We start from the raw sequence: 72,089 nt of genomic DNA on the forward strand, positions 1-72,089 counted from the left end.
TCCTTTCCCATAAATACATTTTACTCTGTTAATTTGACTTAGAACTTCGACAAAGTGCCAGCTTGCTTCAAATAGCTGTGCTGGTTCCAGGTTTCTCTATAATTTAGTCAGAGCTGTTATATATTCCACTCAGGGTGTTTTTTTCTATGTTTTGGAAAACAAGGGTTTGCTTTTTGCTTTATAAATTTGGGTAACTGAAAATTTCATACATTTTAAATATTTATTTGGGGGTGCTCATTAGAGGAATCCAGAATTGTATGCTAGGCACATTTGAGAGAAGCTTAATGGATCAATTTATAGGAAACACATGCTTAAACTCATTCAACACATTACAACATCTATTGCATTTGAGTTTCTTAGTATCTTTATAAGGTTTCTGTATTTAATGTGAAGTTTTTTGGTTTGCTTTTTTTTTTTTTTTTCTTCTTCCCCAAATCTCTGCCTCGAGTTTAGATGTTTTATTTGGTTGACTTTGGTTTGTTGTTTAGATTTTCATCTAGGAATACAGTAACAATTTTCAGCAAGGAGGTTAGGGGAAAATGTATTATTCTTTCAATATTAAAGAAAAAAAAAAGAAAGGTTTGCTTCATTGTTAACAGGTTTTTGCAATCTATGTAGGGGCTTGGAAGTTGGCAGGAGACTTGCTGCTCTTTCAAATGTTTGACTTTTACCTGAAAATCCACTAAAAATTAATTATATTCAGACAATTTCTTAGCTCCCCATGAGCAGAAGACAGTTGCCAGGTACTTCATTTCCACCAAGTAGTCAGTAAGTCCCCATAATCCCTGCATGAATTCCAATGAGGTTGCAGGTGTCCTTTCCATATAACTCCTACTAGGAAAACAGAAAGGACTATTTTTTTCCAGTGGCTTGTCCAATAGTTTGGTGGTGCTCAGCTCTTAGAAAAAGGAGAAAGAGGCATGAATGGATTGGAGAAAAACAGTATAACAGAAGGATTGATTAAAAAAAGCAAGAGAAGGAGGAGCAAAGGCTGGAGAAAGGAGACAATATGGTAGATGTGTATGTGGGGGATAGAAATAATTTAGGTACTGAGAAAAGAGAGTCCCTTATCATATGAGAAGGTTTTGATACAGCATTTACCCAGCACTGAATGCCGGTGCCCACAGTTTGCATTCCTTTGCCATCAGCAGGGATCAAACCATGGACATGCAGATGTATGTAGGTCTCTACCTGTGCTGGGATCCTAATTATGTTTCTGATATTGTCTGTAATCAGATGACTTCACAATTTCTTCCACAAGATCCTTGCTTTCTTCAATGGGGAATAGGTGGATCAAGTTTGGGGATATTCCAGGGACATGTATTAAAGGGTCTGTTGTCTGTGGGATCCTTATAGTATTATTTACAGAATGTGGAATTTAAGTGGGGTGGTAGAAAGAGGAAAGTGTATAGGAAGAGAGGGGCTGTCTTCCATGTACAGGAAACTGGAAGCTATCCTGAAGGACAGGATTGTTTTCCTGTCTCTGCCGCTGAGCACATCACTTGAATTGCATAGTCACTGCTGAATACATCTTCATTTTCTGAATGAGGAGGGTAAGATATTCAAGGACAGATTTGCTTTTGATTGAGCTCTCCCAGCTACAACAGCAACTCATTGGAATTTGCCTTTGAGTATACCAGATTGCTAAATACTCTAAAAAACCAATGTGTCAGCCTCGTAGGTCCAGTACAACAGAAGAGTGTTGTGTATTTATAACACTAACAATAGCCTCCCCAATGATCTCCCATCCCATGCTCGTAAGTGAACTGGGAAGGTTTAGTCAGGAATAGCTCTGAGAAGCTGCTGAGTGCACTGCAGAAATGGCCTTGGGGAAACGAATGGAGTTGTAACAATGCAGGGTCTACTCAGTCAGGAGGAACCTGGTAGGGTGAGTCTCTGCCTATCCCTTGCTTGCCAGAGCAACCCTTTAGCAACCAGTCAAATATTTAGTTACAGAAACATTTGGGTGTGCCAGCACAGAAGAGGATATAAAAAAGCTCCCAAATACCCCCAAATCCACATCCCTTATCCCATCCTGTCCTCTTTCTTTGGCTCTGCACTGTTTGACTTGTCCTAAAACTCCTACTCCAAAGCCCTGCTCATTGTTCTGCTTATTTGACCTGAAAACAATGTCCACATCATCCAGTCAGGCTCAGGATAAAGTTTCTCCCCATTTCAGTCTGTCAGGAAACACCCTTAGGCCACAGATTCACGTGTGTTGCAATCTTTTCTCAGTAACTACCTTCTCTGGAGCATTATATGTCTTCCAGCAGAATGAACTATGTTTCCTGGGGGTCTGTACATCTTCCAACAGAGTCAACTAGCTTTCAGGGGGACTTTCTGTCTTCTAGCAGGGTGTGTGGGACAGGTTTGGTGCCAAGACTGCGGTGCTGGGAATGGTGAGTGCAATGCTGAAAGGGAAGAGAGGATGTAGTGGCAAGCCACATCACTCTGTTTTCACATTAGACACCAACCGTCAGTTCTTCCCCCTTCCAATGTTTGAGTTCATGCAGTCTGCAGGAAGGCGTTAAAACTTTTAAAATATAATCAGCTCACTACTTTCTTCAAAGTTGCAGCTGCTTCTCTTCTTCATGCCATGATGTCTCTATGGAGAAGGCTGGTTTGGGAGCTCCTGTTTCAGACAAAGTAATGAACTGAACTTGGAATTTCAGCTGTCAGCTGGAACTTGGCTCTGACTCTCGCTGAACCTTGGATCCAAAGATGACAGTAGATGGCCTAACTCCTTCTGCACTCTTTTTGCCATTTCCCCTGAGGAACTCCTCTTCGGGATATGTGCTGATGCTGATCCTATCTTCAGTTACAACAAGGGCCCCCCCACCCCCCCACCCACCCCCCTCCCCGCAGTTTCACTCGTTTTCTACACATAAACATCAGGGTTGTTTAGATGAGCTTATTCCCTGATTTTTTTTTTCCCTTAGCTTGCTCTTTTTTATTCTCATGCAGAGAGTTCGACAGCTTTGGAACCTGTCATCCCAGAATCTGTGCCTGGTGAAGAATCAGTGGTTTAAAAGCTTGATGCCATGGACATATTTTTATGAAAAATAAATCCTCCCATTATTGTAGCAAAAACCTCCATCCGAAAGCCATTAACCTGGTGATCAGGAAGGGAATATTCAAGGACAAACTCACACAAACAAGCTGTTCCTGAAATGGCTCTTCGATTTATCATCGCAGGACTCTGACTGGGAGCCTGTATTGTCTATGTGTATTCCGACAAGGTAACAATGCTACAGAAATTATGCAAGTGCGGTTACATGGACCCATGTATTATGCTTTCCTAATCACATTTCTGTTTGTGTGACAACATCCATAGCGTATATTGGCTTTTTGCCACTTTCTACTCCCTGTAGAATTACTTCATGGGCTATGTGCAAACAGACATTTCAAGAGGTTCTAAAAGAACAGACTAAAGGAAGGTAGAGAAAACAGGCAAATTATTTTAGAAAGAACTGTGTGTAATTCCATTGGTATTAAACCTAGGAAAACTAGTAGAGTAACAAGATGATAAAATCTCAGGAACAACTTGGATCTGAGGAATGATTGAGCAGATTTTTCAACCTGGAAGAGAAGTAACTGAAAGGGAAGATGGTATAAGTCTGCAGACATATGAATGGCACACAAAGGTTGTGTAAAGGATGTGAGTGCAGACTGAAGATTGCTCTGTCTCTTTAGTTCAGAGGAAAAGAGAGTCCTCTGACCACTTATTACCCTTAGTTTGCCTGATCCAGATTTATGATATAGGCAGAATTAAAAAGAGGTCATAATACCTGTGAGAGAGGTTTCATTAGGTACTGACTACTTCTTATTGATTTCAAAACCAGAAGGAGGAGTGGTTTACTGAAATGTAGATATTTACAGTGTAGGTGTCTACATCTGAACTATGTCCCCCCTGCAAACTTTCTTTATAGTGAATGGAGTGAATCAATCAACTTAGTGATGTCTAAGACATGATTCATCTCATCCTACAAAATAGATCAGACTGACTGCACCCTCAACAGGCCTGTTTCTTTCCATGGGCTGTAGAAAGGAGACCAAGGTTCAGGTGTAGAAAGCTACACTGTAATTAAAGGCAGTGAGATCAACCTTTCCATCGTGTCTGACAGCCCTGGAGGCTGATTTCTGTGGTTTTTGTTAGCTGCTTGACATCAGCTGTCCTAGCAATTAGGCGCACAGAATATGAGTTGTGAAGACACCAAAACTTTAAATGTCCCCTTCACTTTGAGGTGGCCAGCTCCAAGTCGAGATGAGGGATAGTGAGTGCTCCTAGCTGGGTGGTGTGTATCAGCTAGAAGGTAGACTATGATCAGTCATATTGTCCTGGCTGAACCTTGTTAAGTGGTTGTATCCCTCCTTCCATACCACTTTCTTAACGCCATCTTTCTTAACGTCCTGCTCCTCTGCTAGAAATTACTGCACCTTCAGGTCTGCTTGTGTAACTTCCCATGGTGTCACTCTCTGTCAAAAAAGCTCAGGTCAGAAAACCCAGCAACTAAAATCATTGAGGCACAGTTAGCTGGATTGAAGTCAATAGCCAGTTACCCAGCTTCAACTGGAGCATGGCAACATCTCTGATCTTTGAGTAACTTGTCTGTGTTGTGTATCTTTTTAATGTACTTGTGAGCATTGCTGAAAAACTTAGTTAAAAGCAATATCAGCACCAGAGGGAAGTGACCATCTGCTGTCTTTAGAGAGAAATCTGTCTTAACAAATATTATAGAAACTGCTTTTCCTTTTTTGTATTTGTGCTGGACAACCTAAAAACCACAGAAACCAAATGCTCTTGAGTACATATTCCTGGCAGGTAAGAAATGTATTGTATTACTCGGATGATAAATGAATGTTTCAAAAACGTGACATGTGTATAATTGCACATACAGACAAAACAATCAGCTGCATATTAGTTCAGAGTGATGTTGTAGACAGTCGAACTTAAAAAGATACAGTAATATATGCCTATGGATTTTCTCATGCACAATGAGACCTTTATAAGTTTGCTCTTCCAAATACTCCAAACACTTGAAATATGCCTATGAATTGCAGCTGCCATCCACTGCAAGACTTTAAATTGATTTTCCCCTCCAAATCAAGTACCAGCTTCACAGCCTAGGCCATACTTACCAGGAGGGAAAGGTGAAATTAGGCACCAAATGTTCATATCTTGTAAGAAAATAGCACTATAGTGTGCACTAAGGAATAATTTCTGAACTCCTCTTGGGCCTGCAGTCTGCTCCAGAACAGGAATTTCAGGTAGCAGCTAAATCATGCTTCATCCCTACCTCCAAAGACCCATTCTATCAAAACCTACTCATTCACCTTTTAAAACCAACATCTGTTGCATGCAGATGACATAATGCGTAGTTTCCCTTGCCTTGATGAGTGACTTGCAACCCAAGAACCAAAGTCCAAATGTTGCAGAAGAAAACAAACATTAATCAAAGTAATAGGAAGGAAATGTGAGTCTCATTTTCTAATTAACATAAGGAGTCAGAGCAGATCCACAAAAGCTTGAATACGAGTATAAGAATTTAGGAAAACCTTAGTGTTAAGATTCCAGCTTTATCAATTACATAGGGTTTCTCTGAACCACTCTTCTTTCCAGGAAGACCTTATTGCAGCCTTTCAATATATAAAGGGGGCTTATAAGAAAGGCAAAGAGAGACTTTTTACCAGGGCTTGTAGGGGCAGGACAGGGGGCAACAATTTTAAACTGAAAGAGGGTAGATTTAGATTGGAGATAAAACAGAAATTTTTTTACGATGACGGGGTGAGACACTGGAACATGTTGCCCAGAGAAGTTGTGGATGCCCCACCATTGGAACTGGTCAAGGTCAAGATGGACAGGGCTTTGAGCAACCTGACCTAATGACCCCCCCCCCCCCCCGCCATGGCAGGGCGGTTGGACTAGGTGATCTTTGAAGGTCCTTTCCAACCCAGACCATTCCACAATGCTATGATTCTTCCAGAGAGACAGCAAATTTTCTAAAGAGGAGATATCTAAGATATGGAGTAATAACTGTGAAGTGTCAGCAGGGTTGCTGTGTCTAAAATCAGGACAGCTTAGCTTTACATCAAGACCCACTTCTGAGAAATGTTTTCCAGCTGTTTTCAGGGTTTTCCAAACAGCATTGAGTTGACTCAGTTCCTGACCAGGTCAGGACCTTGTTGAATAGGAGCTAGCAAAATCTCAACCTTTCTGTTGCAGAGAAGAGATAATCTATTTTTAGTGAATTTACCTGCTAATAATTTCTTACCTTTTCTTGTTACCTGTTAGGCTATGACCAGAGAAAAAGAATAGATGGCAAGTGTCTAACTTTTCATTCATTTAATGGACATCACTATTTCTTAATTTCAATGAATGAAGTATTCAGGTTCCACAACATCTCTAAGTTCACCACCCCATATTATAATATTTTCAGGATGCAAATATTGCAGCATTAAGAATCAATGACGTATTGCACTGCCTGTTCCCTGTAAGAGATTCTAATGATGGGTCCCTAGCAGGTTCTTCATTTAATTCATCCTGTTCTGAGGAGGAGGAATCATATACTCTGAGGCACTTTTAAAAATAAACTTCCAATATGCTGAAGCCTTAGTGCCTTTCCAAACTTTGAAATTAGTAAAACTGTGTGCAAAATAATGGCACTCATATCTACTCTAAAAGCCTTTTCTCACCTAAAATTAGTCAATAATTGCAGAGCATCAGATAAAATCACTACCTGTTCTTACTGACATAGCTTCAAAACAAAGCTTTCAAACTTGCTAATTTGTGTTAATGAATCACAAGCGGAATCACTGGGCCAGATTTGTAGCTGGTGGAGGTTTCAGTCATGCTTAGCAGATTTACACCTACTGAAGTTCTCTTCTCCATACCACAGATGAGTTACAAACCTTTCTGAACATATCTGTTCTCTCTTCATTACTATTAACACCTTCCCAAACCCCAAAGTGGATGTCTATGCTTTATTGCCCCTAATAGATAGTAGTAGATGACTGTGGTATTTGCTTGTTCCTGACAGTCTCAAGAGAATATATAAGGAACATCTCTGGTCTTTTGGGATCTTCATTCTCAGCAAGTGATAAGCCAGTGTGTCATAATCATTGGATTGGCTTTTTTTTTTTTTTTTTCCTGCCTCTTTAGTTTTCTTTCCTCTGAGCAACCTTCCTCCACTGCTGGGACTTTCCCCATCCAGAGACAAGAATTTAATCTCCTGTCACAAGATGTGATCTGGATTGTGTTGGGTTTCAGCATATATTTTCATATATTTTCAACTGGGTTTGGACTCTGCAAAGATTCCTGAAAGGTGACAACAGTCGATGAGAATAGTTTAAGACCATATGTTGCTATAAAATTGAAGAATTAGGCACAACCCAGCATACAACTGTGCTGCATGGTGTGCAGACTTAAAATAAAAACTGAGGTATAGCCCAGTCTTCTATAAAATTTACATATAAAGTACAAATTAACAGCACAATGAACATGGTTCCAAAGAGTCTGATATATGTCTATGATCACCTCTATAATTATATTCAAGAGTCAAGTTGCAACTACTAATTAGCATCCCCCAGGGAATACAGCCATTTAATCGTTGATTGTTAACCATAACTGGCCTAATGGTCACTACATGGGGAGGTGTTCTCCTGAGGAAAGGGGTATATTGGAAAATTCAGACTTGTGATGCCCATAGGTATTGGAACCATGTGTCCAAAAGCTGTTGCTTTCACTAAGAGCTTTGTCTTCCTGAAGTAGAGTGGTACCACTTTTTGTCTGGAATCTCTGCGGTGCATTGCCAAAGAAAACACTAAGTGAAGTCTGGTTTCTGCCATGTGAAGGGCATGAGAGGTACTTTTCAGAAGTTAAGATACCATTTGAGTGTCATTCCTCCAGATTTCACCTCTGCCCTAGCTCAGCTGCAGTAGCCTATTCTGGGTGCACAATGTATTTTTAACTAAACAGGCGTCTGACCACAAACACTGAGAAATAATTATGAATCACTCTGTAGATCTTAATGGACTTTGGGCCACTCTATTTTAACAGTGAATAAATATGTATGCAAATTTCTGTTATTAACATTTAAAACAAATCTGGCATCTTTTAATAAATATTAAAAATCACTAAAGTGTTTGCTGATAGTCCTTCTGCTGTCTTTCTTCTCTTTGATTTAGAATCTATGGTTCAATCAGGCATGAATCTTTTCTCATGTGCCTTGTTCTTGTTCTGCTCTTATAAATTCTGTATTCTTCCTCTGCTGCTCTTGCCCTTATTTAACAAGCCTGGAAATAGTTAGGTTGCCTAGAAAATTCAGTATCATTGCACACATTACCCTCTGTAGAGCTGAATCTAAGGGTTTTTTTTTCCCCCCGTATCATTAACAGTAAAATAGTTTGTATTTCTCCCTGTGTATATACAATATAAATGCTCTCACCAGCTCTCTGCAGAGTTATTAAAAGCCTCCACTTGCCCCTTGTAACCTTGTCACCACAAATTGCTTTTAGATTCTGTGCCATTTGAACAAACACAGCAATTCACTTTCATGTTCCTGCAAATGTTAAGGAAGAAAAAAAGAAAAAAAAGGTGCTACAGTATGCAGTATATGTCCGGGATCATTCGCACTTTGACACACACTTTTCCTCACCTCCCTTTGAGGCTAAAGTTCAGGAAATTCATGCTACTGACATGCAACAGTTTCTGTTCAATCACACTCGCTTGGAAACATCTGTTCTGCTTGGACTCAGAGGATGAGCTGAGCTATGCTGTGCTTGGAGGAGGAGAACGTAGATGGATTTGCTCTTAAGTGAAGTTATTTCAATGAGCTTTTAAATCAAAGGCACTGGACTGAGCGGTGTCGTGGTTTAGCCCCAGCCAGCAACTAAGCACCACGCAGCCGCTCGCTCACTCCCCCTACCCCGATGGGATGGGGGAGAGAATCGGAGGAGTAAGAGTGAGAAACACTCCTGGGTTGAGATAAGAACAGTTTCATAATTGAAATAAAGTAAAATAGTAATGATAATAATAACAATATACAAAGCAAGTGATGCACAATGCAATTGCTCACCACCCACCGACTGATACCCAGACAGTTCCCGAGCAGTGATCGCTGCTCCCCGGCCAACCCCCCCCCCAGTTTCTATACTGAGCATGACGTCATATGGTATGGAATAGCCCTTTGGTCAGTTTGGATCAACTATTCTGGCTGTGCCCCCTCCCAGTTCCTTGTGCACCTGGCAGAGCAGGGGAAGCTGAAAAGTCCTTGACTAGCATAAGCAGTACTCAGCAACAACTAAAAACATCAGTGTGTTATCAGCATTCTTCTCCTACTAAATCCAAAACACAGCACTATGCCTGCTACTAGGAAGAAAATTAACTCTATTCCAGCTGAAACCAGGACAAGTGGTTACAACACCAGACTGAAAGCAAGCCTGCCAGCATTTTATCTTTATGCCCAGCCATCCCCTTGGACATATTTGTAATATACTATTAAGAAATTTTCTCCATACCAAGGTACCAAATGAGCTCCTTCTCCAGAGAATGACTGATCTTGAGCTAAAGCAACCTTTTAGCAAGGGCCTAAGGATTTTCAGGGTTGGCAGCAGAAAGGTCTTGATGGCAAGCTTGGGCTGATGGTTATCTGATTGAGTTAGACTTTTCTCTCTGTGCTGCTCTGGATCAGCCTAAGGACTCCCGAGCTGCTGAGTAATGTAGGTAGAGCTGAACGTGAGTCACTGGTGTGCTCTCGTGGTGATGGGGGCAAATAATATCTGGGGCGGCATTAGCACAAGATTAACCAGTAGATCAGGGAAGTGATTAGTGACTTTTATGCACCACTTGTGAGGCCACATATGGAGTAGTATGTCTGGTTTGGGGCCCCACAATAAAAAAAGAAATATCAGCAAATTGTAATGACTCCAGCTGCACGTAACCAAGATGGTCAGGGGATGGGATGCATGAGGGGAGCTTAGACAGCTGGGCTTAGTCTTTCTGGGGACATGAAGGTGATGGGCAGATCCAATTGCTGTCTTCAATTGTCTAATGGGTCATTATAGAGATGATGGAGCCAGACTTCTCAGGGATGTACTATGAAAGGATGAGGTAATGAACACAAGTGGTCACAGGAGAAATTTCTGTTTGATATAAGGGGAAAAGTCTCTACAAAGTACAAAATCAAATATTGGAACAGGGTCCCTGAAGGCTGTGATGCCATTTTCCTTGGAGATTTTCAAAACTGAGCTGATGAGGCCCTGAGTGATCTGATGTATGAATTTAACCATGCTTTCAATAGAGGACTGGTCCAGTCATGTCCAGAAATCAGTGCAAATTAAATTATTTTATAATTCATAAATATATATGTATATAAAAAATATATATAAAATATATAAATCTGTTTTATATACTAGGAGAAATTAATACCTTTACTGAAAAGCACTGGCTATTGGGCACAGTGGACTTCTTGGTCAGCCAGAGTTAGTAATCTCATAAATACTTGAAGCTGAAATGATCATTCAAGGAAATATTTCTGGCCTCATTGCATTTCACAGAAAACTGAAGTCAGTGGATAGAGTAGCCCTGGTTTCACAGGGGTTTTCATGAGCATCTAGGTAAGGACTAAGAAACCAGCATCACTTCATACAATGCCCTGGATTCTTCAGGGTTTCCTGCCTGTTCCTTGAATTTCCTTCAACATGTGATACTCACAGGCTTGTCTCTTGTAATTATAGGTTTTATGTAGTCTCTGTTTTTACTCATCTACTATAAACATATTTCAGAAATCATCAAAATCATATTCCAAAACCGCATTTTTTTCTTCTAAGTAAAATTTATGGGAAAAATATTATTTTAAACACTGTGTTCAAAAAGTTTTTACTTAGAACTCATTCTGAAATTGGACTTGCATAGGCCATGACACTAAGAGTTCTGACAGGCATGTAATGTCTAAGCTAGGGAGAGAGAAAAATCAACATTTTGGGTTTTACACACAAAGATGTAAAGATATGCAGCTGTCATATCCACACTTTTAGATACAGTTACCAGATACCTTAGGTATCTGCTTATAATGCTGAAACACATAGTCCATTTGAAAATGAGAAATTACTGGTGCCAGAGAGTTTATTTTATTTTACATTAAAAAAGCTTGGATGAAAGTGAGGAAAGAAAAGCTTGGGATTGCAAAAGAAAGGTGATTCCCATCCTTTTATGGTTACCAGACCTGAACAGAGTACAAACCAGGCCAGATATGGGGAAAGTGGACATGGTGTCCCGGTTTCAGCTGGGATAGAGTTAATTTTCTTCCTAGTAGCTGGCATAGTGCTGTGTTTTGGATTTAGGATGAGAAGAATGCTGATAACACACTGATAGATAGTTTTAGTTGTTGCTAAGTAGTGCTTATGCTAGTCAAGGACTTTTTCAGCTTCCCCTGCTCTGCCAGGTGCACAAGAAACTGGGAGGGGGCACAGCCAGAATAGTTGATCCAGACTGACCAAAGGGCTATTCCATACCATATGACGTCATGCTCAGTATAGAAACTGGGCGGGGTTGGCTGGGGAGCAGTGATCGCTGCTTGGGGACTGGCTGGGCATTGGTCAGTGGGTGGTGAGCAATTGCATTATGCATCACTTCTTTTGTATATTCTTTTATCATCATTATCATTATTTTCTCTTCCTTTGTTTTCCTATTAAATGGTCTTTATCTCAACCTATGGGTTTTAATTTTTTTTTTTTCTGATTCTCTCCCCCATCCCACCAAGGGGGAGGGGGATGAGTGAGCAGCTGTGTGGTGCTTAGTTGCTGACTGGGGTTAAACCATGACACATGGACATGTGTTTCTGGCAGTGGAGTCATGTGTCAGTGGCGTGGCTTCCTTTCACAGCTCTGCTCTACATTGACTTGGATTTCTTTTTGGTTTTCCCTGTATTTTTAGGACTATCTCTTAATTGGTTGAAAAAGTGTAGTGTAGAAGCCCTTAAATTGACAGGGTCTGCTTGAGCTCCCTGACTGAATTTAATTAATGCATTAATTAGTCTGCTAGAGAGGAACACTTTAATAGCAGAAATGCTTCTCTATGCTCATGCAGCCACACTGGTATCTATGCATACTTCCCTGCTCTGCGTGGACTTTGCAGACTGGAGTTGGCTCAGGGATCAACACTGTCCTCCTCCACTGTCTAGTAGAGACAAAGCATTAGTTCCTCATCTAGAAAAAACATGATGATATTTCTCTCTTTGACTGTGTTTCTAGCTAGACCAATTACTTCTTATGTGTGCTCAAAAAGATCCACATCAGGGACTGATTCTTTCTTTCCCTTTTCCTATCACAACTTAGAATATTCATGGTCTCCTCCTGTGATTATACCTTCTTGACTCAGACTAAATTCCCAGTCTTTTGACTTTGTGGCCCATTAGCACTCAGGGGTTGCCTAAAAGGATGAAGTTCAATCCAGATTTTTTGTCTGAGAGGTACAGCTGCAGGTGCCTAAGTGATGCAATGCCAATGCAGATGCACCCAGGAGCATCTTCTGGTTCACATCAATAGTCTGTCTAGCCCCATATTTTCTGTGACAGGGGCAATAGAAAATAATATCTAGGAAAAGCACATATGTCTGGCTACATTTTGTCATTCATTCCCCTTGTATTCTCTGAGCATGGTGTATTAGGGATGCTAGAGAGTCTGTCTCTTCCTAATCTTTTTAGTATCCATTTATGGACCTGCTGTCCATCAATTTGTTTAATTTTATTTTGAACTTCTGATCCTGTCTGCCTCTATTCTATGGCAACAAACTACAGAATTTCACTACCAATTGTATAAAAAAGTACTTTCTTTTACCTAGTTTACCTTGTTTTATTGAGTGTTCCCAAATTTAGCATTGTGGGATTTGTTACTTTCACCTTATCCATTATCCTTATGATTTTGTAAAATTGAATACTTTCCATTCTCTGCCTTGTCCATTCTAAACTGAAGGGTCCTAGGTTTTATAGTGTCTCTTTTTAAGGCATCTGTCCTTGTAAGACTCCACTCCCTTTATCATTTTATCTACCATTCTCTATATATTCTTTTGCCAAGCCACTTTTCATCATCTGTCAGCAGTTCTGGTTAACAGGGGAGGTCCTGGATGACTGGAGGCTTGCCAGTGTGACACCCATCTACAAGAAGGGCCAGAAGGAGGACCCGGGAAACTACAGGCCTGTCAGCCTGACCTAGGTACCAGGCAAGATTATGGAGAGGTTCATATTGAGTACGCACAACAGGGAAGTGCAGGTCAACCAGGGGATCAGGCCCAGCCAGCATGGGTTCATGAAAGGCAGGTCCTGCTTGACCAACCTGATCTCCTTTTATGACCTGGTGACCCACATGGTACATGATGGAAAGGCTGTGGATGTCATTTACCTGGAATTTAGCAAAGCTTTTGACACCATCTCCCACAATATTCTCCTTGGGAAGATGGCAGCTCATGGCTTGGACAGGCGTAGTCTTCGCTGGGTAAAAAACTGGTTGGGTGGCCGACCCCAGAGAGTAGTTGTAAATGGAGTTAAGTCCGGTTGGCAGCCAGTCACGAGCGGTGTTCCCCAGGGCTCTGTTTTGGGGCCAGCCTTGTTTAATATCTTTATCAATGATCTGGATGAGGGGATTGAGTGCACCCTCAGTAAGTTTGCAGATGACACCAAGTTGGGTGGGAGTGTTGATCTGCTGGAGGGTAGGATGGCCCTGCAGAGGGACCTGGACAGGCTGGATCGATGGGCCGTGGCCAACTGTGTGAGGTTTAACAAGGCCAAGTGCCGGATCCTGCACTTCGGTCACAACAACCCCATGCAGCGCTACAGGCTTGGGGAAGAGTGGTTGGAAAGCTGCCTGGCCAAAAAGGATCTGGGGGTGTTGGTCGACAGCCGGCTGAACATGAGGCAGCAGTGTGCCCAGGTGGCCAAGAAGGCCAACAGCATCCTGGCTTGTATCAGGAATAGTGTGGCCAGCAGGAGCAGGGAAGTGATTGTCCCCCTGTACTCAGCGCTGGTGAGGCTGTACCTTGAATACTGTGTCCAGTTTTGGGCCCCTCACTACGAGAAAGACATTGAGGTGCTGGAGCGTGTCCAGAGAAGGGCAACGAAGCTGGTGAAGGGTCTGGAGCACAGGCCTTATGAGGAGCGGCTGAGGGAACTGGGGTTGTTTAGCCTGGAGAAGAGGAGGCTGAGGGGAGACCCTATCGCTCTCTACAACTACCTGAAAGGAGGTTGTAGTGAGGTGGGCGTTGTTCTCTTCTCCCAAGTAGTTAGCGATAGGATGAGAGGAAATGGGCTCAAGCTGCACCAGGGGAGGCTTAGATTGGATATTAGGAAAAATTTCTTCACAGAAAGAGTGGTCAAGCATTGGAACAGGCTGCCCAGAGAGGTGGTGGAGTCACCATCCCTGGAAGTGTTCAAAAAATGGATAGACATGGCACTTTTGGGACATGGTGGTGTTCGGTTGAATGTTGGACTGATGATCTTAGAGGTCCCTTCCAACCTTAGTGATTCCTAGTTTTACTTCATTAAAACATAATCCAGCCACCAAGCCAGGAACATGAAATTAAATATTACTCGACCCTTGACTAGTTTAGCGGTGGACTTGGTAATGTTAGGTTAATGGTTGGACTGGATGATCTTAGAGGTCTTTTCCAACCTAAATGATTCTATGATTCTATACTTTCTTTAACTACACTGAGATGCTCAGACAAGAACCACATACTACCCAAGATGAGGGCACACCAAATTTATATAGAGTGGCAAAAGGACATGTTTTGCCTTGTCTGATGCCTAAAATTTGGGGGATTTTTGACTATATTGCAGCTTAAGCTCATGATCTCAGTGTTGATTAACTGTAACTTCAAGGTCTTTTTCCCAGGTCATAACAACTGGTTCTTGAGTTCAGCATTTTGTAAACATGCTTTAGATTGTTTTTTTCCTAGATACAGTTATCTTTGTATTTGGTTTATGTTGCAAGATTTTAGTAGTGGAGGGCCTGCGGGGATGGTCTCTGTGAGAAGAGACCACAAGCTGCCCTCATGTTGGACAGAGCCAGCTCCAGCTGGGTCTAAAAAGGACCGGCCGCTGGCAAAAGCTGAGCCCATCAGTGACTCTGGTCTTGGAAAACATAGTTAGGAAAAGGTAAACAATGCTACACAGAAGCTGTGAGAAAAAGGAGTGAGAAAAATGTGGGACCAGGGACAGGAGGTCATAGTCATAAGGAGGTCAAATATGCTTAAAAAGAGCATCACAAAGGCTCAGTACTTTCATGAGTCTATCCCAAACACAATACAAAGAATCACAGAAAAAGACAAAAATGTTATGAAAATCAGGATTATTTGACTTTTCAGCCATGGCTTTAATTCCAGTGCCAGGCAAACACAGGATTCTATGTTCTGAGCACTTGAAGGAGCTAATGATTGGTATTTCCAAATAATAATACTAAAGGAAAATCAGACTTTAATGGCAGACGAGCATTGGGCAATGGGATGCATACACCATGCAAGCTGAGAGAGAGAATTAGGCATGATCCACAAGGAAGAAGAAAAGATCCAATTGTGCAAAAGCAAGGTAAACCCCATCTTTTTTCTTCATTTTTGTCCTGTTCCTTTCTTCCCATTTTTTATCCATTGCTCTCACTTCTTTCTCCTGAGGCTTACTGCTAGCTCTAAGTCCATTTTTAAATGTAAGGCAGAAATATATTTTATTACAACTTGATCTCCTTAAATAGGTCAGAGAATATAATTGATGAAAAAAATTCTAACACCCCCCACCTGCAAAAAGCACACAGTTAATTTGCCTCTTACACAAAAGTACTTAACACCTGAGAAATGTTCTGTCTTAAATTCTGATATTAGAGACATGAATATGGGAGCCCTTGATACTAGCTTAATTCATGTTATTTAACTAAAACCTGTTAACCTTTATTAGCATTAACCTTTGACTTTATTAACATAATTAATTGAAATATGAATACTTGGATAAATCTCTGGGGAATAATACTTTTAAAAAAATAATTTGAAAGGGAGATACTTAACCTTCTCTAATACGCCAAGGAAATGTCTAGATTATGTTGCCCCTAAGTGATCTCTGAATTGCCTAGGAGCAAGGAAGTAATTAATGGCTGGTCGTGATGGCAAGGGAAAGAATGGCCTGTCTGTGCTGGACCAGATGTCACACATCAAACTTCTCCTTTCCTGTGGCTATCTTCATAAAACAATGCAAAGCACAGATCCTCTGGCCTCTACAGTTTGAGCTACACTTGTGTATGAAGGAAAAAAGCAAAAAAACCAGTAAGTCTTTATTAAGATAACTTCTTGCATTAAAAAATTAACTCTGAAAGTTGTTAAAATGGTTGCAAAGAACTGGGAAAGTCTGTTAGAGAAGGATCTCTCTAAAGATGCCCTGAGCTTACACGCAGTTTCTAAAAATCAGCAGCTAATTCTACATGGAGATTAGATTGGGTCCATCCTCAGTCTTCCCCAGAATTCCTGGTATTACTCTAGCATTAGGACAGTTCTTGTCCCTTGACTATCCTAGGAGCATGTCAGGCATAAAAGCCTGAGCAGAGAAGAACAGACTCTGCAGACTGCCACACCGCTGTGGAAAGGGGATTACCCTTTAATCCTGTCTCAGATGTGCATATGAAAAATGTTCAAAACCATTGAGTCAAAAAGAAAGTTTGAGGCAGTGTTTTGAGAGTTCCACAGTTATTTAAGATTGGGGGGCCTGGTATAACACTGCTATAACTCCTTTTCAGCCTGCACCTTTGACTTTCCTTCTAGTGGGAAATGAAGAATGCGGTGTGTGAGAGGAGGGGCACTGAAAAGCTGCCTGAAGTTTACCATCCACCCTTGAGATGAACAGCCTCTTCACTCCTCTGTGAAGGATGAAGAGGTGGTATAAAGCTACTTTACAAAATTTCTGTCTGCAGTTGCTCTTTAGATGCCTGCCTTGCTTTCTGAAATGTTTTACAGAGGGTTTATGGAGTATTTTTACAAATATTTTTCTTATCTCTCTGCCTGTAATATCAGTTCCCCTTACAGCCTTGAAAACTTTGCACTTCCAGGAAAGAAAAATTTTAACCAATAACTTTTAGAAAACACTAAAAAGTATGTATCCTCATTCTCCTCACTGCATGCCTAAGCAACCTTAAAACAAACCATGTAGCTATAGAAATGGGGGTTGCTGGATCTGCTTTTCTGTAATTCCTTTCAAATTATTTTCATTAGCACTTGTCCTGTTTCTTTTCTTTTCAAACTCATTTTTCCTTTTTTTTTTTTTTTTTTTTTAACCTTGAGATTCCATTCATTAGCCTTGTAAGCAACTTTGGGATAATATTTGTTATTTGTCCAGAAATTGTTGTGTAGAATACGACAACGTTTTTGTATGCTCTTGGTGTGCACAGAATTTCATTAAATATATTGTACACGTAACATTACAGATAATTTTAAATCCAAGGCCCAATCCAAACCTTTTTGTCATTTATGATCTCTTCAGAAAGCAATGTGAAGTTTGATTGAAAATGACAAGGACACAAAACTTTTATCAAAGTGGTTTATTTTTCATTCTTTTAGCCATCAGAAAATAAGGGTTTAAATAGATTACATCTCCCAGCTGAAAGTTCTGATTTAAGCGGCAGGCTTCTTTCCTGCATGTGATGGCTACTTTCATGTATTTTCCTTGACTATTTTCTTTCACTGTCCAAGCCCCCAGGCTAGTTCTTGGCAGGAACACCTGTCAGTAGCCGAGGGGAGCTGCTCCGGAGCCAGCCTGATCCACAATGGAGCGACTGATCTGGGCACACAGAGGATTTTCCTGAGGCAGAGAAACACCAGGGCAGCGGAGAGACCCACCAGGAGCTGGCAGCTCTCGTGGGAGATGCTGACGAGGCCTGGGCATTGCCAGAGCAACTCTGACCATCCCCACAGCTATAAAAAGCAGCCTGGGGAGTGCAAACGACCAGGAGCGCTGCCAACAGAGTGGGCAAACAGAGCGTGGCACGTTAGCCAGAGCATGGTGCAGCAGCTTGTGTGGAAGGGCACACAGGAAGGGTATAGGCACCCTACCAGCTCAAGAGGTGAGTTCAGCTGGTGGTCATCACCCTCTCAGAAGGAGCTTAGCTGCGGTATCCACCTGGAGGAAAGCCATGTCCTCTGCACTTGCCAGAATGGATGTGGCAACCCAGACAGAGCTCCCATAAAAACAGCCATCCAGGGCTCAGCTGCAAGGAGTGCCAGAGCCTTTCACTGGTAACAGATGGTGGTAGTGAGAACAGCTGTGAGACCAGGTGGATCATCTGCTCAGCTTGGTGGCAGAGTTACAAGTGGAAGTAGAAAGGTTAAAGAGCATCAGGGAGTCTGAAAAAGAGAGAGACTGGTGGAACCATGCTCTGCCCTCCCTGAGACAGAAACAGGAACAGCCACCAGGAAAAAACCAAGGTCCAGGGGATCCTGTATCCTCCCCCTGCCAGGCTGAAGGTGGTAGCTTAAAGGAAAGGAGTGAATGGAAGTAAGTCCATGCTCGGGGTGGCAGGCGAACCCCCTCTTTGCCTACCTTGCCTTCCCAGGTGCCTCTGTACAACAGGTATAAGGCTCTGGGTGTGGAAGGCCAGTCAATGGATGATGTGGATGACAGTCCATCTACACCAGAGATGTTGCCAAGGTCAGAAAGGCCTAGCCGCCATATCATGACCACCTCCACAAGGAAAAAAAATATGCATTATAGTTGTAGGCAACTCCCTCCTGAGGGAAACAGGGGGTCCAATATGCTGGACAGACCCTTGTCTTAGGGAATTTTGCTACCTTCCTAGGGCCTGGATTAAGGACATCACTGGAAACTTCCTAGCCTGGTACGGCCCTTGGACTATTACTCATTACTGCTTTTCCATCTGTTGGTGATGAAGCCGCAACGCGTAGTCCAAGGGTGATCAAAAGAGACTTCAGGACCTGGGGATGGTTGGTAAGGGAATCTGGAGCACAAGTTATTTTTTTCCTCTCTCCTTGAAGTTGCAGGCAGTGACATTGGAAGAAACAGACAGGCCAGTTGTTAATACATAGCTCCATGGCTGGTGTCACCACCACAGTTTTGGATTTTTTGATAATGGGATTGCCTATGCAGCACCAGGCCTGCTGGTGTTGGATGTAATTCATCGTTCTCAAAGGGGGAAGTTGATCTTTGCTCACAAGCTAGTGGGGCTCACTGACAGAGCTTTAAGCTAGACCTAAAGAAGAAGGGGGATAATATCAGGATTGCCTGTGACAAGCTGTGGGATAACATGCCAACTGGAGTACTGCATCCAGGTCTGGAGTCCTCAGCACAGGAAAGACATGAACCTGTGGAGCAGGTCCAGAGAAGGGCCACAGAAATAGTCAGAGGGATGGAACACCTCTCCTGTGAAGAAAGGCTGAGAGATTTGGGCTTGTTCAGCCTGGAGAAGAGAAGGTTCCAGGGAGACCTTATTACAGCCTTTCAGTACTTAAAGGGGGGCTTATAAGAAAGATGAGGACAGACTTCTTAGCAGGGCCTGTTGTGAAAGGACAAGGGGTAATGGTTTTAAACTAAAAGAGGGTAGATTTAGACTAGATATAAGGAAGAAATTTTTTAGAATAAGGGTGGTGAAACACTGGTACATGTTGCCCAGAGAGGTGGTAGATGCCTCATCCCTGGAAACATTCCAGGTCAGGCTGGATGGGGCTCTGAGCAACCTGATCTGGTTGAAGCTGTCCCTGCTCACTGCAGGGGGGTTGGACTGGTTGAGCTCTGAAGGTCCCTTCCAACCCAAACCATTCTGTGATTCTATGAACACAAACCCCAGATGCATCTTTCTTAAAGGTGTTCACAAATCATCGGTGATTCAAAGCCAGAGTTTATATCACAGTAAGTTAAAGGCAAGCTGAACAAAAGACAAGAGTGTCAGCTGGATCTCTGCAGACCTGGTAAGAAGGGAAAATGAGAATATTAGGAAAACCAAAAAAGTGGGAAATGTTCAACTAAGAGCTCTCAGTTGATGGGAAAGCAGGACTGGTTATTAAGATATCAGACAGGACCTCAAGGGAGGGATTTTCTCTAACTATATTGGGTTTGTGTGGCAAGATTTTCATAGCAGGGGGGCTACAAGGGTGGCTTCTGTGAGAAGCTGCTAGAAGCTTCCCCGATGTCTGATAGAGCTAATCAGCGACCGTGGTAGTGCCACAAAATACTGTGATGCAAACTACAGCTGGAGTGAGGAGTAAGGACATGTGAGAGGAAGGACTGTGCAGCCCCCCAGGTCAGTGCAGGCGGAGGGCAGGAGGTGCTCCAGGCACCGGAGCAGAGATTCCCCTGCAGCCCTGGTGCAGCCCATGGGGAGGCAGCTGTGCCCCTGCACCCATGGAGGCCCCCGGGGGAGCAGAGATCCACTGCAGCCCGGGGAGGAGCCCACGCCGGAGCAGGGGGATGTGCCCCAAGGAGGCTGTGACCCCGTGGGAAGCCCACGCTGGAGCAGGCTCCTGGCAGGAGCTGTGGCCCCGTGGAGAGAGGAGCCCAGGCCGGAGCAGGTTTGCTGGCAGGGCTGGGGACCCCGCGGGGGACCCATGCTGGAGCAGGCTGCTCCTGAGGGGCTGCACCCCGTGGAGGGACCCACGCTGGAGCAGTTCATGAAGAACTGTAGCCTGTGGGAAGCATTCACTTTAGAGAAGTTCATGGAGGACTGTCTGCCGTGGGAGGGACCCCACACTGGAGCAGGGGAAGGGTGTAAGAAGTCATTCCCTAAGGAGGAAGGAGCAGTAGAGACAACATGTGATGAACTGACCGCAACCCCAGATCCCTATCCCCCTGCGCTGCTCATGGGGAGGAAGTAGAGAAAATTTGGAGTGAAGCTGAGCCCAGGAAGAAGGGCGGGGTGGGGGGAAGGTGTTTTAAGATTTGGTTCTATTTCTCATAACTCTACATGTGTTCCCACTCCTCTCTCCTACTCAGTTTTGATTGGTAGTAAATTAAACTGATTTTCCCCAAGTTGAGTCTGTTTTGCCCGTGATGGTAATTGCTGAGTGATCTCCCTGTCCTTATCTCAACCCATGAGCCTTTTGTTATATTTTCTCTCCCTGTCCAGTTGAGAAGGGCAGTGATAGAGCAGCTTTGGTGGGCACTTGGCATCCAGCTAGGGTCAACCCACCACACTACCCCATTCAAGGAATATATGAATGACTTCAGAGAAGTGTCTTTGTCTGTTGTGTGACTCAATTTTCTGAATGCAAAGCTGAGTTAATAACAGTATTTTTTTTTATTTCAGCTGGCCATGTTTGTTTAGGTGTCTTTAATTACTAAATATTTGATAGCATGCAGCCCAACTGGACCTCCGTTTCTCTGAGAAGGGTTCTTCTGTGTTGCCACTGCGTTACCACTGTCAGTAATAATGAGTTATTCTGATTAAGTACTAAAGATACATTAAATTTAAACTCTGCTTGGAGGACTTTTTACCAAAACCTGTAGAGACAGGACAAGGGGCAAAGGTTTTAAACTGAAAGAAGTTAGGTTTACACGGGACATAAGAAAGAAATTTTTTCAAATGAGGGTTGGTAAGACACTGGAACAGGTTGCCCAGAGAATCTGTGGATGGCAATCCCTGGAAGTGTTCAAGATCAGGCTGGACAGGGCTTTGAGCAACCTGATCTAGTGGAAGATGTCCCTGGCCATAGCAGCGTGGTTGGACTAGATGATCTTCACCTCCGAAGAAGAGCAATGAAGCTGGTGAAGGGTCTAGAGAACAAGTCTTATGAGGAGCAGCTGCAGGAACTGGGGTTGTTTAGTCTGGAGAAAAGGAGGCTGAGGGGAGACCTTACCACTTGCTTACAACTACCTGAAAGGAGGTTGTAGCAAGGTGGGTGTTGGTCTCTTTTCCCAGGTAACAAGTGATAGGACAAGAGGAAATGGCCTCAAGTTGTGCCAGTGGAGGTTTAGCTTGGATATTAGGAAAAATTTCTTCATGGAAAGGATTGTTAATCACTGGCACAGGCTTCCCAGGGAAGTGGTTGAGTCATCATCCCTGGAATTGTTTAAAAGATGTGTAGATGTGGTGCTTAAGGACATGGTTTAGTGGTAGACTTGGCAGTGTTATGTTTACAATTTGATTCAAAGATCTTAGGGGTCTTTTCCAACATAGAATCATAGAACCACAGAATCGTTTAGGTTGGAAAAGACCTTTAAGATCATCCAGTCCAACCATTAACCCAACATTACCAAGTCCACACTAAACCAATTAACATAAATGATTCTATAATTCTGTGATTCTATCTTTAAAGATCTCTTCCAACCCAAACCATTCTATGATTCTATGACATATATTTCATGTTTATTTTCTAGAAAAGTAGAACAAAGTCTGCAGCAATGTACCATCTCCTGTTCTGCTTTGCTTGCTGGCCTAAATCTCAGGCTGGCATTGAGGCAAGATTTCTGCTTCTGTCTTTTCAGTCCTTTCTCTCTTTTTAACCTTCAAAACTTATCACCTCACAGAGCACTTCCTGGATTGTTGCAGTGGTGGAAGAGGATTTGGGGAACATGAGTAGCCATGAAGATATGGAAGACTGTTTCTGTGACCTAGTCCTGCCTCTTTCAAAGTCTCCTTAGTGCCCGTCAAGGAAATAAGAGGGTTTTTTTCTATGTGGAGGTAAGCTAGTGGGGACTACTGCTTGCCATTCCCAGAAGCCCCAAACATACACACAACAGGGAGACAGTAGAAATTAAAAATTAAACAAATGGATGCCCAGCCTGAAATATCTTTTATGATGGTGTTGTGAGACAGAAGTCTGTGGATAGAGGAAGATCACCATATTTACTAACCCCAAATGCTAGGCTTCAATGAATGCAAAGCTCCAGGAGCAAATTATCAGTTGCAGTACCCACTGAGCTAGGGTATATAAAGCAAAGCCGTTTCAAAGGGGATAGTTTTTAAGTTGATTGAAATCTGCATAACTCCAATGAAATCCAGAGAGTCAGAGACTTAAGAGTAAGAAAGTAGCCTTAACCTTCTCTAAGGAAAGAATAATAGCCATGCAATGCTAAAATAAGCTTCTATTGCTTTCTGCAGAAACTGCAAGTGTTTGGATGTACCATCATGTGATTTGGTACCCACTGGACACACTTTGGTATTCAGACACAACATATCCTGCAGGAGCAGAGAAAAGAGAATTAAGTAGGGGAGGAGAGACAGATCCCTGTTTCTAACAGGCAGCTCGGGACCCCGCTTGTTGGGATTGCAGAAGGTGAGAGAAAGGAAAAGGTCAATTTAACACTATATCTGTGTTCCTGCCTTACCATCAGGCTTGTAGAGAGGGAGAGGGGGGTGGAAGTGCTGTCTTCTTCCCCTACAGTAAACAAGTTATCTGTAGGTGAGAACAGGGAAGATGTAGGACCTCTGTCAGCTCTTCTACTCTATCAGAATTGTGAGGACAAAATTTCACTTTTAAAGATGTTGGTTAAATTGTTAAAATTTCCCACCAGCTTAGTTTTCTTCTAATATCTTTCAGCTTCCGATGCAGTTCCTAATTCCTGAGCTTCAAGGAATATGTATTGTAGTATGAAATGTAATGTTCAAATGTCTGGAACATAGGATTTTCCATACCAGATCAGGCCATGAAGTCACACTAGTCCATAGCCTGCCTGATGGCATGGCCATTATCTCAGTTCAGAGGAGGCAGTAACCAGGCAGGCAATCTAAGTGCTGAATTCCCTTCTTGCCTGAAAATAGCATGGACTTGCCTCTGGGCTCTGAAAGTTGAAAATATCCATTGATATTTTTCTTGCCACTGCTTTTGAATTTTTATTATAACCAATCTTCTTGGGTAACAGTTTTATACTTCAGAGTACAAAATTAAAAGCTTATTATACTGTGTGGTATATATATATCTCTCAGATGACGCTTATATTGATGTTTCAGTAACATCCTATTTCTTTGAATTATTCATATGTTGGCCTCTGGGCTCTGAACATTTTAAATTGTCATAAATAGATAATGCATAGTAAGATATGGATGTGTGCATGTGTATAGGTGTGTAGATTCTCACCACAAAAGCTCATGTTGCGTTACCCAATTTTAAAGCCAGTATGGAGTATACTAGATAAAATATATCTCTTTGCAAAGAGATAACACAAGAGCCTTTGCTCTCCCAGCCATGGTCTTTGAAGGGTGTAAGCATTTGCTTACAAGCTGTGGGGCTTGAACAAAAAGATAAACATGCACTTAAGTGCTTTGTGAAGTAAGTTGGGATACCGATGTGATGTCTCAAATGTAAGTAGGCTTAATAAGAAAAATAATTAACTCATATGAGATTAAGACAGTATAGTGTTTATTAGTTGCTAGGCATTTGCCATAATCCTTTTCTCTATTTCAAAAGACTTGATTAACAAATCAAGAAAAAAAAAAAACAAAACACATCCCTTTGCCTATGGTAACCATTCATACAACATGGAGAGCAAGTACTGGGAGCAGACAGTGTGAACGAGGTAGAAGTTCCATTGCAAATATGATCCAGGAAACTTTCTTATCTACATAAACCCTCAGTGTACAAGTCATTCATGTATAATTTTGTTGGACCAAGATACAACACAATTATGGGAGTTTAAACAGTCAGCAGTTGTGAGCTTAGCTGCAGTAACTGACCACATGCACATTCTTAGCATCCAGCAAATACGAAATAAAGCACATTCGTTTGAATCTCAGTGAGAGAGAATCAAGATACAGTGAGTCATCACACTTTTTACAAGGAACAAGGAGTGTGTTTAATCAGTTATCCAGACTCAACTAACATTTAGAAACTGTTTAAGCTGTGGTTACTTATTTGAAACATTATTATAGTGCAAATGCAAGTGCTCCAACTTTAAAAAAAGAAAAAAAACACCCCAAACCTGTGTGGAAATAAGAAGAAACCTTTTTTTCACAATGAGGACAGTCAAGCAGGGGAACAAGTTGCTCAAAGAGGTTGTGCAGTCTCTGTTGGAGGTTTTCAAGATGCGACAGCTCAAAGCCCTGAGCATCCTGGTCTGATCTCATAGCTGACCATGGTTTGAGTAGGACCTTGGACTGGAAATCCTCTATGACCCCTTTCAGCCATTACCCTCTTAGTCCTGTGATGATCCTATGAAACTGAAGAATGAAGGTCACCTTCATAATCTCAGTCTGACTTTGGGAAATGTACAGACAATAAATCCAATACTATGGAAAATTCTTTGACACTTAATTTAAGCAGGTGAGTGAGAGAAGTAGCAGATTGTGATCTTGCAATGAGGCACTAAAATGGGTTGAGGTGCCCCGTAAGGGCTTGAAAAGATATTTTCTGACCCTATTTAGCATCTAAAAAAGTAGGGTACATTTTCAGGTAGATAATATAATAGAATGATAATATTATAGAATATAGGGCACTTCTCTGAAGCAAAGTCCAGCACTGTCATTGCCAGATTTCAAATCTCAGCTGCAGTGCACAGAATGAACAGAGCTTCTTGAAGAAGAAATCACTGGTATTGTGCAACTGTGAGAAAAACACATTTCCATGGTCTTACACTGTCATGAATCTGAACCATTTTATCTCAAATTCTCAGAGTCATCCAGTGTAAATCGGTTGTCTGATACGGAACACCTTGTTGCCAGGATAGAATTAAGACAACTTTCTCTAGTAGGTAAAATTCAATAGATATTCTAAATTATTCGCCTAAACTCCCTGTAGCCTTGGAAAAGGGACAAGGGCACTCTCCAGCTTAGGTGGCTATGCTGTTTGAGATGGATCACCATCTTGGAGTGCTGTTCTCTATGCAATATGGAAGGAGCTTACCTGACAAGTATAAATACTTAGCTTCTTGATGCCTAAAGTCAAGAGGAATACATCCCCAACTCAAACAGCTGACAGTCTGCAAAGTTATAAGCACTGGAAAGCAGGTTTTATCTGGATAGCTATCAGCATCTTCCACCATGAACAATTCCATCAAGTCCAGTTCTGGTGTGAAGACACATATATTTGCACAGGCTACCATCAAAAGCCTTCTAATTTCTTGATATGTCATGTACCAGTGAGTTCTTCCATTTTGTCTTTCATATTTTATCAATGACCAATGAGGAGTTGAGTACATACTGAGTTTGCAAACAGCACTAAGTTAGGAGGGGCTGTTGATTCCCTCGAGGGTAGAGAGGCCTTACAGAGACATCTTGATAGATTAGAGCACTGAGCAATCACCAACCTTATGAAATTTGACAAGGACAAATGCTGGATTCTGCACCTGGGATGGTGTAATTCTGGATGTACATATAGACTGGGAGTCAAAAGTCTGGAACGCAGCCCTGCAGAAAGGGATCTGGGAGTTTTGGTTGATGGTAAGCTCAATATGAGTCAACAATGTGCCCTGGCAGCCAAAAGGACCAACTATATCCTGGGGTGCATTAAGCACGGTATGGCTAACTAGTCAAAAGAAGTGATTGTCACACTCTACTCAGCATTGGTGCAGTCTCACCTTGAGTACTGAGTGCATTTTTGGGCTCCACAATATAAGAAGGATATCAAAATATTAGAATGTGTCCAAAGAAAGTCGGTAAAGATGGTGAAAGGTCTAGAAGGCATGACTTATGAGGACCAGCTGATGATACTAGGTTTGTTCAGCTTAGAGGAGACTGATTTCATTGCTGTCTACAACTTCCTCATGAGGGGAAACAGAGAGGGAGGTGCTGCTCTCTTTGCTCTGGTGTCCAGTGATAGGACGCAAGGGAATGGCTTAAAGCTGCATCAGAGGAAGTTCAGATTGGATATTAGGAAAAATTTCTTCACTGAGGCGGTGGTCAAGCAGTGGAACAAGCTCCCCAGGGAAGTGATCATGGCCCCAGGCCTGCTGACGTTCGAGAAACTTTTGGACAATGCTCTTAGATATATGGTTTAAATTTTAGGTGGCCCTGTGTGGTGTCAGGAGTTGAACTCGGATGATTGTTGTTGGTGTCTTCCAACTGAGGATATTCTATGATTCTATGATTCTATGAATCTCTGATTCCATAGTTTTGTCTTAAAAATTTAAATATTTCATCTTTAATTTCAAGCAGCACTGCCTTATCTCTTCTTACTGACACACAATAAAAAGCAACGGAGTGATTTCCCTTCACCCCATTTTTTTTGTTGACTTCCACGTGTTCCCTTTGCAGTTGCTCTTCTTGCTCCTATTCAGCCTCTCCTCACATGAAAACCTCTCAGGGTTCTAATCTTTTATAGTTAGCTCTCCTCTATTTATGGGAGGTCTTATGCTGAGATTGGATGTATAAGCTGAACTTTGTGTTCCAGATGAGAATATAGCACTGATTCAAAAAATGGTATTATCAAGTTCTTGGAATATTTTTCCCCCTGTTTGCTTACAGAGGTTTTTTTGTTGTTATTGTTGTTGGGTTTAATCTCTGCGATGCACTGAGAAAGGTACTAATAGAAATGGTATGAATCTGCAAAGCTACACTAAAGTCAGTGCAGGTAAATCAATTTACATGAACTGAAACTCTTGCCCCTTAATATTATTTTCACATGTAATTATGAGGTTTTCTGTATGCATATTGTGTTGCTATATTTTTAATTCTTTTTTGGAAAACAAAATTGGCCTGATGTGTTTACATTAAAATGAAATATTCAGCTTCTGTCAATACCAGTCTTTGAAAAGCTTATTGATATTTGAAGCTACTGTCTTTCTTCTCTCTTTCTTTTTAATTGACCCAGTTTAGGAAAGAGAATTTAAAAATGGAAGTTTTTAACTCTCTTTCCTGTGAAGAAAATTGTAATGCATGGAATATTTATTCTGCCAAGTATTGCTGTCAGCTAAAGCTGCAACTGAGAAGCAGCAGCTAGATCTATTTTGGAAATTTCTTCCCTGATGTATCTGACCTTTCTTGCGATTTTTTTTAAATCACATGAAATAATTCTTCACTGTTTAGAACACCAATAGCCAGAGGTTGGCATTAATGATACATGATGGTGCAGCACTGTAAAGTGTCTTGCTGTACAAATGTGATAGAATTGCTTATTAGCCTGTATTTGTCAGGTTCTGCTCCAAGTCCCCCCAAAAATCAGTTGGAGATTGCTCTGGTGGGTTTGAATCCAGCCCTCATCTTCACTTCTGAAAGAAGCTTACACAATTCTTTCCTTAAAAACTGTCCTGATTTTGAATCAATGATTAAAAAGTCAGTGTCTCTCTGCTCAAAAACTGAATGGTGGCTTCCACTGTTCTTCTTTCTCTATACCCATATTGACTTTACAATTAAATTCCGCCCAAATTCTTCTTGTCAAATGCATATTGACACTCTTGGCTAAGCCTGATTGACTGTCAGCTTCCATGCAAAGCTCTCCAACAGCCTCCTCTCTTCCTCTCTCTCTCTTTCATTTATTGCTTTCCTATCCCTTTCAAGATAAGTTCTAAGGTAATATGGGACAATTTTATGGCACTGTAATCAACTGGCATTAAGTACCTTTAATCTTATGCTTTGAAATAAAGTACCTGTATACAAGCCACACACTGGGAGCAGCTTAGATCAGTCCAGAATGATCAAGTTCCATTGCTGATGATTTTCTGAGACAATTGAATTCTTTCTTATGAATAATACAATATGGTACACTGAAGATCTCCACACCTTTATTTTTTTGATCCACAACTCCTTAAATTTTTTTGTTCCTACTGTTACTTCTCCCAGCTGCTTGGAGAAGTAAGATCTTTTTTCCAAAATCTGTTTCTCCAGGTAGTGACAAGCACGATGCCTAGATTTTATTCACACCCTGAATCCTCTTCAGCTTTCATTTTTCCAAGCCCATCATCATTCACTGAACATGAGATTTGCTCCCCTGTGCACCTCTTAAAGACAGACTGTCCTTTCTCCTGTTCCGTGATCCTGTGGCTAGTGTCATGCAGAAGCAGGGGTCAAGCTTAGTTAATAGGGTCTCACTTTCCAAGGAGAATCTCTTTCACATCTTTAGGTGATATGAAGGTCCTTGAGCACTCTCTCTTCCCAAGATCTCCAAAAGCAAAAAAGCCTTATTCTGGTGAGTGGTTATTTGACAATGTCAGTCTGGTTGTTTGAGAAACTCCAGCAGTTCCTCAAAAAGCAGTATTAATGGATTGATTCATTTACATTCTCCCATCTGCACAAAAATTGCCAGTACCTGGGTAGGAGATGGGATATATTATTACATGAAGCTCATGGGACTCCTTTAGTATGAAAATTGCAATACAAATATATTATTATCTATCTCAAAATACACTGAAATAATCAGTCCCACACTCATCACCATGGTACCTGAACACCTCTGGGATGATATAATAATGTAATTGATCTAAAAAAGGTAGTGTAATTATACCTCTGCTGCAATATTTCACACATAGAGACTATTTATTATTACTCTTTTACTTAGTTTTTGAAAGGATCTATTTTCTTCAATGAGGAACAGTGGGATAATTTACTGACAGGAAAGCTTTTTGTTTGGGGAAAGTATTAGACCTTAAATGAGAAGTTCGGTGTTTGCATTTGAACAATTGATTGACTCCTTGCACCTCAGGGCCCCTCAACAAGAAAAGATAACAAAGCTTTCTTTTACTCCAATGTGTCTTCTCTGGTTGGATGCTCAAGACCCAGAGAAACGTTCATTCTGGGGACTGACCCAAATTTGACATCTAAAATGTAAGCTTCTAGTCCAAGATAGTCAACCTGACCCCTCCTGTAGTCAAAAGGGAGAAACTGAAACCCCCAGAAAGAAAGATCTATCTCATACCAAGAAGGGTGTCTGATGGGTGGGACAACTGACCACAATTACAATTTTTGACAATAGATGGAACCTAAATAACCAATTTAGCCTGGTTCCTGAATGAATGCAAGCACTTCACTACCTTTGTGAAGTTGGACTGTAGTGGATTAAGGCATGGATTTCTCTTCTGCACTGCATTTTCTCTTACTGTATGTGAAGCCCAAAAAAGATAAAAATTCCACAGGGCCTGAAGGCACAGTTTTACATAGTATACTTCTTTACACACACACACATGCACGTAAGTATATATATACACATATATAAATGTACTTGTTATAGGCACTAATTATAACAATACAGTGGTACTACAACATACATACTAGTCTAGCATTGCAGTGCTGAAAGGAACACAAACAAAATTTCTGCATCTTAAGTAGCAGAAACAAAAGAGTGTATGAATTCCTTAATACATAAATATGAGCCTGCTTCTGCTGCTTGCCTGAGAAATATTTTCCAAAATGAGGGAAAAAATCTTCAGTACAAGCTTAAATCCTTATTCAGGAAAGTGTTTAATGGGGGATTATTTTAAGCATATATTTTAGTCTTGTTGCCTTCAGGAGGACTGAGAAACGTGCAAAAGTTAAGTAAATGTCATCATGGTAAAATAATGCATCTGTCTAAATTGGGAAAAGTGAAACAATGACTGTAATTGATTGGACTCCTCTCAAAGGTCAAATGCTGCCAAACATTGGTATTTGGGGGTTTTTGGTTGTTTCTTCAATTGACTTTCCTTTTTGTAACACAACTGTTAAAAATTTATTTGCAACATTTTAATTCACAAATTTAATTATAGTAAAAACACCTGCAAGCAGTTATTAAAATTTCCCTTTAACCAGATTCTCTTATATTTTATGATCTTCACACACACACACACACAAAACCCTAATTAAATTTTCTTTGGTTTTATGCCCAATTTGCAAATTCTGATTTTCACTTTCTTCATTAATTAGATAAGGAAAAAAAACATAGGGTTTTAATTACTCATGATACGTGTGAACATACCTTCATTTTCACTTAAAGGTGAAATAGGATGCTTGAAGAGAAATTAACTAACATAGCAATTTTTCTTTCATTATCCTGACAGAAAACATATGTATCATGAGATGCTATCAGCAGGCTTGTTTGTACTTCTTAGGAATCTCTTGGGTATGTCTTAAATTGAAAGAAATTCAATTATAGGAGGAAGAAATAAAGACCTAAATCTCCAACAACACCTGTGAATGATTGCAGCATTTCTGACTTCCTTTAGCAGGATCATTCCCAGTTATGCATAGTCTAATTTCATTAGTGGATTTTACTGGGGTAGTCTGCCATTTGGTATACATACCCTCCAGTGAAGAAAATACTGATTTCAGTGAGTTCAAAGTCAGGTATAACACATATTAGTAGTCCATCTTCCTAATTTTATGAGCAAAATATGTATATGAACACATATGAATTGCTTATAAAGGGTCTTTCTGAAGGGAAGGAAAAGTCAATGGGACGATAAATGCCAATGAATAGAGAATAAATATACTGGGAAAGACCACAGGCAAAGTCCATAATAACTCACTGCTTATGCCCAATACTAAAGAAGTGGATGAGCTGGGCAGGTATCTAACACACCTTTGTTAAGACACAGCTCCCTAAATCACCAAGACATCAGCTGTACAGTTGCATTTCTCACCATTGTATTATGAAGAGCTGGTGAGTGCCACATCATGGCAGTCTCACAAGTCATACAGCAACTTCCCTGAATTATTTGTTTTTCAGGAATGACAATGCCTCTGCTTTGTCTTCTTGTCCTTCTCTTATACTGCGTGCCATACAAAGCCTTTCAAACTTATCATTTGTTCTCTGCTCTGAATAATGTAGAAATGGATGCCTACACTGAAGCTGTCAGAATCATTTAGAGAGACATGAACTACAACATAAAGAAAACAATCTGTCTATGTTATGGATTAATTTAACCTGGTTTTAGGGAATTGCAGATATACCCATGACATTAAATATGTTTTCTTCCTTATAAATTATGTAAAGAAGATAATACCAACTTTAATAGAACCATCTCTCCAAAATTAAGTAATCTCAAATCATCAACACTGAGCACGTCCAATCGGTCCCACAGACAGATTTCCCTGGTTTTGTTTTTTTTGTTCTATTGTTGTTAGGCCAGAGATCTTTTGAGACTATGAAATCCACCCTGGCTTTAGATTTGCAAACTCACACGCGTAAAGGAAAATCATACACGCTGTCATTTCAGCATATTGCAGCATTGGACTGGTAATCTGCTTAAAAATTAAATAGGTTAAAGCAGATGCAATAGACATAGTTATGAAACCTGTCATAGCTTTGAGTAATCAAACGGCATCTTCTGTGTAAAGTAACCATGTACTTAGGACTATGAATAGTACCCCAACCCTCCTGAAATGGAGTTTTACCTTAGAACTGATCTTGATTCTACTTCTTAGATAAAGGCAGTCCAGTTACCTAGGCAGTGCTCAAAAATCTTCTAATATTTGGAACAGTCAAGACATACAAATTTATGGCCAGTAACACAGTTCTTAGCTTTCTATTATCACTGTAGTCCAAAAGGATTTAGGATTTAGAAAGTCTTAGGGATAACACCGGTCTGGACACAAAGGCTGTGTAAATTTAACAGTGTTTGGGCACAGACCCAAGCAGGTGAAGTATACCATTGACACTATTAAACTATCTGAATGGTCCTTGGCAACCTTTGGGTCTCATCTATTTTAGAGTCTCCTAAATAACAGCAAGGCAGAGCTCAAGAATTAGCTCAGTCCAGGATTCATGGGTAGTTTGGATGTGGCCACCATGTTGGAAGCTTGGCGAGTTTAATAGTGTGCATATAGTAAAACTATTTGAGTGGGTATCGCGGCTGGAGGACAGGCCTTGGAAAGTCCTTAGCTGAGATGCAGCTAAGGGGATGACAAACATCTCATTTTATCTACCTTGGACACTTGCCTTAGATGGGGATCCTCTCCCTTGAGGGGTGCTTGGCACTGTCAACTGGTAATAGAAGGAACCTAGGTGGTTTGCTCAGACTTGCCACGTATCTTCCAGGCTAAGGATAAAGGAGGCAAATAATACCTCATGTAGGATTCCTTGAGTCATCTTGCATAAATCCTTTAGACTTTGTGTTGTTCGTTTTCCCCAGTTAAAGAAAAGGGAAAATATCTGACAGATTTTGCAAATGTCTGGGTTAAAAGGGTTGTAAAAGGAGGCTTTGCTATGACTGTCATTCCTGCTGTTTTTAATGGTTTGGCTTTTTAAAGCCCAAAGTCCTGGTAAAGACAATTAAAACCTTTCCAGATCTAGTTCATTAGCGCTGTACTACCAGTCCTAAAGACTGCTTTTTCAATGGGGAGAGTATTTCATCCAAATTTTCTTCAATGGTTCTGAAATCTATATGTAGCCACCTCAAATACCTGGCCTGATTCACTAGGCATTCAACACTGCTGTTTAAATCAACTGCTGAATCTTCACTGCCATGGGAAATGAGAGCATTTGTTTGGAAGGATTTACATTGGCTGTTAAGTATCAATGAAGCCAGGATTTCTGAAAGACATTAATAATTTTGTGTGCTTCCGTTTGTAAGGTGGGGAATTCAGACAGAGACGTGAGAAAGGATTTTGATTTCTGAAAGGTACCACACAGTAGCCCTAAGAAAATAAGATCTTTTTAAGGTGTTCCAAGTTAGACATGCAAAATGAAAGGTCACATTTGAAAATCGCCGAAGATACCCACAGACAATTATCACATACAGAATTCTCCAGTTTTAATTAGCAGAGAATGAATCATTCCATAGAGGGTGAGTTAAAAAAAGATAAAGGGATGCAGGGTGGGAGCGAGGGGGAAATCAAACTAGATTTCAGTAATATAATAGACAAATACTAGTTCAGATCCAGGAAATATAATTATTTGAAACCAGACCCAAAGTGAATGACAACACCACAATGGAATTATTTGGTTTTCTATAATGCTTTTCAAGCTTAAGGTAATCAGGAGCCTTTTTTTTTTTTTTTTTTTTTTTTTAACAAAGTAAATACATGAACTGCATACTTAACTATCATTGAACGTTGTAAGAAATATTTATGGATTTATTTGGCAGTTAACAACATGGCCTATAGCAATTAATATTTTTTATTTACAGAACTCAGTGCTGATAATGGACAACTAACAGGCATGCTTAATTGGCTTTTAACTACTGGTATCTTGTTATAGTATTTTCATCTTTGCTCAATGGCAGCAACATTTCTAATGATTTCAATGTGAGTTTAATATGTTGCTGATTTTTAATTACATTTTTATTGCTTATGCAAATGCATGCTCATTTGTGTGGCAAGCCAGGGGTCAGTAACAAGGACAGTTGTGGCATGTTTCTCTATTCAGTGCCTGCACTCAACAACGTTGTAGCTTCTTTCCTGTTCATTTTTCCTCAATGTGGAAGAATTGGCCTCTTTAACTCCTTGCAGAAAGTACCCAAATAGCAGAAGAGTTCATGTCAGGAATGCAGACATCCTGACTGGTGGATGGTGATGCAAGCTTTGATTGAATTATCACAGTAAAAATTGTTCTCTTCACAGGCAGTAGCCATGAAGTAAGGCTGGCATCACCTTGAGTTACCAGCTTGTGTTTACCAACTGACCTCAGTATTGCTGGCAGGTGAAAAAATGTTGGCCAGGCAGAGGTGGAAATTGCCATTGAGACTATATACTTCTGTCCTCAGAGCTGAAGGAGCTGGCACTACTAGCTTATGGAATATTTCTGTCTCCTCTTTCCCTGCTTTCTTGCAAATAAAAATCGGACTAGCAAGGACAAAACTAAAACAAACAACTCTGTAGAGTACCAGTTTGGCCACTGCAAAAATTGCAAGAGCAATCCCTCTTTTTAAGTCAGCAGCCAGTAGAGGCTGAGGTATGTCTCCAGAGACTTTTGAAACAAATCAGAAGCTTGGACATAGAGCCAGAAAGGAGGGACAAGGAAAGTTTAGCATGAAGCAGGACAGATGTTTGGGAAGCTGAGGGATCTTCATGGCCAAGAGAAGGTTCAGGTGGAATAGTCATCTTGTCTGAACAGAATCCCACTGCCTGAAGCATGTAGTCTGTTCCTGAGAACTGGATAGTCAAAAAGTCCTCGGAGGGGTCCATCAACTGGGACTTTATTGGTCCTAAGTAATTGAAGGAAAAGATGACTTGTTCTTACGTCAGTAGATGGCACTGTTTCTATGAACTACTGACACGCACACCCAGAAATGCAGCTGCATCCCCTTCATGTATTCTACACAGGGAGAAAACAAAACAAAACAAACAAACAAACTGAAAAAACCCAAACCACGCCCCCAAACAAAAAAAATCAATCATAAAATAACATTTTTAAAGTTATAAAATTAGTACCCCGGAGCTTGAAAATGTCCAAATTAATCTAAGGTTGCTCATTATCTTGTCCTTGCAGTCTGTAGGCAGTATGATATAGTCTTCACTCATATGCCCACGTTTTCCATTTCCAAATGACCACTGCCTCAGTTAATGCAATGAATAGAGTTGATTTGAGGATAAGACAACTGTATGGGATAAAGAAGAATATCCTTTATGGAATTCCAGGCTTCATTGGTCTTGCGTATTGAGGAATGGAGGTAGGTACTGCATTTCTGTCTGAGAAAGGAATCTGTGGATGTTCACTGAGTGGCACAACAAATAAACTTGTTGGATCCAGGTTGAGCTGGATGTAATGTGTTCATGCAGTGGCTATTCACCTGGTTATCTAGCGATACTAATAAACATGTGGAAATATCCAAATAACCATACTCCTGAAATGCCCACTGGACAAAATTTCTGCACAGGACAAAAATTAAGATATATTCAAGGAACATGTCTTGATTGTATGGGTATCCCTAATGGTGTCACCTGACAAGATCCATGTCGTTAAGATGTCTATGGTATGGCTAAAAGGGTTACCTTATTTATAGTCATTTAATGTGTTTTAAAATATGGTTTCCTAGTTTGTTTTTTAAGCAAATTCAGAAATACAGTCAGTCAAACATATGGAACACCTGTCATGCACCTCCCTGGTCCATCATCCATTGACGCACCAGGCTCTGCCACTTGTACTAGCAGATGGACAGAGTTAATTGGCAGCCATGGGGAAGCAGCACACAAGTGAGGTGAGATACTTTCACAGATCTAGCCAGAGAAGAAAGCACAGCACTGGACTTTTTGGGGTCCCTTCTTATCTGTGAAGGAGAACAGGTCTCAATGGCTGCAAATTCTCCCTCTTAATCCCATGAGTCTCATTTGCTTCTGCTCTCACCTAATTTTTCACTCCCAAACTTTCTTCAGTTTCAGCATTACTTGGACAGGTTTCTTAGCTAGATCCTCGTCTTTTTTCTTAACTAGCCCTGACCCCTGCTTCCTGGCTCAGTTCCTTGTCTCTCTCACATTTCTGTGCTAAATCCAATCCCCTATTTCCATATCGGTGCTTTGTCTGCCCCTCTGCTCATTCTGTTTTTTCCTTCCTATTCAGTTTTCTCAGTTTTTCATTCCTCTACTTCCCTAGCATACCTCACCCTTTTATCTAGCTGTCTTAGTCCCTTCTGTCCTACCAGATGCTATTTCACCTGGATACCATAGCTCCTGTTGGACCTGTTATTTGCAACTCATCCTTTCCAAAACTGGCTCCATTTCCAGTCTGCACTAGCCTCATCTATCCACTCAACTCACTTCATCACCCTCCATCATCAACCCCCATCTGATATTTCTCAGTCCTCTTCTTCGTGTATCAGCAAATTCTCAGTTTTAATCTACTCTTGGGTGTATTCAGTTTTATTCTTCCCAGAGTTTCCTCCTTTCTGTGTGGGAGTGGATGGATGGATGGATGGATGGATGTCAAGAGAACATGAGAAGCACGGTCATTGGTGTCCCTTGATATCAGTCAGCCTGCAATAGCTGGGAAGGTGACAGGAAACCTTGCAGTGTCACATTCAGATAAGTCCAGCCACTCTGTAGTGATCTTGGATGAACCATCAAATCAAAACCGGGACAGAATATGTAAAGACTGTAGAGCTAAACTGACTGAGAAGATGTTCTTCAGAGCATTTTCAAATAATGTTTTTTTCTGTTCACCTGGGCCAAACAGCAGTGTGATGGTGCTCTACTGTTTCAGAGAAACAGAGGCTTTTCTAGACACGAACAAGTGTCTCAGAAATATGTGAACAGTTACTTAAAAATTTTCTAGGAATACTGAAGGTAGATATGTTGTAAGAGAAATGTTTGCCAAATGAAGAAGGTAGACAAAGCTACCAGCAACCTAAAATACAACTTTTTTAGCTGCCTTATTATAGGTAGAATTATAATTTCCTATGGGTAATGGTAATTTACTATACTTTAACAATGTTTACAATTTCTTATGAGAACTTGATGTGGAAAGGGAAGTAGCAAAATCAGGGATGCTGTGAGGACAGGTAGATGTTCTCCTGCCCTTCCCAGAAACAGTTCTCATTCTGCTTCCTGTAAGAAGCAAAGTTACTTCAGACTCAACATTTCAACCTCTAAAGTGTCTCATTGGAAACAACTCTGCTTTAACCTGCACCATGTGCAAGAGGTGTTCAGACCTAAATCACTTCTTTCATGTTATCTGACAACCCCCTCCCTCTGAAAATGTTTGAGCGCACTTTTTTCCAACTCTATGGGAGCATAAAAATGTAAAGGCATGTGTGTATAGGAGAAAGTTTAACATCTGTGTTTGGCTAAAATCTTCTATAACACCTCATCATCTTTATTATTGACCAAACTGAATAAGCAATATTTTCCTTTTTTTTTTTTCCCCTCTTTTTTTTTTTTCTTGGCAGAAAACAAAGCCCCAAACCTGCTGATGACTTGGAATATTATGTGACCTAGGATGAATGGACAGATGAACAAAGTACCTTATGGGAGCAGTTTTAACAATTACTAAAACTTGTAAAAATTTTTTCATAATAAGCCCTATCATCTACTACTAATAATAGTAATACAAGCACTTATGGTAGTAATAACCCAAATTTAACAGCACAGTGAAAAGAAATAGGAAAGAAATTAGTCACTTCACCTGCTGGTTTCCAACTCTGACATTTAGTGCTTCTCAGGGACAACATTTTTTCTAAGGAATATATCTATCATTGTCATCCACTTTCTATTTTCTAGACTTGCTTTAAGGTGCTGGCAGCCCCTCCAGGAGGTTTTTCTCTGTAGAGCCACTACCACTAATCTGGAGTGACCCCAATTGTTCTTTGCATTCCGAGAGCTGAGAGATCACCCCTGTAGCAGTTTGTTTGAAAGCTGTCACACCTCTCTGCTGTTGGCCTTTGACTGGCTGATTTAATGAAATCATTATCAGGAAAAAGAAATAAAAGACAAGGAAAAAAGTACTTAGCTGATAACTTTGAATGTGAATTCCTTTGTTTGTCGACAAAACAGGAGCAGAACCGTTGTGACACCACACAGATTTGTGTTCTCTGTACTAAGAGAGGATGCTTTCAGGCTTAGCAGGCCCCCCGGAGACCCTGAATCCCACCTGGATAACATGTTCAGAAGCCACCACAGAAAACACTAGACTGAAATTTTCATCCACATGAAATTTCCTAGAAACAAAACAGTTTTGAGTGTAGCAGAAATTGAACACCACCTGGGGAAATGACGTTTGCCTGCTTTCACATGAGGGTCCAGCTCTTGTTTGCTCCACTAAACTCAAGAGAAGTTGTTGCTTATACCTAGCTAAACAGTATGTGATTAATCTGTGGTCCGAGGGGTTACTGAAGGCCAGTGGTGTTCTCTATTTATCTGAGGCCAAATTCTGCTTGCAAAAAAATCTGGATCTCAGTATTTTGTACACGTAATGCACAAAATAATTGGGAAAATGTGCTTCCATAACACCTTTAAATACTGCTTGAAAGTCTTCTGGGGTTTAAATAAGTCCTCCAGTAGTAGTGTAATTAAAAAAAAAAAAAACTTTGGGATCATTGTAGTTGAATATTACAGTGGCCTTTTTTATATTTTTTAATGGCATGCTGAAAGAAGGAAATGTACTTTCCTCCTTGCAAAATACTTTGGAATCTATGGATTTACAGAGCTATTGCAGAGCTGGGTATTACTATTATAACTGTGGATTGCTACCAGGGAAGATATTGTGGAACTTAACTTTTTTTAATGGTGGTTTACTCAATTACTACCTATTCTACTCTTTCTCCTTGCTGTGTTTCTATTTCTGTACATTTTTTAAAAGAAGGTGGAGGTCTAGGGAAAAGGAGAGGCATTTTCCCTGGTAAATCAATTAACTTCTCCAATCCAGCAAACTGTGAAAAAATACAATAACTCTCTTTAAATGTTCCATTAGGGCCCAGTAACAGCTCATTAGATTATACAACGTATGTGTAATTGCCCAGAAAAGATGCACTACCTTCCTGCAATGCTTAATTTAATCTCCACTCTTTACATACAACTATAACCACCCACTAAAGAAGATTCATGGCCTCATGCCCAATGGTATGTGTGTATCAGTGTGTGCTTTAAACATAAGAATGTGTTTAAAAGTCAAAACTGGCATGACTTTATTTCCAGTTGCTTGCTATAATCTTACAAAACAGGGCTGTGGAGGACAGGCATTGTCCATGCAGAACATTTTCAAGTTGATTGGAAATCCCTCATTATATTTTGTCTTTGCTGCATAAAGGGGTTTTCCAGCCAGCTCCAGGTCTGATCATGTGAGGTCCTGAAGACACCAAGCTCTACTGGTGAAGTATATATGGGGGATAAATCTATGAAAATGAGATCCCTGTTGTATGCATAATTCTACTGTTAGATTTCTATGTACTAAAGACTTTCTTTTTTTCCTCTTAGCTGCCATGGTAGAAGATGCAGAGACTTTAAGTTTTCCCACAAAACCTTGGCTTTTCCTCTTTCTGGGTGCTTTCCCTTAATATTAAAACATTAAATACTAATACACTTCCCCTCCCTTCCAGCACAGAAATGAGATCCCTATGACCAGCTCTGCCTCTGTTCACCTCTGCAGCCTTCGTAGCTGAGTGCTTGAGCACCCTGGAGTCCTTAGCACCAGGACAGTTCACACTTCCATGTTTGATAGTTACAACACTTCCTAAATGCTGGTTTCATCTGAAAGAGATCATTGGGATAAATTCCTGGTTTTCCCATATTACGAACTCTTTCTTCATCTTCAGGTGAATCAGGATAACAAGCAGTATTTTCTTCCTTTTTATTTTCACTTTCCTGCAAATATTTCTGACAGACACAGTAGAGCAAAAAAGAGGTGAAATACTGAAGACTAGCACTTCCACTGATAGCTCAAGAATGGGCAAAACATAAGATACAAAGAAAAATCTCATGGAAACCTGTGGCTTCTGGAGCTCCAACCTTGCTGTGAGGATCTAGAACATCCAAATGTTTCAGGTGTACATGACAGGGATTATCTAGCCTGGAGTTCAACCTGGACTCCTGATATAAGAACTCATTGCATTATTAAAACCTTCTGTATTTTTGAAGGACATTTGATATCTAAAATATGTAATCCATCAACACAACACAGTGCTTTTATGGACAGGTATGAATCTTTGGTATGCAAACCCAATATCGCAAAACCTACCTAGTCTATTATTAGGTGAAAGTCCTGTTCCTAGAAATCTCATAGGAAAGCCTGTTTTTCTATGATCCATCAGATAAGAAAAGGAGAAACATCTAAAGCATAGGAACCTCTTCCTGCAAGAGCTAGATGTTGAACTACTTTTTTTTAAAAAAAGTAACCACATTTTACTAAAACAGAAACTTTCCCCCCATGTGTCTTTCATATTTGCTGATAACAAGAAAAAAAGATTTTTTTCATAAAATCTCATTGGCAAAATTTTGAATGGCTAGAGCTGCAAGCCAATGCAACAAGGTGGTAGGGATACAACATTATGCTTCCAGTCCGTGTTCTCTGAAACGCATCTCCTCTGCTGCTCTGTTTCATTCCATGTTTTCCCCCTACTGATACAAAGCCATTTTTCTTTTTGTGCCAGACTGCACAGCACATCAATCCTTATTTGTAGCTCTCATGATTTCCAGACTATTGGTTTATAACAAACAAATAGAGGTTTCAAGTTCTCCCTGATGTAGAGTCTGTTGGACAGTCATTGATTCTGCTGGGATTAAGAATGTTAAAATGGCACTGGGGCAGAAAATACAGTACTTTCTAAAGTGACACGGTAGGCATGTATCAGCCATACAAATGGGGAAGGGAAATTAAAACAGGCCAGAGAGTATTGTTTTACTCTCCTCAAAAAAAATTCTATAGAAGCTTAAAGCCTTCCTACAATTTATCAGGTAGCGATGGAGGTACCATGAAATGTTTCTTCTAGATGGATGAGATTTACTGAAACAAAGCCAGGCACCTGGACAGTAATACACACTCCAGTTGTATTAAGGCAAAATGGAGTCCTCTTGCACCTGGAATAAAAATGAACACTTCCCCAGGCTCTAGCTGTGAATATTTTCAGATACCTCTGACATTTTAATTTGTAGACTCTATATTGAGAGGTAAGACATAAGAACACAGCTGACTTATAGACCCTTATTATTCTGTCTGGGCACCTCTAAAATTTCATATAGTTCAGTGAGTACAGATGTTTTTAATTCTCCAGTGAAGCTGAAAATATAGGAAAAGGGGGAACTATATTGAAATAAACCCATGAAATGAAAAAGCTTTGCTGTTAAATAGTCCCACAAAATGAGCTTTCTGATTTCACAAAACCTTTTTGTTTGACTCCAATAGAAGCGTCTGGGTTTAGTGTTGTTTTAGAGTTGGTAAGTCTAAGTAAATTTTTGAAGGAGAAATCATTTCAGAAGTAAATTACTGAAGCACTTATGAAAGTTCTTTTCTTCCTGCCTTCCTGCCTTCTCTTCCTTCTCCTCCCCCTCCTCCCCTTCCTTTTATTCTTCCTCTTAATACCTCTTCCACTTTTCTCTCTTTCCTTTGCTCTTTCTTTTAATTACTACCAATTTGTAAGATCAGCACAGCACTTTATGTCCAAACTAATATGCAACAAGAAAATGCTCTGTGGTATTATGTGGAAGATACTGTACAAACTCACATACAAACACAAAAAAAAGAGTTGGTAAAATTCACACAGGAAAAAGCAGGGAGGCTCTGTTGTTCTTCCCAGTTCCAGAATCTTATTTTCCCACTTTTCTTTTCACCCTTTCTACATAACACAATAGCAGCACTGAGACCAGTGAACTGGGGTGTAATTTTGGAAATCAGTCTCTACATGTCTATTGAGCTAAACTCCCTAAGACTGCAAAAGAAGAGATAAACGCCAGACACTTCTACATGGAAAGTGCTTCTGTCATTCTTTATTACAACACTCTTTGGGAGTCATTTGTGCCTAAAAAGTCATCAGAGTGACACCCCACAAGGCTATCAGAGCATTTCCACAAGTACCCTTGTAGTGGTCTGCCAGTTGACCACTGCTCTTCTGTGATGAAGCATTCATGAATACCTGTGCTGCAAAACGCAGCGTTATATGGAGACCTTACCTAGTAAGAGTTTGAAAATTCAGGTAACATATGCAGTGAGATACAGGAGGATGGGGTTGTTTTCCTAGATGTGGTGGCTTTACAGGGCTTATTAACAGAAATGCAGCATCCATAAAGTGTGTGGATCTGAGTTAGCATGATTCTGTCCCTTGTATTCTTGGCCCTGGAGATAGTGAAGTAGAACCAACTCCGATTTCTTTGAACAGTGGAGATATAAATTGATTCAGGAAAGCATCCCTCTTCCAGATGACTTTTAAGCACACTCTTTAAAGCCATCAGAATCAGGCAAATGCCTAATTGGTAATTTCTTGAATGCGTGCCATGACAAATAAGAGGATTGTTTTGTTTTTCTTATAATTGAGTTATTAATTAATATAGTAATGTAAGTCTCTTTGCTAAGGCAGAGATAGATATGACTTTTCTAGTATAAACTGATCTAACTCCCACATGACCTGTTTGAAAGGCCAAGGCTACTCTGACAAGGTCAAGTAGCTCCTGGCAGTTTGATACCAGTTACCAAAATCACTCTTAAGTTAACTCACAATCCTGGACAAATATAAATCTAGTATCCTGCAACGGATGTTAGTGGTGTTGCTTCACTGCAGCACAGGTCTCATCAGAAGTAACCAAGCACAACAATGGAGAGATTGTTCTCTGTAAGACAAGTGACAAGCAATCTCTGAACCAAAGTTATATTTCCATGCTTTGTAAAAAAACCATAATGATGATAAAAATAATAAATATTGGGAGCATAGTGGTGGCAAATTGAACAGCATTAAGAATTAAATGGTGGTGAGAAATGGGAACTGACACAATTGAAATGAAACTTTAAATACAGGTTTATTCACTGCAAGAGGTGTTTGGACCTAAATAACTTTTTTTGTCTTATCTGACATCCCCCTCCCTCTGAAAATGTTTGAGAGTGCTATTTTCCAACTCTATGGGAGCATACAAATGCAAAGGTATGCATGTGCAGGAGAAAGTTTAACATCTGTGTTTGGCTAAAATCTTCTATAACACCTCATCATCTTTATTATTGACCAAACTGTGAATAAGCAATACCTTCCTTTTTTTTTTTTTTTTTTTTTTTTTTTTTCTTGGCAGAAAACAAAGCCCCAAACCTGCTGATGATTTGGAACATTATGTGACCTAGGATGAATGGACAGATGAACAAAGTACCTTATGGGAGCAGTTTTAACAATTACTAAAACTTGTAAAAATTTTTTCATAATAAGCCCTATCATCTACTACTAATAATAGTAATACAAGCACTTATGGTAATAATAACCCAAATTTAATAACAAGGCAGCAATAGTAGTTTGCTCTGTGTATGTGTTCAAACCACTTTACATACATTATAAAGTCATGGATCATTTGAGAGTGCCTCAGGGAAAATAATGTGGTAAATGTTGTATAAGTATTATCTCAAATTGTTGAACCCGTTTGCTATGAGCTGAGGCCACTTTCAGCTTGTTTTCCAGCTTAACTGGTAAAAATTACAAGAACAAGGAATTTTAAGTGGGACCTGCATTACTTTGGGTGTGTATTTGCAATTCACACACATAATTAGGGAGAAGAGGTGCCACAAGTGACCCTTGTCTCATCAGAAATTCAGACATCATGATGTTGAATGTGAAACCCTTGCAGTATGAGTATGAGCCAAGTACCATATTACATATCTTACTAAAGCACATTGTTCCAAATGTAGAATACCTTTGAGACAATTAAATCACCATTTGTGATGAGAAGAAAGAAAAAAAAAATCTAAGCATCAAATAAACCATTTGAACTGGGGCTTCTTGATTTGTTTGGTGTAGGTAACCTGTTCACAGGTGGGGGGAGCTCAGGTATGACAGAGAGGACAGCAGCATTTCCAGGGCTGTGCTTAAGTGGCAACCCTAAAGGGAGATCCACCGAGGACTCCCTGAAAATAAAAAGTTCTCCTTTTAGCATCAGTGGAGAGCAGGGAGTTAAATCTCTAAGTATTTCTAAGAATGCAGCCCAGGTCTCTCAGCCCCATGCTCGGTACATCAATCATAAGAACTAGATACTTAAGTCAGTCCAATTATTTCCATTGATGCCCTTGAGCTTGATTAAGATCTGAGTTATGACTTTAAGTATCGTATGCTCAGTGGGGGAGCATTTAAACAATCAAGACTGGGCTAGGAGAGCAAATAGATGGTATTGTGAGAGTGGAGACTAGTTTGCAGGGCTTGAGGAGTGATCTTACCACTAGGCTACAACAGTGAGTCTCTAGTTCATTGATTGCAAACTCCTCTAAAGAGACAGGGATTCAAAGGGAAGAAAACACAGTATTTCCCACCTTGGCTATTAACTGCCCTTCTGGAGTGGGTGGTATGGGTTTTAAGTCCGTGAAGTAACAAGGGAGCTCAGATGAGTAATCTTTCCCTCTCTCTCCTAAATTGAGAAGGGCAACACTATTCTACTTTCTATTCCACTTCATTTTGTTTTCGTATTTCCATCCTGAGGATGGCCAAACTGAAATAAACCTTCTTACCCAAGATATCGATGCACAGCCGCATCTGATGTAAACTGATACATCTTTAGACACTGTTTTAATGACCTCAAATGCCATCAGACATAGAGGACCAGTTGTCCTGTAGTGCAGATGAAGCCATGGAGAGCATGGCGAGTGAGGGCAGTGAGGCTTTGTCGTGATATTGACAAGGAGAGAGCCAAATGTCTCGTAGTTGTGCTTCAATGAACATTGTTTTTCTTAGAAACAGCTGCCAACAAGGACAAAATTGAGTTGATCAGTCTAGGACAGACTCTGAATGGCACACATTTTGGAGTAAAGAACAACACTGGGTTGCCATCACAAGACACCTGAGTCCAATAACCAGATGGTCAAACGACCACTGTGAGCTCAACGTCATTGAACCCTGTGTTTAGGAAGAACCAAAATAAGGTTATTAGTAGGGTATTCTGTTCAGCTTGTTCCCTTTAAATGATCTGAACAAGAATTTATCTCTGGACTAAGGTGCTGAGTGTGTGTGAGCTCTCTCTCTCTGCAGTTTGGACCAAATCCTCATTTTAGTTGTTTCTTGCATGTAGGTGATAAATCAAAACTTATGGAGCTGTGACTTGCTGACTGTTTTCACACACTCATAATGCTCTAATTTAACTAAACTTTGCATTTTCTGAGTGGCACAAATACGATCTCTCTCCAGACTATCCATGTCTTACTCTCATATCCCAGCAAAGTTAAATGTATTTTTTGTGCTGTATTAACTGGAAAAGAATGTCTTGGATTTCGCTTAGGGTACCAACAAACTTCATCCCTGTCTGCGGTGGAATTCAGGCACCTACACAGAAATGTCTAAAGGCAATTTAAAAGCCCTCAGTTATTTGAGGTATCTGCTAGCAGATATAGTATAGAAACTGCAGGAGGCCTCTGCTGTGTTAGGTTAGCAAATGGATGTCAGGCAGGATACACTGAGACATTTCAAATGGCACCGGGAACCAATGTTGAGGCACTGAAGTTTCTTCCCTGGAGGAACAGAGCCATAGAATAGACGTTTCTAACTACCTAAGCAAAAATAGGAATTAAACTAGTATTTCCAGTAAAACATGGGAACTATTTCTGTGGCAGTGTATTGCTCTGTGTTGTCTGTGACAGTCACAGAGGACATACATTTAAAGAATCACACAACTTTGCTATTTAAGATATTCATTTCAAAGGTGGCTAAAGTGAGGTGCTGGGGAAAAGCTTAATTCCCTGAAAACCAAGCAACCACTGGAAGGGTGAGCAGAACTTCTTGCTCTGTTTTTCTTTCTGCACATGCTCAAGTCTTTGCATCTTGGTGCAATTAAATATCCAATATTTGATTTCATTAAAGCTGTCTTGACACGGATCCTGCCCCCAGAGCCTGTCATGTCACCTTGTTGTGATCTGTGATCTCAGCTCTGCTCTCTAACTTGCTGTGGGTTTGGGTGCAGGGTTGTAAGCTGTAGCCACTACATGATCACAGCCTTTTTTTTTAATCAAGTAGGAACATTTCTACTAGGCAGTGAAATACTTATCTATTGTGTTAAGAGAAGCTAGCAATGAAAACAGGACTGCATAAGGTTGTTGGGGAGCAGTGTGGTTATTGGAGGGGGTTCTCCCATAGGATTTCTTTTTTTGTTTGTTTGTTTACTGTTGCAGAAACCTTTAGTGAGACAAAGCGAAAGCAGCTAGAAAGGAAGAGCAGGAGTGGGGTGAGCATTCTTGGAAATGCCACAACCACTTAGGATGACAAGGTCAGGCTATATGTGCTCTCTTTCTTCTGTTTGTTCTCTGATCTAATCAGCTGAATCTAGGCAAGAGGAGGGAAAATATCCCTGCCACAAATACGCAGTCTGTAAACTCCTCCATTTTCTCTCAGCCAGCGGGGAATGCTATCTGAACTGATAGGGACTTTTCCAGCTGCCAGGATGCATGTTGTCATTGCGAGGCCTTAGTTTTCTTTGGCCCCATGTTGGGTGGGGAAGAGACAAGAATGGGGCAGAATGAATGGAAATATGTTACAGAAAACAAACGCCCCATAGGAGCCCTCAGTGCCTGTCTTTAAAATTTTGTTTACCAAGGGTCAGAAGATACTGAGGTTTCTGTTCACGTCCTGGTAAAATGGATCTTGCTCCTATTTTCACCCCTGTAAAGCAGAGTTCTCAGCAGAGCGTCAGGTCAAACCATTAGAAAAAGCCTAGATTCATGTTGTTTGAAGGCCCAGCTCATGGTACTTTTTGTCCTGATGATGTGTAGTGAAATTGATATATTTTTCATTCTATATCCAGCAGAAGTGAGGTTGCACTGTTTTCCTCAGGAGACTGTGATGAACTCCCAGTTTGGTACTTAATATCTTGGCTTAGTCATAACTGGAATAAAAGAAATATATTCCAGGTCAAATATGTAATTTACAACATTTAACCACAGTCCATTTCTGTAGGGTCCATATGTAAAGAGGAGACAAAGTGTCAGACATATTCCTCTTCCTTTAGGCAAGCTACTGATTGTATCACTTCACATTCTTTAATATCCCAGCATGCAGTATCATTAGTATGCTATAATCAGTTGTGTCATGCTATAATAATGGCTCTCTGGTGGGTTGTGACATACCTCACACTATTTCAGGCACTTCAAATATGTAAACCATACAAAATGATCATTTTACACTAGGGCCAGAGGGGGGACTACTTTAGGCTCAGAGGACACACTTGTCTGCATGTCCAGAACTTACTGTATTAGGAAAGAAACCAAAAATTTGCATGGTATACAGTGATCGAAAGCAACATTTTACCAAGCTTCACTAGTGAGCTCACCTAAAGAGGATAAACTGAGAGAAATTGCTAGTGCTGATGTTTGTGGACATCTATGTGGAAGAGTCCTCTGGCATGGAATGGGTACTGCTTGTGCTGCAGTAAGGAATGAGCAGATCTAGCCCAGAGGAACTTCATGATGACAGACAACGACACACAGAGAAACAGCCTCATGACCAACAGAGTTGAATGTCCTAGGAATACCCAGAAAAACTGGGTCTGAGTGTTGGGGCACCATCTAGTGAACAAGGGAACTCACCAATATTGTGTGTTGGTATATCGCTTAGGAGGAGAAGAGTTCAAGTACTGCAACGCCCTATATATTTTTGTTCTGTGCTGACTGACGTGCTTGTGCTAACTTTTTCCTAGATGTAAATATTCAAGAAGAGATTGTCTTCATGATCACTCTTCTGCATATTTGAACGTCTCTTCTTGGTCTATAGAAAATATTAGGGAACGTTATCCATACCCTGACAATAGCTGGTAGCAATTAGGTCCAAACATAAATGGAGAGCTGTTGGAAGAAAACTGATGACAGTCTAATAGTGAATGCAGGAGCTAATGTATAAATCTCAAAATAGTGCTTGCTGAAAGGAAAGGTGCTTTTCTGCTCATGAAGAATTCCTCTGTAGCTCTTAGATGACCAGATTCTGTAATTTCCTAAGAAATACTCATCTATGGTTTTTTGTCCTTTTTGCCCTTACACTGAGATATAGAATTATTAGTTATTCTATTTAGGTTGTAGAGGACCTCTGGAGGTGAACTAGGCTAACACCTTCTCAAAAGATGTGCAACTTTGAAGTTACACTACATTGATCTGGGTTTATCTAGGCAATCTTTTAAAAATACCTCTGAGTCAGACTGTGACTCAAGAAGAAATATAGGCAGGTACTAATATCCTAATTATGGGCTCTTGTTGGCAAGCCTTTCCACCTAATGCAGGGAAGCCAGCAGTTTATGATGAGGAGGTCACCAGAATTAGTCATGGAGAGCAAAGTTGGGAAATAGCAATAGAGAGTTGTTCTAAAGGAATCTCTTCTTCACAATTAATTTAGGAATACCTTGTTCTCTCAGAGACAAACTCCTTAATGAAAGGTGACAACATTGCACCTAAACCACTGGAGCTAGAGGTATGGCAGATGGCAAGTTTGAAAGCGAGTAAGAAGCAATTGAGCAGCAGAAAAGTAGGCTTTATGGGCAATTTCAAAGCATGAGAATTTAAGAAAGTTTGGTGCAGGAAAAGGTGGCTCAGCTTCTGTGTGAGGTGAAGACTATCAGAAACACTAAGATTATGATGAAAGACCTCTAGTATGAGCAGAAGTAGGATTCATCTCTTACTTCAGGGGTTTTGTTTTAATGAAGGTCCAGATAGCACAGACTTGAACAAATCACTTTGGGCTCCCTTTATAGTCAATAAGAGTTTAGCCAATAGAGTAAATGGAGTTTAGGATACGATTTGTGGCACCTTATGGAGACATCTACACTTGGTCAGTTGAAATGAAGCCTAAATAGCACAGATTCTACCACCAAAATCAGTACTGATTTATAGCAGACAGCTCAACACCTGATAGACATACATTTATACTATGAACTAATAAAATATTTTTATTAGATTAATAATATTTCATTTAGACTATAAATGGATAGATACCAAGAAATTTCTTGATCTGTATATAAGCTGTGTCCCATGAAAAAATTTTGAGAGCTGCACATTGTAAGAAAGATTTGCTACTCTTTTGGCAGTCCTCCTTCCTTATATAACCCCTTTTTGAACAACTGCTGAAAATTTCAAACTTGTTCATTGCCCAGATTTCACCAAATTCTAAGATGCTTTTTGATTCCTTCACTGGTTTCATCTTAACCTCCCAAGCTCTTTGCAGTTCAGACTACCTCATTCTTCTCTTGGTTTAACTCATGTCCTCTTCCCATTGTCTGTTTTGTCAGTTTAGTTCATGCTATGTCAACCTTTCCCCTTTTTTCTTATTCTCCTCCATCATCCTGAATGACTTCTTTTCTATTTGACTTCGTGATAAGGTTTATAGTCCTGAGCTCCTTGTCAGACAAGAGTCCTATCTGCTAGATTTTCACTGTATCAATTTGCATATAGTACCATTGACCAGGGCAACTAAATATGACATATGGATTTCTGTTACCCATTCTAAGTCATGACAAATAGATTAGTTTTATTCATAGTCTTAACATGCTCATGACATTGTTGTCCAGATGATTCATGGGATAAACAGGGCCATATTTTGAGCTCTGTGATAGCCCTGAAACTTAATTAGAAGACAGTGAGGTATCATCAATATGGGCTGATGCTAGCAACATAAGGCAATAAAAAAATGGTTTTGATTGATCTGATAAAGAAGAGAGGGTCTATTTTATATGTATTAGGGAGATGCTACCAGTAAAGATGAGATGGACTAAGAAAAGCGACTTCCCTAAGGTCACAGTTCATAGCAATTTGAAGGAAGAGACACACTGTCAACTCATGAGCCGTGTTTAGTGGAGCAGAGTGGAAAGGAATGGCATTTCCCATGTCATTTGTGTATTTTCAGCTCTCCTCCACCATACTTAAGTTTTCTGCCTGAATAAATCATTTTGGAAGTCCCAACAGCAGGAGACTGATGAATGGGAAGGCAGAATTTGAGTGAAAATGAGCTAATCTCCCCAACACATTAGAATAATAATTTTTTGTAAGGCCTAAGATTCAATGAAGAATGACTCTTACTAACACATTAGTCTAGAGAGGAGGTTTTGATAATAGAGGAGTGTAAAGCTAAGACATTCATCTTTGAATCGAAGGAAAGCAAGAGGATTAGAGGATCACTTAGAATAATTCAGATGCAATGAAATACAGTTCATGGCAAGAGCTAACACAATAGCCCCAATCAAATATGATTTAGGCACAGTTAGGAGTAGTACTCTAATTACCGGCAATTGATTTAACTAAAGAGTTTCCTGCAACTCTGTTACAGAATGAAAGAAGGGATTTTTAATTTTTTTTTTTTTTAAATGACAAACATGCTTTTCCAGTGGTTTATTGGTGCCAAGGAAGAGAAGTAATAGTCCAACTGGAAAGATTTTTAAGGAATAAACTAAAGACATTTTGCCATCAGGAAACCATCAGGCACAGAAATGCATTTCCTAGAAAGTGGCTTGGGATTGTATGTGAACAAGTGTGTCCTCAAATGCCAAATCAGTGTTACAAAGAAGAAGATAAATGGGGTACACTGCCTGTTTTTAGCCACTTCAGAGCTCTTTTTTTAGGTAACGCAGATTCATGAAACCAGGTTAGGTTTTGTGACAACTTCCCAGAGGCTAAGTGATTTGAGTGGGGAGTTTGTCATTGCCGACACAAAGTGCCCTGAGTTGTAGGAATTCCTCCAGGAAATATAAAGTATCTGCAGGGAGACAGGCAAGAAGACTGGAGGCCTAATTATCCTCTTGTGTATACAGTTTAAACTAACATGTCTTTCTCAATTTATGGGAGCCAGGCTGATGCTGCTGTGAAGAAAACAGTGAGTCTTTCAGAAAGGGATCAGGTAGCAGATAGATGTGACACTTTCACCTCCATCCCATAGCACCTAAATACATAGCATATGTATTTGTGGATGCCTAAAGATAAATTATGCCCTTTGAAATCTTGACTCTAGATGCATTCAAACTTCAGAACACTAAGCAACCTGTTGAAACAACTTTATTTTTACCCCTAGACCTGGCAGTAGCTAATGTAAATGATCTGAAAGTGCGCCAGCTAGAAGCAGAAATTTTGAATACTTGTAAGCATTAGCTGAAACAACTTGGTACTGAGCTTCTGAGATTAAGTGACGTGGGAGATTTGTGCACGTGTACAGGTTAAGGGAAGGAGCACATATGTACTTTGAGGGATACTGAGTGCTCCATTCCAGCACTGCCTTGGATATCAAAGCCTGGTGGTCTCTTCGCAATGGATAAGCCATGAGTGGGACTTGAAAGTAATGAAGTGGTTTAATGATGATGTAGTGAAGGAATGATGATGCACAGTGCTCATTATTGTGAAACATTATTAATGAAGAGCAGAACAAGTAAGAAACATGGTGTTCTTCCCGTGAGGTGAGCTGTAAGGGCACAATAGGACTTTTACACAGGTATAAAAAGGTGAGAGGATATGTTATGTGTAAATCAGATCATGGTGCTAACAGGACAGTCTTCAGGATGTGTCTCCCTGAACTCAGTTCTCACCATTATGGCAAGTTGTTTGAGTTTTGCTGATTTCATCCTTGGGGAAGGTGCTTGGAATGGCTCATCAACCTTCATTCCAGATTGGCCAAGTTTTTTTGTCATTGGAAGTAGCTGCAGCCAATCTACATTCAAACAGTTGCTTTATCAAAGATAACCTTCCAAATAATTCAGCTGCCAGAAGCCACATACAAATGGAAACAATTTCAAGGCTTATATTAACCTTAAGTGTTTCCTTTTAAATAAGCAGGAAGGTAGTTAGAAGAGGTGGGCACCTCTACTTTGAGCACAAGATAAAGTAAAGATCAAGATAATTTCTAAATTGTTCTAATCTCATGCCTCAGTGCTTTAAAGGAGCCCTTTAGAGTCAATTTACTCTTTGACCATTGACTAAAATGTAATAACTTTGGCAGCAAATGAGGTGTGAAATACTGTCAAAAGCACCTCAATAATACCTTGTGTGGTACTAAACATTTTCATCTCTGTGGTAAGAGTCTGTAGAAAAAGCTGCAGCTTATCAATTGATGGCTGTAGAAATCAACATGCTTTTGCAGTGAAAGATATTTGCATTGTCAACTATGACTTAGATTTTGAGTCCAAATCAAGGAAAAATCCTACATGATGACAAACAGATTGATCGACTGTTATCAATATTTCATTTTTTTGCCCTCCAGAATAATATATGCAGTCTGTAATGAAACAATTACAGTACTTTGTAAATGTAGTCTTCTGTTTACCTAAGGACTTCCAGAGAGATTTTAAGAGTTGATATAAATATCTCGGATTTTTTTGCTTTATTTTTCATCCCAAATAAATGTTTAAGTGCCTTTTTTTTTTCAAAGGAGATACCAAGTAATGGACTGTAAGTAGCAAAATATGAGTCAGCTTCCCCATTTTGCTCTATAGCTAGAATTATCTCTTGCGGCTGCAGTAAACAATGTATGTGTCATCTTGCATGTAACATGGATAGAAGATTGATTTTTGTATTCCGGATTCCTACGTTCGTTGTTCAGCTTTTTCCTCAAATTTAATGTGTGACTTAGTGCATTCTCTGACATACTCAGTTTTCAAAATCTCTGAAACCTGAAGAATAACACTGTCTGTCTGGCAATGTTGCTTTGTGAATGAATTGGATGATTTGTATAAATACAGATGGTTGCAGGCTTTCAGCCAGCTAGTGTCTCAAAATTAAAATTTTTCATAGAAGTCCTTCAAGTTTAAAATTGCTTTTTTCATTAGAAATGAAATTATATTTTTTATTTTCCTCTGAACTGAAATATTCTCTTCTTTCTGAAGAACCAAAATAAAATGAAGTTGAAAATTGACTTCCTTTTCCTCTCTTCTCTTCGTTTTATATTTCCCCTTCTTTTATACAGGTCATTAATACTTTATAACTCTTTCTGAATTACTATTAGATCTTTGAATGTAAGGCACAATGTAAGCATGAAGTACTGGCTCATGTATATTACAATTCTAGTATCAGGCAGAACTCAATAAGCAGAGGGCATATCTGATAATGCCTCATATTCTGTCAGAATAAGGAAAAAGTACATGATAAAAAAAGCTTAGAGGTGACCCATAGGAAAAGTAATAAATTCTAACAAACCTGGCATTTGTTCCCAGTAGAAAAATAATGAAGTAAAGAGAAAGATGAAAAGAAATTAAAGAAAAAGTTATGTCTTGTAAAATATTTAGAGAGACAAGTTCAATTTATACTGAAGAAGATAGGAGCATTTAACAGGACCAGCATTTTACTCTTAGTCTTTGGTGTCTATTCAGATAACAACAGGAATTACGGAATGAATGGAAGCTGTATTTCTGCCCCTTTGCCAGCAAAGGCAACACAGATTTTGCAGCTGGACTTGAAATATAGCTGGTTTTTCCGCCCTTCTCTTTAGTTTGCCTTCATATCTAAATGAATATAAATGGTAGTTTTTTAAAAACGCTGAACAATGCATTTCTTTTTACATTTAACATGATCAAATGTGTCTGTTCTGAATTCCTACAGCATGCAGAAGATTGAATTCCCTTGTGTAGCTCATGTGTCTTAACTGTGTCCAAAGATTGCAAGGTGATGGAACAACTGTTCTCAGAAAAGCTTACGAAACAGGGAACAACTTTGCTGTTGGATTAAAAGAAAAACTCCTATCAGAAGTCTTCCAAGAATATACTAAGCATCATATAGCCTGAGAGAGAAACCGTCATAACCCAGGTCCACGAGGTGGTACACTGCACAAATAGAACGGGGCCATAGAGTCTTGGGGAAACAGCAAAGGCAGGTCTCCAGCTCTCTCAGTAATAAGGTTCTTGGGTTTTTTCCCCTTACAAAGACCTCCAGGGAGTGTAAACAGATTCATTGCAGTGGTGCAGAAAGAAGCCACTTGCTCTGCAACACTTGTGAGACAGTGGCAAGAAGGAAGTCAAACATCTATATATATAATCTCTTCATCACGGAGTCTTTCTGCACTTCCCACTTACTCTGAATTTATGTCAGTGTTGATTTAGTGAGTGATTTAGTGCGTATGAACATGGAGAATGAGGACTACAGTAACTTCCACGAGCCCACCCAAACTCCAATGGCCTTTACACCCCAGTATCCATCCTGGGTTCCCTTACGTTCAGTGAAAGCTCTAACTTCCAAAGGTATAGAGTAGGCTGAGCAGGAAAGAGTGAATGTCTGCAAAAGCTCTCATATGAGGAACAACTAAGTAGACTGGTGCTTTTCAATCAGGAAGACATGACTGAAGGAAGAGGTGAAGGAAGTCTGTATACATACTAACAGCATGTAGAAGGTAACTGCAAAGTGTATGTTCTCTGCAGAACACAATGGAATCAAATAAAATGGGGACATAGCAAGCAAAACACCTTTATTTTCATACAGTGTAAACATAAGCTATGGAATTCCTCACCACAGAATACTGTAAATGTTAAGACCTTTTGTAGATTTAAAAAGTGGTTGATAGATCAATGGAGGAGAATTAATCATATCTATTACATCAGAAGATACAAGAAGTGTCTTAGGAAGTCCAGAATCTGCAACTTACTGGAGGGTGGGAAGGTATTCTTGGGATGCTCCTCCTGCTCTCATGTTTCCTCCTCAATATTCACTCTAGGCATGATTGGAGATGGTATCCAGTGCTGCGTGGATCCATGTCCAAGCTGATCCAGCTTTTGTTCTTAATTGCTTCCCCTTCTGTCACGTTACCTCTGGTTATCACACTGGGAATATGGTTCCAGTCTTAGTAGGAGCCAGCGTTCACCAGGTGCAAGAACATGCTGATCTGCTGCCTTTCCATAGTTGGTATGCTTCTGTTTTTGCTTTTAAGTACACCCAAAAGCTCATTTTTAAGCCAGAGTGGTCTCTTGTTCTGCCTTCTTCCTTTCCCTCAGTAGGAGATGGACCGTTCTTTTGCTTCCAGGAGGCTGTTCTTGAATACCTCCCAGCACTCATAAGTTCCATTGCCTTCCATGAATAGAATCCCTCACAGCTGGGTTCTGAGCATATTGAAGTTGGCTCTTCCAACATCTAGGGTCTTTGTCCTGCTACTTGTCTTCAGTGTGCTCAGCAAGATCTTAAACTCCACAATGTTACAATCACTGTATCCAAGGCTACCATTGGTACTTATGTTGTCAAGTAAGTGTTCTTGGTTTGTGACCGCTAAAGCTAGCACTGTGCTGTTCCTAGTTGGCAGGTCCAACATCTGTAGCAGGAAGCAGGCCTCAATGCATTCCCAGAACCTGATGGATGACTTGTGCATCTCTGTGTTACTTTCCTAACAAATGTCCAGGTAATTGAAGTAATTCATAAGGAGCAGTTTCTGTTGGCCTGAGTCTTCCTTGAGCGGCCGAAGTAAGGTTTTGTCAGCCTTGTCATCTTGATTGGGAGGTCAGTAACAAATATCTAACATAAGATGCCCCTTGATGACAATCCATCTAATATTGATCTAAAGGAGATTTCAGGCCTCCATAGCTTACCTCCATACACTCAAATTTCTCTTTTACATAAAGTAAAACTGCACCTCCTCTTCTTCCCTTCCTATCTTTTTGAAAAAGTTTGTAGCCATCCATTGTGTTCTTCCAGTCATGTGAGTTTTCCCACCACATTTCCGTGGTTCTTATGACAACATAACCCTCTGGCTGGGCACAGAGCTCCTGTTCCTCCTGTTTATTGCCCACACTACGTGCATTGCTGTACGTGTACTTGAGGTGGCTGGCCTTAGGGTTCTTGTCTTTGGAGACGGTTGGGGAGTGTTCCTCACTACTCTGGTAAGTGTGCTCATCCACTCTGTTGCTTATAAATATGCACGTGTTACAGCTTTGCATGCTAAACCCCCAAGTTTGTTTGTTTAAAGCATGATTCACTAAGTCAGCCAATCCGCTAGCAAAGACTCTCCTGCCTCTTCTATGTCACAGAATCATAGCATGGTTTGGGATGGAAGGGACCTTTGGCAATCATCTAGTCCAACCCCCCTGCCTTTGGCAGTAACATCTTTCACTAGGTCAGGTTGCTCAAAGCCCAATCTGCCCTAACCTTGATCACTTCCAGGGATGGGGCATCCACATCTGGGTAACCTGTCTCACCACCCTTATCATAAAAATTTTCTTCCTCATTTCCCATCTAAATCTACCCTCTTTCAGTTTAAAACTGTTGCCCCTTGTCCTGTCACTACAGGTCTTGGTAATAAGTCTCCATCTTTCTTATAAGACCTCTTTCTATATTGAAAGGCCACAATAAAGTCTCTCCCAAGATAGGTGGATCCCTTCTTTCCCCAACAGGCTGTATTCATCAAAGAACATCCTGTGTTTGTACAAACCAAAGCCATGGTGATGACACCAGCCATGAAGCTACGTATTGGTCTGCATGATGCGTCAACTTCTGTCTGCACCCCTATCTCTGACTTGCAAGACAGAGGAGAAGATTGCATGGACAGCTGTGCCCTTCACTTGCACCCCCACGGCTCTGAAGTCCTGCTTGATCTTGCCCAGGTTTTGTTCTACTGTGTCATTGGTGCCCACACTGAAAAGAATTAGGAGACAGTAGTCTGTGCTTTTAACCTGTTGTGGCAGTCTCTCTGTGACATGCCAGATCTTGGCTCCTAGCAAGCAGCAAACTTCCCTTGACTGTATACCAGGCCAGAAGATGGGTGCATCCATGCTTCTCAGTAGAGAGTCATTCACTACTAACACTCACTGCTTGCTTTTGCAGTTTTTAGTATGTGCTGCTGATGCAGCTTCTCCCTGTAAAGCTTGCTCATTAGTTTTGTCCACTGCCAAGGCTTCATATCTGTTGCTGGTTGGTACACATGAGGAAGGGGAGTGAGGTGATGTCCCATTCCCACAGGTCACCAGAGACCATGGCATCTCCTTCTCCAAAGTGCTGTCTGTTCACTGTTGAAGCTCTTTGTCTGGTAGTCCTTGGAGGTCAATGGCATGGGGCCCTAGTACTTCTTCTTGCAAAGGCTCGAATAATCCTCTGTCTAGCCGCTGCCTGAGTGGCTCCACCAGAGCACACTTTGCACAGGCAGAACTTCTATCCTCCACCCAGGAGGCAAGGGGTGCAGTCTTTGCAGCTCTCCACCTGGGCAGCAGCTGCCCTGATAGCAAGCTCTGGGTGGCTGCCTCCACTCATCCCAGGCTAGCCTGGTGAGGTAGCCGATTCCTGTCTGGTGGAGTACAGCCTTTGGCTGGTCTGTACCACCGTGCTTCCAACAACCTCAGAGCACCCCAAACGCCACTCAGACACTTCCCAGGTACCTGGCAAGCCTCACACTCCTCCCAGCATGCAGCAAACTGTTGTTGCTGCTGCTATTGTTAGCTTCTAGCAGCTTGAACTCAGTTTCTAAAGTCAGAAATTCAATGTCAAACTTGCCTGTAAAGCAGAAAGATGGCTATGCTGGTGTTGTGGTTTAGCCCCAGCCAGCAACTAAGCACCACGCAGCCGCTCGCTCACTCCCCCTACCCCGATGGGATGGGGGAGAGAATTGGAGGAGTAAGAGTGAGAAACACTCCTGGGTTGAGATAAGAACAGTTTAATAATTGAAATAAAATAAAGTAAAATAATAATAATAACAATATAGTAATAGTAGTAATAACAATATACAAAGCAAATGATGCACAATGCAATTGCTCACCACCCGCCGACTGATACCCAGACAGTTCCCGAGCAGCGATCGCTGCTCCCCAGCCAACCCCCCCAAGTTTCTATACTGAGCATGACGTCATATGGTATGGAATAGCCCTTTGGTCAGTTTGGATCAACTATTCTGGCTGTGCCCCCTCCCAGCTTCTTGTGCACCTGGCAGAGCATGGGAAGCTGAAAAGTTCTTGACTAGCATAAGCAGTACTTAGCAACAACTAAAAACATCAGTGTGTTATCAACATTCTTCTCCTACTAAATCCAAAACACAGCACTATGCCTGCTGCTAGGAAGAAAATTAACTCTATCCCAGCTGAAACCAGTACAGCTGGAAACAAAGATTTAGCTCTGTGGACTGCCACTACATACTGCCCGGTCCCACTGACAAAGTGTGCCACTCAGTGCGAAGAGAGCTCAGGCTGCCTGGGGAATGGAAGTGGCATAATTAGGTGAAAAACCCTGTTAATCTTTACAGTTATTATTATTGATATTATTATTATCATTATTATTATTATCATGGAAGAAGATATATTGAGCTAAGAATACTGTCATGCTGATGTTGCTAATATTGCTCTCTGTACCCATGGCAGCACAGAAGATGGCTGTAACACTGCTGTGCAGACCAACTACTCATTTTATGGTCTGTATTTCAGTTCATGAAGCTGTCTCCCAGCATATATCCCGTTTTGTCATTCCTACTCGTATCACCTTGAAATGTGGTTTCAACATTTTTCCATCCCTATTATCAGTGCATTTTGAGATTGATTCAGCTCATGCTTTGCTTTTGAGAAGCTGGTAGGTCTATTACATAGAGCCATGGTTGCACTAGATAGAAAAGACCCTTTAGGTCAGGCTGCTGCTTTTCTATCACCCCCCTGTTGCTCCCCAGAACAGGTCCTCTTCTATTTAAGTTTCCCAAGATGTAACAGTGCCACTGCTTCTCCAGTGAAGATGCTTTATAATCTGTCAGATCTTAACAGATGGAAACAATTCCCAAAATTTAGATGACATTTTCTCTGATATAAATTCATTCAGTTTTTCCAAATTCCTATTTCTAATACATGATTTTTTTTTTCTAATATAGCCAAAATTATTTGTGTCTGTCTCTAGTATATTACCCTTTCAGCTGAGTCCTTTTGAATGATTAATCCATTACACATACTCAGGTCATGATCTTGCTAAATGGTTTAAGCTATTGCTTACATAGGAGGACATGAATAGTTGCCGGATGTGGAACTGTGAATACAGCTTCTTTCAAGCCTGTGTGAAAATATACTCCGAGGCAAAGACTATTCATAGAATCATAGAATCATAGAATCGTTTAGGTTGGAAAAGACTTTTAAGATCATCCAGTCCAACCATTAACCTACACTACCAAGCCCACCTAAACCAATCATGGGTAGACTAGAATAAACCATGTCCCAAAGTGCCACATCTACCCGTTTTTTGAACACTTCCAGGGATGGGGACTCCACCACCTCTCTGGGCAGCCTGTTCCAATGCTTGACTACCCTTTCCGTAAAGAAATTTTTCCTAATTTCCAACCTAAACCTCCCCTGGCGCAGCTTGAGCCCATTTCCTCTCATCCTATCGCTAGCTACTTGGGAGAAGAGACCAACACCCACCTCACTACAACCTCCTTTCAGGTAGTTGTAGAGAGCGATAAGGTCTCCCCTCAGCCTCCTCTTCTCCAGGCTAAACAACCCCAGTTCCCTCAGCCGCTCCTCATAAGGCCTGTGCTCCAGACACTTCACCAGCCTTGTTGCCCTTCCCTGGACACGCTCCAGCACCTCAATGTCTTTCTTGTATTGAGGGGCCCAAAACTGGACACAGCATTCCAGGTGTGGCCTCCCCAGCGCCGAGTACAGGGGGACAATCACCTCCCTGCTCCTGCTGGCCACACTATTCCTGATACAAGCCAGGATGCTGTTGGCCTTCTTGGCCACCTGGGCACACTGCTGGCTCATGTTCAGCCGGCTGTCGACCAACACCCCCAGATCCTTTTCGGCCAGGCAGCTTTCCAGCCACTCTTCCCCAAGCCTGTAGCGTTGCATGGGGTTGTTGTGACCGAAGTGCAGGACCCGGCACTTGGCCTTGTTAAACCTCATACAGTTGGCCACGGCCCATCGATCCAGCCTGTCCAGGTCCCTCTGCAGGGCCATCCTACCCTCGAGCAGATCGACACTCCCCCCCCAATTTGGTGTCGTCCGCAAACTTACTGAGGGCACACTCAAACCCCTCATCCAGATGATTGATAAAGATATTGAACAAGGCTGACCCTAAAACAGAGACCTGGGGAACACCACTTGTGACCGGCTGCCAACTGGACTTAACTCCATTTACAACTACTCTCTGGGGTCGGCCACCCAACCAGTTCTTTACCCAGCGAAGAGTATGCCTGTCCAAGCCGTGAGCTGCCAGCTTCCCAAGGAGGATATTATGCGAGACGGTGTCAAAAGCTTTGCTAAAGTCCAGGTAGATGACATCCACAGCCTTTCCATCATCTACCAGGCGAGTCACCAGGTCATAGAAGGAGATCAGGTTGGTCAAGCAGGACCTGCCTTTCATGAACCCATGCTGGCTGGGCCTGATCCCCTGGTTGACCTGCACTTGCCTGTGGAGTTCGCTCAATATGAACCTCTCCATAATCTTGCCTGGTACCTAGGTCAGGCTGACAGGCCTGTAGTTCCCCGGGTCCTCCTTCCGGCCCTTCTTGTAGATGGGTGTCACATTGGCAAGCCTCCAGTCATCAGGGACCTCCCCTGTTAACCAGGACTGTTGATAGATGATGGAGAGTGGCTTGGCGAGCTCCTCCGCCAGCTCCCTCAGTACTCTCGGGTGGATCCCATCCGGCTCCATAGACTTGTGAGCGTCCAGGTAGTGTAACAGGTCATTAACTGCTTCCTCCTGGACTATGTGGGCTCCATAGCCCACATTCATTTAATCTTGTCTCAGAAAACCTCTGTTGTTTTCTAATCACTTTTTCTTTCTTTTACTTTTCTCTGAAGTTCCTTTTTGTGGATGTATTTTTTTGTAGGCAGAGATCCCTACCTCTAACCAAGAAACTGTTTCCTTTTTTGCAATCTGTTCAAAATTTCATAAAGTGGTCCTTTTCTGTGTTAGTCAAAAATTACAATCTAGAAAATAAAATGAAAATATCATGTGATCTCATACTAATGATGCAAGTAAGATCTACTAACACTATCTGACTGTTGAATGACTTAGTTTTGTTGCTGCTCTGGGGTCCTATAAAATCCCACATGTGTTGTTTGCTTTGTCTTCTTAACCTTTTCAATTCCTTGATGGTACATCTGTCCTAATGAAAACGGTGTGTTCACCTCCTGTATATTAATTGATAAATGAATTTGTACTGTTTGCTCTTCTATCTCTTCCTCACAAAGCAAAATAGAAAATAAATAAAAAAGAAATAACAGAAACTTGTACACTTTTCAATAAATGCCTCCTCATAATCTGATACACTGGATACTTGCCACTGTGAATACATTTTTGTATATAAGGTGATAGTAAGACACTTTATTAAGCATGAAATATGACTGCTTATCATGCTTCTCTCATGCATGAACATATGCCTGGACAATCCTGCTTCTTTTAATAATTCAGACCTATCTCAAAGAGACATTTAGTCATCCAACCATGCATTACCTGCTACCATTCATATTTGTGATGTGATGGTTGGTGTCTTTCTGAAGGCGTCCTCAAGAAAACAACCATCCATTGCAGTGTTTTACTTTATTATGATTTTATTCTTCCTTTACCTGTATGCACTACTCCGAGGTTGTTTCAAAAAAGCATGCTGAAGAAAAGACATGGTGCAACATATTGGGTGACTGATCCAATTTTTCTACCATTACTGTGCTTTTGTAAACCTGTCCACCCCATTGCAGTGTATGGTGAGGAGCTGTGATGGACTTTAGTTCCTGGGAAATGTAATTGCTCTGTCTTACTGGTTTCTGTAGAAAGGGCTGCCTCTTCTCTTATGAGATTAACTCTTGAAATAGACATGTCTACTGTTATAGGTTGAGAATTATTGACTCCAGAGTTGTTGACACTGCTCCAGAGGAGCAGTGGAAGGGTTAGCATAATGCCAGCAAAAGAAGTAGAAGCTAAGAAGTGTGTGGATTAACAATTTTAATTATATTACTGCTAGTTTAACTAACAATTTCCTTTTATGACAAGGTCACCCATCTAGTTGACCAAGGGAAGGCAGTAGATGTGGGGTTTTTTGGATTTTAGCAAAGCTTTTGATACCATCTCTCACAGTATCCTTCTGGACAAAATGTCCAGCATACAGCTAACAAGTCCATAATACCATGGGTGTACAAATGACTGACAGATCAGGCTCAAAGAGTAAATGGGGTTACATTAGGATGGGGGCCAGTCACCAGTGGGATTCCCCAGGGCTTGATTTTAGGGCCAGTGCTCTTTAATGCTTTTATAAATAATCTGGATGCAGGAATCAAATGTACAGTAAGTAAGTTTGCCAATGATACTAAACTAGGAGGACCTGTGGACCCTCTCAAGGGAAAAGAGGCCTTACAAAGAGATCTGATAGACTAGAGAGCTGGGCAATGACCAACCATATGAAATTTAACAAGAGCAAGTGCCGGATTCTGCACCTGGGATGGGGTAATCCTGGTTATACATACAAATTGGGGGATGAGAGGCTGGAGAGCAGCCCTACGGAAAAAGATCTGGGGGTTGGGGTTGATGGCAAATTCAATAGGAGTCTAAAAAGTGCCCTGGCAGCCAAAATGGCCAACTGTGTCCTGAGTGCGTCAAGCACAGCATAGCTAGCGAGTTGAGGGAGGTGATTGTCCCACTCTACACTGGACTGGTGTGGCCTCACCTCGAGTACTATGTGCAGTTTTGGGTGCCTCAGTATGAGAAGGGCATCAAACTCAGTGTGTCCAGAGGAGGGTGACCAAGACAGTGGAAGGCCTCAAGGGCAAGACATAGGAGGAGTGGCTGAGGTCACTTGGTTTGTTCAGCTTGGAAAAGAGAAGGCGGAAGGGTGACCTCGTCACAGTCTACAACTTCATCAAGGGGGGCAGCGGAGGGGGAGGTGCTGTTCCCCTCTCTCTGGTGACCAGCGATAGGACACTTGGAACTGTTATGAAACAGTGTTAGGGGAAGTTCAGACTGGACATTAGGAAAAGGTTTTTCACTGAGAGGGTGGTCAGTCACTGGAACAGGCTCCCAGGGAAGTGGTCATAGCACCAAGCCTATCAGAGTTCATGGAGTGTCTGGATGATGCTCTTAGTCATATGGCTTAGTTTTAGGTAGTCCTGCAAGGAGCAGAAAGTTGGACATGATGATCCTTATGGGTCCCTTCCAACTTGAGATATTCTAGGATTCTATGGTTCTGTTATTGTGACCTTCTCTGTACATAAGTACTTTATTCACATTATTAGTTTTGTTTTTTCTGTAATAATTAGATCTACACTAAAGGTGATTCTTGAATTACACTCTTAAGATTTAAATTACACCAGCAATGAATTCTTGGTTTTACTTAACGTATATGTAAGGTGTGCTTCCTCTCTGCCCATAAACAAAATTTTGAACATAACAACATTCAGCCTGCCTAACCATAGCTGCTCCTTCAGACTTGCATGTCATGTTATAACGTCTAGGTGACACATATAGATAGGTAGCCAGCTTTGATTTGGGCTATAAAGCATCTTGGAGACAGTGCTATAGACCTCTTGCACCACTTGGTATTTAGCAAAATATTTGTGTACAGAGTAGAGGAGAGGTTTGATGTCATCACAGTAGTCTGTGTTCTTACATCAGTGTTTTAGGTCAAATCAGGAAAGAAGTTTTGGGAAGGATCTCACAATAATTCCCACGTGTCATACTTTGGTTTCTATTGCAGAGCTTGGCAGACCACAAACTGAACTACCTTTGGAAGAAACTAGAATAGAAGTCTGGGGTTCACCCAAAGCAATCAAGCTGTAAAGGAGCATGCAGCCCACACCACTGGGTTAGATCTAGTACTAAGCAAAAAAAACCCTGAGATGTGTATAATATGAATATAAGGTCTTTAAAAACAACTGTTCTTCAGTGCAGATCCACTGCTGCTGGTCTGAATTATTTCTTAAAGTAGAAACAGCCTGTATTTCTGAGGAAAACTGGTAAGATGGGAATCAGAAGTTAGTGCTCTGAGTAAGGACAAGAAAGATTTCCCAATAAGCCAAGCTGCAAAGTGACATATGGGGCATCTTTCACCAGCTGTTTGAGGTTGTGCTGATACTGGAACCACTGAAGGTAGTGGTAGATCATTCAAACCTTCAGCCATGCCAGGGGATCATATAAGCCTCTCCCTGTTCCCATAGAGCTGGATATTTTCAAGATAACACAGCATACTAGCCATGAAACTTGAGCATGAAAAACACAAAACAACCAGGTTTTAAGTGTTTCCAAAACAATATCTGCACTGCAGCACTTTGAAGTTGAATAGCATATTCCCCATGCAAACCTTTTCATGAAAATATTCTACCAAATACTGTCTCTTTGACCTCAGTCTTATCTGAAAGCATTTCTAGGCTGGAGTTATTTTGAAGGGGAAAATATCACTGTAATGACTTCAGTGATCTAAATTACTCTTTTGCCATGGGGATAAAGGAAAGAGGAACTATTTCTAAAGAGGCAATGGGAGTAGTATACAAATATTGTTGCTTTGCCAGCAATACTCAATCATTTTCAACAAATGCTTAAAAAAAGAAGAAATTTCTTTGAAATGAAAAGAAAGAGAAAGGAAAAGAAAATGCCACAAAGCTTAATCTAATTTTCAAGTATGTAAAGAAAAAAAGGAACAATGAACAGGCAAAATTATGTTAATTCCATCAAATTCAGTGGTAACAATCAAGCCCCACGGATGTGGTCCTCAGAAAGTAGTAGCTATATATCTACCCTGAATATGCAATAAGACACAATGTCTTCATTTCCTGAGCTAAAGGCTGGCAGTGCTTATACATGTTGATGCCAAACAGCATTAGGACATGTGGTTATTTTGTATAAATTTGCTTGCAAAATACCTTGAAACTTCTTTTATCAAAGTTGTTTTATAAACATGTCATAATCTCTCCACTCAGAGAAACAGTTAAGTAATATATTTTTATATTTGCTGTATTCATTTTGCAATGTGAAATATTAATGCTAGGGTTTTTTACTCCACAGATAAAAACATTTGCTTACAAATATTTTCAGGCTTTATATTCCAGCAGATTTTGAGTACATCTGCAGAAGTGGCCAAGAAATCTATTTGATACAGTTTTGTTTGCATTAGATGTCAGTCAAATTCTCTTAATCCAGCTAAATTGTTGTATGAATAGGTAATGGGAGATTAAATTGTTTATACAGTGGAGCAAAGCAGGAGAAGACACTGAATATTTCATGTACTGGCAGGAGGACTCTGGTAACATTTCCCTCATTGAACGAACTAGCTGGCCTACCCCATAGGTAATCTGGCATGCAATTATTTCTGAAATATCTGTTGCAAAATTCTGATTAGCTGCATAGCTCTTGGAAAGAGCTGTTGGGGAGTTCTTAGGCTAAAAGTGTCCAGCTTCATTGTCATATCTGGAAGAAACCCCTGTGCTCATGAAGATGATGATCAAGAAGTACTGAGGTACACTTCTGCTAGACTGGCTGGTTTGGAGAAGGAGACGAGCAGTGCAGGAAAGCTTCAGACACGCAGTGAAGCGACCACACCACAGTGGGTACCCATGTTGATGGGTACCAAGCCTGGTGTTACCCCTCCAGCTCAAGTCTGCAACATCCCCGTGCTGGAAGCTGCGGGCATACACCAGCACACAAACACAAGTTCAAGGAGGAGTCTAGCATTTGGAGCACAGTAAGCAAATGACCTCAGATTAAGTTTCTAGAGCATGTAGAAGCATATGTGTTGGTTTTTCATCCTATGCTACACACTGCATGCAGGAGGACAGAAAAACCAACAGACGGGAATTGAACCGATATTTAAAATTATCTGACAAAACACTGTTTGGGATTCTAAGCTGTGGCTGCAGCTCCTGGCCCTGCCACAGACAATCCATGGGACCTTGGGCAAGTCACTATGTACTCTACATGTCTTACTGTCGCGGCTTAAAATGCAAGTATGGAAACTTCATTTCCTCACTGTTTGCCTTCTTTCCCTCCGCAGAACAGCAAGATTTTTATGATTCTGCTCTACAATAAGGAGATTAAGGTCTTTCATGGAGTTGCCTTTCTGTTGTGAACCGTAAATAATAAATATGCAATTCTGTTATATGAAAGAATAAGCTTTACCTTCCATATTATGTTGCTGTTTTAAAAGTTCAATAGCTACTTCAACTGGAAAAAGCAAGCATCAGTTTTCACCCAATACTGGGACAGGGATCTTTTCTGCATTCTGTGAAAAAGGGGATATGTGACTACCTAGAGCCACCTGCATATTCTGATTATTGAATGGCATTGTATGAAAGATATGCACAGACATTCTGCAAAATATTTTTCCACCTGCTAGGTTAAATATGTGCAAGAAGGGCATAAATGCTGAGGTTTAGATAAATCCACTGCATTTCCAGCTTAATGGCAGTGTTCAACTTGCTTTCATTCCCAGTGTCAGCAGTACTTCTGCTATCTAATTGCTGATGTGTTTCTGCTACTGAACAACTGATGTCAACCGACCCTTAAAATAAGAACATTGCAGATGAGGAAGGTTTAATTTTTTATTTATTTGTCCCCCTGCCATGACCATCATAATAGATAGGATATCACAATTACAGAACTGTGAATTCACCCTCAGGATTTTCCAGCTGGAAGAGATGACAGCAAGATACACAGCTTTCACTTAGAGAAGACAGCTCTGCAATCCTAGACCTGGATTCCTCTCCCTCCTCCCCCCCACGACACACATTGCACCAGCTCGTGCTTCCCTTCACACTCCCTCCTCCCCACCTCTGTAATTTAAAGACTTAGAATTTTGAACTGAAAGTTACTGTAAACTCTTTCATTGCTTAAACCATCAATTGGCTTTTGTTCAGACCTGAGTCTAGACAGTAGTGTTTGGAAACACAAAGCTGTGCTACGCTGTAATTCTGTCACACTCAGAACTAAGCACAGCAGGAAAACAGAGGAGCCACCCACTGTAACTTTGACCACATCGAGTTTAGTGAAGAATTATACATTTTATATGCCTTACCTAGCAGCTCCCAGGCTTAGCTCATCCACACATGCTTTATAACAAACTCCCTAGAAATGTCCATGGTAACACTGAAAAATATCACACTGAATTCACTACCCACCTCTGCTTGACTTTGTTTTGAACAGAGGCAGCACCACTTTACACAGGTGTTACCTGTCCCTGGATATCTGTGGACCAGCATAGGATGAGGTAGGGGTGGAGTACTTTCCACGCTGCACTCAGAACCATAGAATCATAGAATCATAGAATCGTTTAGGTTGGAAAAGACTTTTAAGATCATCCAGTCCAACCATTAACCTACACTACCAAGTCCACACTAAACCAATCAAGGGTAGACTAGACTAAACCATGTCCCAAAGTGCCACCTCTGCCCGTTTTTTGAACGCTTCCAGGGATGGGGACTCCACCACCTCTCTGGGCAGCCTGTTCCAATGCTTGACTACCCTTTCCGTAAAGAAATTTTTCCTAATACCCAAACTAAACCTCCCCTGATGCAGCTTGAGCCCATTTCCTCTTGTCCTATCGCTAGCTACTTGGGAGAAGAGCCCAACACCCACCTCACTACAACCTCCTTTCAGGTAGTTGTAGAGCGTGATAAGGTCTCCCCTCAGCCTCCTCTTCTCCAGGCTAAACAACCCCAGTTCCCTCAGCCGCTCCTCATAAGTCTTGTTCTCCAGACCCTTCACCAGCTTCGTTGCCCTTCTCTGGACACGCTCCAGCACCTCAATGTCTTTCTTGTAGTGAGGGGCCCAAAACTGGACACAGTATTCCAGGTGCCGCCTCCCCAGTGCTGAGTACAGGGGGACAATCACCTCCCTGCTCCTGCTGGCCACACTATTCCTGACACAAGCCAGGATGCTGTTGGCCTTCCTGGCCACCTGGGCACACTGCTGCCTCATGTTCAGCCGGCTGTCGACCAACACCCCCAGGTCCTTTTCGGCCAGGCAGCTTTCCAACCACTCTTCCCCAAGCCTGGAGCATTGCATGGGGTTGTTGTGCCCGAAGTGCAGGACCTGGCACTTGGCCTTGTTAAACCTCATACAGTTGGCCACGGCCCATCGATCCAGCCTGTCCAGGTCCCTCTAAAGAAGAAACTGAGCACTGCTCTTGGCTCTGCCACTGGTCTCTGGGATAATCATGAGCAAACCTGTTTGGGCACAGTAAAAATTATTTTATCTAACATAGGTAATTTTACACTACATTTAATTTATAAATTAATTTTGAACAGTATAATTATAAAATAATAAAATAATCTCATATATTGTGTTATATTAGTACCTAAGCACAGGTATCTAGAGTCATCTGGAGTACTCTAGGGTGGTGGCTTCCAGTTCCAGTTCCAGTTCCGCTTCCAGTTCCAGTTCCAAAAATACACATGCTTCTTATAGGACCTTTGTAATTTCTGCCAAATCCATGTGAATGTTTCAAGTACCTTGGGACATCTCAGATCACACTGAATGCATCTATTTAGGCAACTGAACTGAGCTCTGCATCTCTGTTTTCTTTGCTAGCTCTAGCCTGATCAGCATAATGCTGAGAACTACAAAATGCTGCTGCAATGCACATAATAAGGAAAGGATCGTATACATTTCTTCAGAAAAAGAGAAAAAGCTGTATGCATCAAGCTGTCAAATCAGGCTTGTCTCTGTCCATCTAAGATTAATTATTCTTATTTGTGTACTTGTTAATGTCGCATACAGGACTATTTTCCTATAAAATGGGAGCACATAACTGCCTCACCTCATCCCTTCTACCCTTAATTAAAGCATTCCCATCCCCTAAAACTCCAGAAAACAAAATTAATGCCACAACATCTGGATTTTATAGGTAGGAGTGACAACATGCTCCACTCCTCCTTTCTAGTCAATTGCTCCCTGACAATGCAAAAAAACCCTGGAGTTTCTGCAGAAACTAGGCAGTTAGTCTGAATGTGAAGCAAAATGCACTCATGAAAGAGCAAGCTCACCTGGATGATTATCCCTTTCCCAAGATAGGATGCAATCAGGCCAAAGAAAGCGGAATTTCTTTCCAAAATTATTAAAGACAGAGGCAGAACTGAAGCTGCTGGAATAAATGGAACCCCAAACTTGTATTTTTGTGTCTGCTAAAACAGTTGAACACAGGAATGTGTGTGCTTGTGTCACTTTTTGTACATTTTAGAGAGAAGAAAGGTCTGTCTTCCCACACATCTGAGATTTTCCATGAACAGTTCTACACAGCTGGAGAAGTTTGGGGTTTTTTTCCCCCCAAAAAGTCACATCCAACAAAAACAAACAAAGTTTTGTGTAAATGGATCCATTTCAATCAGTTTCTACCAGAAAGAGATCAGATCTTGTCAGAGTCTTGGGGAATACCTTTCAGAAGGAGCTTCTGGGGCTCCTATGTATCCCACCAGTGAACTGAGAAACAACAAACTCAAGAAATACAAGCTTTAGATTGAGCTCTCGGGTCTTACAGAGGATTTTTCTTGGTCCTGAGGACTCTTGGGTTTGGACATTCCTTGGCCTCAGCATTCTAGAAGATTTCCTGATTGCCCTTCAAATGTGGGGTACTACCTGTCTCGTTTAGGGATACAAAACTTTTGTTTCATTATTTTTCATGGAAGTATTGGGCAGGATGAGAGAAGATTTCTCTCTCTTTTTTTTTTTTTTTTTTTTTTCCTGCAAGATAATGCAAGGTAATTAGGAAAATTCCTTCCAGTTAAGAATTCATATTATTTTGAAAATAGGGAGATGAAGGCTTCTTGGAAAATGAAATGTGTCTCATAAGACTGACATTTCTCCTGAATACCACCCACCAGCTGGGAATTAGCTGAAGCGTGTTGGCAGTATGAATCCTAAATGCAGCTGGGGGAGTCATGCAGCATCACAGAGATGATGCAGGAGAGGGGATTTTAAACTACAGGTTCTCCTGTGATGTTCTACAGCTTTGGATGGGGAGGAAGCATTTGGGTATGAATGGGTGGGAACACACTAGCAAATCCACCCACTCCTATACAGGAGACAACTTTTCTCGATGATTCATAGCATGTGTCTTCCAGCACCTCGTGTCTTTACATCTTCTTTAAACTATGTACAAGTTGTCCAAGAACACGGACACAGTTATTTGCCTTGGTTTCACATTGCCCACATAATTATGTGACAGTCTTCCACTTCATTATTTCCTTATTGGAAGTTACATTCAAGAAGTATCTAAGCTTAGTGCCAAAACAGGGGTTCATCTTGTGATGGTGCTTGTGTCTAGTTTCACAGGAGTTGTTGGCAAAACTTCCATTGAACTTGATGTGGGAGAACTGGGATATTGCAGTTAAAGTCATGTGAAAGTAGAGAGTCTACATTGCAATTCCTGCTACTCATTTCTACTTTCCAATGATGATTCACCAAAAGCAAAATGAGTCTCCAAGGGAAACAACCTTCCCTGGGTTAAGTAATAACATTAGGACCACTAAGTGCTTCCTAGTAATTCTCTTATCTGCCTTCTGAGTTTAAGTAGCTTATGTTCTTCCCATTTGTTCCCATGCAGTATGGATTTCTGAGGTTTATTTGGGGAACTAGGGTCTTTCCACTGTACAGTATACCAATATAGTATGCACTTTCCTAATTGTTTCTGTAACTGGCAGGTGCTTCTGTATACCTTGTTTCTGGGTCATAAAATACAATTATTGCAAATATTATAAATTGTAGTTGAAAATCACTATTGAAAAGAGTTTTAAAACATGTTGTTTCCCACAGCAGATGACTGGACTCAAATGATTCAGGACATTCCCATGTGTCTTATGTTCATATCTGCTATACTTTTTTTTTTTTTTTTTACAGCCGGTGGGTTCCTGCAAAGCGTTCATTACATGACTTTTATTAATATAAAAAAGTTACTTCCACCTCCAAAGAAGAGCTTATATGCAAACAGAGATGAGAGGAAATCAGCAACACTCTGCTTCAAAGACAAATCACCAGGATCAATTTCCAATTTCAAAATTAGTGACTGGGCATTTCCAGTGATAGCCTGTCTTTCAACCTAACATCCAAGTGCTGTTTGTCCATTTGTTAGGCAAAAAGTCCTTCGTGGTGGAGCTAGCTTGAGCAGCTTATTAAAGCAGTAGATCTACTCTCGGCAGAGCTGGAACAAAACCCTTGAAACTCTTAACTTGCCTGATGACTATGTGTGGCGGAGGGACTGGAGCCCAGGTCTCTCCTGAGCTGAGGGAATAATTGCTGAAATATTAAATAAAGGCAGAGAAACAGCTCCTCTCTGACTGTTACTTTGCATAACGTCCCTTAAGTTGTTTAACCTGAAGAGTACCCACATGTGGGGATCTAAAAATTACAGATGGAAAGGAATGATTAGTCTTGAGAGGACTAATGGAAACTAAATGCTCACAGCGTTCAGGTAATTCTGGACCTGCACAGACATTGCAGACCCACAGACCGTCTCTGAAGGAACCTGAAACCTGGGTGAAACCTGCTCCTTTTGCCTAACTTCAGACACCTCAGATGAGCCTGTTGTATTAAGTCTCTGGGTAACAAAAGAGCTATTGTCAATAAGCTCTTCTAAACAAGACTCTTCATCATAAAACATCTGAAGTAAATCAAGTGAATCACAGTCTAATTGTGCCTCTCCATTGATTACAAAACCAGTTTGGGTAACCAGCTCAGATGCAGACTTCTTGCTCAGTACACCTCTTAACTGAGAAAAGGTGTGTCCTGCTCATGGTTTTGAAAGCCTTAAAAGCTTTCAGGGTTACTTAAAAGCTTTTTAGGGTTACTCAGTGGCAAATCGTAACTGATGAGACTGGATGAGACTCCAATTTCAGGTATGTAAAATGCCAGTTTGGCAACAGGTAATCTCCCAGGTCCTTTCACATACCTA

At 41.0% G+C, this 72,089-nt stretch overlaps 2 pseudogenes; one reads left to right on the forward strand and one right to left on the reverse strand.

Annotated features, from left to right (window-relative positions):
• The first annotated feature begins 13,902 nt into the window (after positions 1-13,902).
• LOC142592895 (uncharacterized) lies at positions 13,903-56,913 on the forward strand (annotated as a pseudogene).
• Positions 56,914-59,379: 2,466 nt separating this feature from the next.
• Positions 59,380-59,985, reverse strand: LOC142592896 (uncharacterized; annotated as a pseudogene).
• Between the last annotated feature and the right edge of the window lie 12,104 nt (positions 59,986-72,089).

The sequence above is a fragment of the Pelecanus crispus genome, chromosome 2, assembly GCF_030463565.1.
Source record: "Pelecanus crispus isolate bPelCri1 chromosome 2, bPelCri1.pri, whole genome shotgun sequence".
Taxonomy (NCBI): Eukaryota; Metazoa; Chordata; class Aves; order Pelecaniformes; family Pelecanidae; genus Pelecanus; species Pelecanus crispus.